Genomic DNA, 72089 nt, shown 5'->3' on the forward strand with positions numbered 1-72089 from the left:
CAGCAGGCTGTGGGGATGAGTGATGAGGCCAAGGTGGGACACTGCATTTGGGCACAGCATCTGTAGTTATAATGTCTGAAGAGGGCTGGAGAGAAGGACTGATTACTTAGACTTTAAAGGGCCTGGGTGTTTTTCTTCTTCTCTGCTCTAATCCCCTCTTCTCTTTCTCCTGACAAGAAGGCAGTTGTGCTGTGTCATAGAAGACATTTTTGCTGTGTCATAGAACTTCTGGAAAGGAGGTAACAAAATAATATTTGTGCCCTGATTCTTTATAGTATTATGAGGCAAAGGATGTTGGTTGACATTCTGACTAATGCAGCATGAGTGCAATGTGGGGAGTACTGGTGGTGCTGATGAGTTTGACTAATGCAGCACCAGTGCACACATGGGGGGATGGTGTGGAATTTTGGCAACCTCTCCCACCGCCAGAAGAGTACTGTGTACTGTACCACCCAAAAATATACTTCTGAGGGTTGTATAACCCTCAGGGACATATTTCCAGTGGGACAGATGACTTCCTGGGCAAAGCAGAAGTTGAATCACTACATCTGCATTATTCCTCCTCTCCCTGGATACAGATGTGACTGGTAGAGCTGGCAACAGCTTTTCCAGTCTGTTGCTACAAGTCAGACACACTGCACATCCTACCTGCATCTGACATTCCTTTGCTGGGAAAATGAATGGCTTCTGCACTGTTGCTGTAGCTCAGCATGGTGAGGAGGAGGAGAGATATGACAGTGTTAGGAGATAAAGCAAAACCAGAACGAGGCTGAAGGACAAAAGAGGGAAGAAAGAGACCCAGCAAAGAGAGACTTGGGGAGGCAGAGAATGAGGAAATGATGGGGTTTAAGAGAGATGGTAGTCTGTTACATAGTGCACTCATCGCTGCACTACCAGGGGTGAAAGAGATTGCAAGGTGAAGAGAAAGCACCATACACGACAACATGTCCCTATGCTGTTAACTAGGCAAAGAGGCACCTTTTTAATGTAGTGATTCTCTTATATTTAGCGGGGGAAGAGCAGCTGGCCCTATCCACCCCCAGCACAGCATCCCTCCAGTGGCTGTTGTTGGTGTCTATCTTATGTTTCTTTTTAGATTGTGAGCCCTTTGGGGACAGGGATCCATCTTACGTATTATTTCTCTCTGTAAACTGCTTTGGGAACTTTTGTTGAAAAGTGGTATATAAATATTGGTTGTTGTTGTTGTTGTTTTCCCATTCATCTGAATGGGAAAATAGGGACATGTTAGCAGGTAGGGAGCACAATGTGATGCGGACCAAAAAGGGGTGTGGCATGGGCTGCAGAAAGATGTCAGGGGAGCAAAGGGGGAGTTACAGAGATGATGTACAAGAAGTCAAGTATATGGTGAGGACAGGAATAGCTGGGGAATGGAGGTACAGAGAAACCTGTGGGTAGGAAAACTGAGAAAATGCGAGTTTGCGAAAGCGGGTGCAGCATGACCTGTGCTGGTGCAAAGATAGGAGAGTAAAAAGCATGTAAGAGGGAATCGCTGGGATGACTGAGATATTGGGCTGAGGTGAGTCAGTAAAAGGCAAAAGAGGAGAAAGCAGAGATAAGGGTGCAGTCCTGTGATGGGAGGCAGGGCCTGGAGTGGTGCAAAGAGGAAGATCATCACTAGCGAGGCTGCTAGGTACTAACTTTTTGCTTAACTACCCTCTTTTCACTTTCTATACCCCATTACCCCTCAATAATAGTTAAAGAATTAAATAGTTTTAATTTTAATGAGTTTTATTCTGGTTCGAATTTTATTTCAATTGTTTGATTATGCATTTTTTATTTTCATGTAAACTACCCTGAGCCACTTTAGGAAGGGCAGTATATAAACTGAATGAATGTCCTTTCCAATGCATTAATATAGCTATGGGCTGATCTGTAACCATTTGAAGCTATTTCCCCCCACTTTAAGCCAAGCATAGTCAGGAAGGGTGGTAACTACGGCACTTCAGAACAGAACCACTAGCAGAATATAGTGTGCACTGTGGGTCACAGAGCAAGAAAAGGAGGGCTTAGAGTGCATGAGTTAAAAAGAGACCACTGAGTTGAAAATCTAATAAATATTCTTTTATTGTGGTTAATGTAGCAGTCCAGCTTTCTGAGCAAAATCTAAGCACACACAAAGAAGTGTAGCTTCAGGGCTACAGAAGTTGAGATGCTCAGTATTCTTCATGTGTTATGGCCATACAGGATCTAAGCTGTTTCTGTGATAACTGTTCTGTATCTCCTGGCATGGTACATTCCTACAGCAAAACTACACTCCAGCTGTTTATAGGACTGATGTGTCATAATTTAATTTCTCTCTCTTTTAAATTTTTAAATTATACCACACACACACACACAGCACCAACTCTGCTTCCTTTTAATCAAAAGAGGAAAAGGCAGTTTCATCAGCAAATAGGTGCCATTTGTTGCCAGATCATCTGACGAATATTCGTTAGAATTGGCAACATCCTGCTATTGCAGCAGTGCATAGAATTTGGGACATTTCCAGAAAGTGAACTTTCATAGAATAGTAAAAACTTTGAAACTCATACACTGATACTTGTGCTGGTCCAGAGAGCACATTCATCACTTGGTGACAACAATATCAAGTCATGACTTACAGATGGAACATGTTTTCCCAAATCAACTCAAGCACATTTTTCAGTACAGTTAGTTCAGCTGCCAGACCTCAAATGTATAGTAGTCAACTGTTTAGTACTGACATCTAGACATAAGAATGATATCAAGATTCACAATTTAATCCCAACACATTTTGCAAAAAGCTCACGAAACAAGGGTGACCTTTTCAGTACATTTGGTCTGACTGGAATCACATTCCATCTGTTCCCTGCGGGTTTGTGGCTCTGTTACCGCTCATGTTACAGAACGAGACAAAGGTTAGAACTACACACAAAGAAGCTGCTACATTTTGCATAGTGCAGGAACTGTTGGTGTGTTGCTGCATCCTTGTAAAAAGAAAAAAAAAAGACAATACAAAACAATGGCAATACAAGCACAGGTGATAGATAAGACCCTGTTGAAAAGAGCATAGCACCAATGCCAGTAGGGAAATAACATTTCCCCCTTTGATTTGATGTGATGCATTGTGAAAAATTGTAACCTAGCATATATCTTATTCTTATATCTATTTCCAAAAGAGCTGGAAATGTTACTATCCTTATGGATGGAGAACCAGAACACCTGAGGCAAAGTGGGAGGTACCAGCAGACTCGGGGTGACCCGCAGATGCATTAGTTTCACAAAACTCTGATGGAAAAAAACTAAGGAGGCCACTTCCCCCTGCCCACAAAAAAACACCCATCTCCATGTTAGTCAATAGGACAGAACGTTGGTGAGCTCATACGGTTAGGAGGGTGGAGCTAATGGACCTCAGTAGCTAAGATGGGGAGCGAAGGAGGGCTTCAGCAAAAAGAGCAGGGAAATTTTCAGCTTGAGGAATATCCCCTCAAGTCAGTCACTCTTCTGCTTCAGAGGGAGAAAGCTGTCTTATAGTCTCCACAGAAGAAAATGCTAAAATGGTAGCTCCCTCAGCAGACACATGTATTCATCCAAGCTTTTAACTAGATTTGTAGAATTGTGGATTTTAAAATAACTGTTATTAAATGCCCAGAGATGTACACTTGGGGTGGTATACAATCAAATATACTAAATAAATAAATTAAAAACAATGTGAACTGTTCAGTGTGGAAGTTCCATTTCTCCCCCATATGTATTTCAGTTCAGAGAGGCAGAAGCTACTCACCACTTCAAAGTCTTTATTATCAATTCTGAGGCTGGTTGCTGTACCTGTTGCCATTAGTTTAGTCTTCTTTACATTTAGCCATAGTCCCATTTTTTCACTGTGCTCCTTGGCTTTCATTACTAGTGCTTGCAGATCATCCAATTTCTCAGCTATCAGAGTGGTGTCTGTCATCAGCATACAGGTTATTGATGGTTATTGATGTTCCTTCCTCCAACGTTAAAACCACACTAATCTTTTTCAATCCAGCTTCCCTCAGTATATGTTCCGCATATAAGTTGAATAAATAAGGAGAAAGTATACAGCCTTGTCTTACTCCTTTGCCGATCTGGAACCAGTCTGTTTCACCATGTTCCGTCTGGACTGTGGTTTCCTGTTCTGGGTATAGATTTCTCATGAGAACAATGAGATGTTCTGGGACACCCATTTTCCTAAGGATAGTCCACATCTTGACATGGTCGACGCAATCAAAGGCTTTTCTGTGGTCAATAAAGTACATATAGGCTTGCCTAAATATCTCACTTAAGCAATGGGAGTTATTTGTCACCTGGGTGGGGCCCAGGATAAATGAGGAAGATTATGTCGATAGTGGCTGACCTCATGTGCAATTCTAATGGAGACATTAGAACTTGCAGCGCCACAACTACAGACCTGGAAGCAGTGGCTCTACTGTCGGGAACAATGGCAGCACAGCCAGTATCACTTTATTTATTCCCATTGAATTTATTCCCATTTATTTCCCAATGGGGAAAGGGGCAGTGATGCAAGTAGCACTACCGTAGCTTCCTTACAGCAGCACTGGTTCTTCTGGGACTGCAGCAGCAGCACTGCACAGTCTAATGACTCCTTTAGAGCTGTGTATCATGTTGATCAGTATATTTAAAATAAATGTATCGATGTTGGTTTTGAACCAGTCATACTTTTTAAACAGTCTTTGAGCAAAAAAGAAATGAAAATCTTTACATAGTTAAAAAGAAAAATATAAATAGAAAATCAATTACACATAAATGGATAACAGCTTTGGAATAATTATACATAGAAAAAATAAAAATAAAATAACAGCATTGGAAAGGCCTAAGTGTATATACATAATTTAAAGTTAACACTAAGGAACCCAAAACTGTATTCTATTCTTTTGAAGTTCATAATCTGGTGACCACATACCAAAATTTAGCTACAACATATGAAAAAGTTGCATCTTTATCTGCTAATAAATATGCTACAACAAGATCTTCAGGTTGTCCCCTCATATCTTTTATCAGTGGACTGATTAATTGAAACCTCAAGTTTCGATATATTGAACACTTTAAAAGTATGTGGGCCATGGTTTCAATTGCCTTTCCACAGAGGCATTTCCATTCTTCATATAATAGTTTCAAATATTTCCCATAAAGCATTGCAGACGGGAAAGCGTTGAACCTGGCCCTGGAGAAAGCCCATCTGAATTTACTCAAGGTGATTGCAAATAAATACGTTGCTGGGGCAAGATCCGTCTTAGCATATACTTGTTTATAAAAAGGTGGTAAACAAGCCTTCTCTTCCTGAATGTCTATGTCAACCAATCTCTGTCGTACTAAACCTCAGGCTGTATTCTCAGCGCTCTCTAGCAATAGAGTGGGTGATAGGCCGCATTGGCAAAGTTTATGGGGTTTTTTTGCGAGACCACGATGCCTGAGGCTCAGCCGCAAGAAGCTTTGGAATTAGCCCTAATAGATGCAGACGAAGTTTAATCCAATAAAATATCCTTAGGAGCCAAGCCCTGGTTTCCAATTTAAGTATGCCCGCCTCCATGCATATCACCGAATTGGAAACGCAGATGGGTACACCAAATACAGTTCTTAAAAAAACAGTTTGAATTTTTTCCATATCTTTAAAGCTGGTGTACGGTCCCAATTGTGTCCCATAAAGGAGTTGGGGAATCGCCTTAGCCTTATAAAGTTTAATGGCTGCGGGAATGTAATTCCCTCCCTTTTGGTTTTGAACATTTAAAGCCCTTTACAGCTTGGAAGCTGAACAGAGTTGCCAGGTCAGATGCATCCCAAAACCTGTGATGTCATCTTAAAAAATAAAAATATGTATTTTTGATTCCCATCTCCACCCCCGAACATAATAAAACACAGTGGCCTACCTGATGCGCAGTGTTCCGATGCCAGAATGCTCTGTACCGGGGCTGCTGTGGATGTAGACAGGCCTAGCACTATTAGGAACGAGCAGTTATGCGAGTAGCACTTCCACGGTTACTCACATAGCAGCGAGTGGAAATAACTGTGGGAATGCTGCTTGTTCTTAACACTGTCGGTACTACTTCTTGTCAAATCCAAGGGGAAAAGTTGTGGTATGCAAGGCCAAGGCAGTGGGGTGGAATCAGGAATATTAATAGTTTAATGAAACAGATGTTATGTACAGAGAGGCAAGTGCAGACTGCTTTTCTGTGCTCTTGCTGTGGGCTGTTTGTTAGCCCCGCCTCAACTCCAGGACTGGAATACAAGTAACTAAAAAGCTGGCCTGGATCAAGGAGCGGATTAACCAAAAACACCACACTTCTGTGTGTGTGCAGTAGTCCCAGCATGGGGTGTTCCAGTGACAGAATACTGTGCCTTATATCAGCCAGTGCAAAGATAGCTTAGACCATATATTCTAATCAAAGTACCCTCATGAACTGGAGCTGCAAGAGATATTATCTAGCATGAAATCTTTCATCTACGCTTGTGTTTTCCAGCCCATAGAAGCCTGTTTACATGCATGACTCTCCCTTGCTGGATCAAGACAAGTATGAATTTAGGTCCAAGAGAAGCTTTCTTGTGAAGCATCTAGAATAACCCTTCTGCTTTTGTTTACCCCCCCCCATGCTAGCTTCCATTCACTCTGCTTAATATAAAGAACTGCCCAATTCTGCATCTGGTTCTATTTCTGTGCATGGTTGTAGCAAAGAGAACAGTCAAGTTCTCATGCCCTCACCCACATGTTTTATGGCTTTGACATCATTGCAAATTCCCTGCAATTTGACCAAAGCAAGAGAAAGCTTCCTGTTGTGTACCCTAACAATTAATTTTCCATACCATGTGTGCATAGCCGCACAGGATGTCATATATATAGAAACAACCTTGAGCATCTTTACCAGCAGGCATATCTATAGGCAAACAATGCCTGCTTCAGCTCTCCCTTTCTTTCTTTCTTTCTTTCTTTCTTTCTTTCTTTCTTTCTTTCTTTCTTTCTTTCTCTCTCTCCCTCATTGATCTGACAGCTTTTCATTATCAAAGAGTACTTCTAAACAGCTTAAGCTCCAGAACTTCTGCAACCATCCGGCCAAGCATACCTGGGTAGAATTCAGCATAGTCAAGGTAATGTTTTTAAAAGGGTATTTATAATGAGATGGAGATAAGAAGAAATTGAGGTCAAGGCTTAACATTTCCATAAAGGTCAAATCACAGCTGGAGCTGTGCAAATCTAACATACATAGGAAGAAGAAGCTGCCATTGGTCCACACAGCTCAGTATTGTCTATGCCAGGGATTCTCAACGTTGGGTCCCCAGATGTTATTGGACTTCAACTCCCATCATCCCCAGCCAAAGGCCACTGGGCCTGGGAATTATGGGAGCTGAAGTCCAATAACAATTGGGGACCCAACGTTGAAAATATCTGGTCTACACCAGTGGTTCCATCCCAACCAGGATTCCTCCAAATGTTGCTGGACTACAACTCCCATCAACCCCAACCACAATTAATTGTAGCTGGGAATGATGGGAATTGTAGTTCAGCAACATCTGGAGGAACCCTGGTTGGGAACCACTGATCTACACTGGCTGGCAGTTGCTACCCAAGGTTTCTGTCAGGAGTCTTTCCCAGTCCTACCTGGAGATGCCAGGGATTGAACCTGGAGCCGTCTACATGCAAAGTAAATGCTCTGAGCTAAGGCCCCATCCCTAAAAGGAATATCTTACAGCAGACAGTGCTCATGCATGTAGTCACCCATCCAAATGCAAACCCTGCTTAGCAAAAGGGACAACTCATGCTTGCTTCTGCAAGACAGCTTGCTCTCCACCCCGCAATCCCATCAGATCCTGGGCCTGATTAAATTTTAGAAACCAAAATTCAGAGCAGACCCCTAACAATGGCAAAGGCATGGAAACAAACTCAGACTACACTGTTTTGAGGCTTCCTTCTTTCCTTCGTGGGAAGAAGTTATAGAGTAAGCACCGCCATGCTAATTTCCTTGTGATTAGAGAGTACTAGGGACTTAGGGCATTAGTGGGGCATCTGTAATTTAACAAAAATGTCACAACACCTTGGTCACATTGAACATGGGGAGAGCGTAACATCCATATACATGACTCTAAACCAGGCCTACTCAACTTTGGCCCCCCGGGGGTTTTTGGACCACAACTCCCATAATCCCCACCACAAGTGGCCAATAGCCAGGGATTATAGGGATTGTAGGCCAACATCTGCAGGAGGGCCGAAGTTGAGCAGCCCTGGCCTAGAGAGACAGTGGCTGGGGGTTAGCTGCAGGTGAGTCAACCCAGTCTCGCAATAATGGAAGTTCCCGCCATCATGCTTTGGGCTTTCCCCTCTTCAGACAAACACCACTGTAAGCATGAGCAGCAGGGTGCACTGTTGATTGACACAACAGGGGTGAGTCTTCCTCCCCCTCCACATTATTGTACACAGTGGGATCATTTGATGACATCTGAATGAGGCTTTGGTGAAGAGAGGTCAGTAGCCCATAGGATTCCATGCCTTTTCTGGGTTTTTGTTTTCTGAGCACAGAAAAGTCACAATGTGGCAAATATGGAATGAGTTCCCAGTGGTGATGCAGGCCTTTGTGTTACTTTGAAAGACATACTTTGAAAGTCATACTCTGAAATACATTACTGGGGTATCTGTGATTTAACAAAAATGTCACAACACCCTGGTCACATTGAACATGGGGAGAGCATAACATCCAGATAAATGACAATCATAAAGCAGCATCAGTTCCCCCAAAGCAAATAATATAGTTTTGGAGATCTACCAAGCCAGCCAGCAGCAAGTCTCAGATTTCTGGCTACATTCTCAATGCCTAATTTTTACTCTCTTATCTCTCCAGGAGGTGGGCTGTGCCACTGACTGCACATCAAAAGCCACACATGTTCATTTAGAAAAGCATCAGTGCCAACTGAAGAGCAGCTCTGATGATTTGCTAAATAAAAGCCAGTCATTGGTACTCTCTTCACCTGGCACAACACAATAGCATTTCCATTATGTCACAAGCCTGACTTACTCTAAATTCTATTAACATAAGCAGACCAAACCTATGGCCACAATTTCTGTTTATAAGTAGTGCAGGAACAGCACATTAGTACTGGACATTATGAAGCACAGTTTAAATTATATTCCACACAGCCCAAAAAACTCTGGTTTGCAGGGCAGCTGTTAGGTTCAGACCATCCTCATCTTCACATTCCAAAAATGTATCTGAAGAGTGAAGGCTGTGCCATCTGATTTCAGACTTGGAGCATGGCTGCAATCCAATCCTTACAAATTGTTGGGATGACTGAAATTAGTTTCTTTTACATTTTCAGAAAAGCTTTTATCTAGCTCCTTCATGCAGAGGGTGTAGAATTATCAGGCAGAGTGTTTGTGCAACCTATGCCAGTAGGCATCATTGACGGGGGAGGAGATCTCTAACCACACGTATGTACTTACTTCTTTGTCCCAAAGAGGAAGGCAGTAAGTTGTGGATCTCCTGGTTCCAAAAACACATTTATATATTGATCTACTTATTCCAAAAGCCAGCAGGTAGAGGCAGCTCATGTCATCTGGAGCGCCCGGAGTAGAGGGCTCCTGGCTGCTCCAGAAGCACCGGTTGCTCCCGGTGTTTTATCAAGGTAAAACAAACCTGTGGTTCATTTTACCTTGGCAGACAGTTGTGTAAACGATCACCCGCAAGTAAAAAGGCTTCTGCCTGGCCTGCTACCATTTCTGGCAGTGAGCTGGGGGGGGGGGAGTGGCCATGCCGAGCGCAGTGGCTATTCTAATGAGAGCAGCCACCATGCTCGTGGTACAGGGAACTCTGGGATGCGGGAGGGGGAAGTCCTCCTGCTCCTACCTCTTGCCTTCACCATGCCGCCGCTCTCCCCAGAGGCAGTATGAAGTCGTGAGAACAACCTCAGAGTGTTACACTGGTTGCTGAAACCAGAAGAAGAGAAAGCAAAGCTTGCCTCCAAACATGGGTTGCATCCTGGCCCTTAGTCTGGCTTCAGCAACAACAGGGACATAGTCTTTAGCTGTAGCTTGTTGTAGTGGCTGGCCAGCAGAGATCTGGCCTCTGGAATTAACTGTGGAAAGAAAGGTTGAGTTTTGCTGCAATATCCAAAAGGAATTGAATGATGGATTTGTTCACCATCTGATTGTTCTTAGGACATGCAGTGGCAGCATGATCTATTAGTCTGGGATGACTTCATATTGCACTAGTATGGGTGCTATGAAAAAGTACCTTTAGTAAATAAAGTAAAGTTGTGCCATTGAGTGAGTGTCGACTCCTGGCGACCACAGAGCCCTGTGGTTGTCTTTGGTAGAGTACAGGAGAGGTTTATCATTGCCATCTCCCGTGCAGTCTGAGATGATGCCTTTCAGCACCTTCCTATATCACTGCTGCCAATATATAGGAGTTTCTCATATTCCGGGAAACACACCCGCGGGGATTAGAACCAACAGCCTCCCACTCTCTAAGCAGGTTTCTTCCCTACTGCACCATTATAGTTTTATTCAGTTTAAGCTAAACCTCTATTCTTTTCCTTTCATCTGTGGTGTTTGCAAATCTGAAGCTTCTAAATACTTCCAAAGGTCATGACAATGGACATCCTTGATGTACGAGCTCCTTGATGGAACAGAGGGCCTCTGGTCATGTGAGGTAGGGGATTATTGACAATACATTTTTCATATATTTTCATTACAGTTGATTCATTTAACAAAGACCCCTCAAAGAAGAGAACACTGACTCTTTGAATTACTTTTATAGCAGTATTTTCATAATACAGAACACAAATGTAAGCTTCCTATAGCAGTGCCAAAAGCTCCTTGAATACAGAAATGTGACTGTTTCTGTGAAGTCAGCTAATATCCTACTTGCTTAATGTGGACAGCTGCTTATGATCAAAATTTATTACCATGTTTTGCAGATGGCAATAAGCTGAATCTAGAGGAAGTCAGATATGCTGCCATTAGTTCAGCCTCTTATACTGGACAAAATTGCTTTCTGTTGTGCTCAGTTTTTTGTTTCAAGAGATGTGTACTGCTGCTCAATTGTTGACTGAGCAAATTTAATTCTATGATTCAGCTTAGAATGGTATGGATGTCTGCCCCTGCTTAAATCCTGACCCAAACCTTAGGTTCCAATTAGGGCAGGTATCTGGAATTGGCCCAAGATTCACTGCAATGCTTCAGTATCTTCCAAAACAGAGAATCAGCCTGACTTAGAACAGGCTGTGGACAGTCTGAGGTCATTCTGCAACACCCCTTCTTCCCATGTTGTGATCTGAGGCCTGCAGCATAATAAACTAGTAAACTCAATACCACTGTCTTGCAGCTCTGGGGACCTCCCATCATGCTGGGGCGGGAGGGCTTATTACAGTCTCAGCACATCCCCAAGCTATGCTAGGGTCCCATCTCTAATGCAGTGAGAATGTGGCGTCATGCAGATGATGACAGTGGAAGAGCACTAGAGACATAGGAAGAACATAAGAGACTTCCTGTCAGGAGTACTCATTACCTCCATAGCAAAGTTCCCTGATCTGTTATGTATCTCTTTACTATAGCACCTGACCCCTGTTGTGACTCCTGGCCTGGATTTTGGTTCCGTTCTGCTCCTACCGGCTTCTGATTCTCAACCTGGCCTTGGAGTGACTCTGGCTACTAACTCTCCTTTGGCCTTCTGATCAGACAGACCATTGGTTCTGACTTCTTTTCCACTCCTGACCCTGCCTTCTGCCATACCCCTCTGATTATCCCATTTGGCTGATCCTCTGGTGTATATTCAGACTTTTGCCACAACCTACCTGGTGTGACACTTTGACCCTCTGTACCTGCATATTCCTTCCCCCCACTCCTGGCCTCTGGACCCTTGCTCACAGGTATTGCTGCCCACGGCCCAGCTACCATAACAATAGCATGCCACAGGAGGAAATGCATGCATGCTTCCTGTGGATTCCAGTGACTATGGAGGTAACAAATTATGTTTCTCTTTTACTGCGGATTTTGGGCTATCCCAATAACAAGCTATTTCTGCAATAAAGGAGAGACATAATTTGTTACCTCCATGGTCATTGGAATCCACAGGAAGCTTTAGAGTCCCTGATCTGGTTTCTCTCTGGAAGATCTCCATGTGGAACAAGGTGTAATTAACAGCATACCAAGAGAAAAAAAAAGACCCACTTAAGCTCCACCATAGCCTGAAGGCAGCCTCTTTGGAGTCTACAGAAGAGATTGCTGAGTTCACTCGACTATATTGCTAGACCTGGGCCTCTTCGAAGAGATCTTCCTAATGGGAAAAAGAGCCAAACAATACAAATTGGACCAAATGGGCCCAGAATAAAGCCCAAATGAAGCCTGTCATTTATACAAAACAGAAGAATAACTTGACTTCTAAAGAAAGGAAGTCTGGTCTCAAGGATTTTTCATGTCTCCTTTCTAAGGTTAGGAAGGGTTAGAAAGGGGTTGCAAATCAGAGGAGAAAATCTTTAGGCTAACATCCTATGCACAGACTCATTGAATTCAGTGGGACTTTCTTCTGAGTACAGTCATATCCATGACTGTAAATTAGGATGGCCAGACATCCTCTGTTGTACTGGGCAGGACTCTATTTTGAGGTGCTGCCTGATATTTGTTCAGTGGGTGGGGGTGTCCAGAGTTTTTGGGAGTTGGGGAACACTTGTTGCTAACTGAGCAAAGAGACACCTTTTAAAGGGATGATTCTCTTATATTTAGCAGGGGGAGAACAATAGGCCCTCTCCAACCCCAGTACAGCATCCTTCCAGTGGCTGTTGCTGGTGTTTACCTTATGTTTCTTTTTAGATTGTGAGCCCTTTGGGGACAGGCAGCCATCTTATTTATGTGTTTGTTTGTGTTAAATGTAAACCACTTTGAGAGCTTTAGTTGAAGAGCAGTATATAAATATTTGTAGTAGTAGGTAGTAGTAGTTTAGGTGGGGGCACATCATCTCATACTGTGTGGGAGGAGGCAATGGTAAACCCCTCCTGTATTCTACCAAAAGAAAACCACAGGGCTCTGTAGGTGACAGGAGTTGAAATTGACTTGACGACACACTTTACTTCTTTTTTAAAAAAAGATCCTCTTACATTGGCTCAGTGTGCTGACCATGGCTCTTTCTGAGCAACAGCTTCCCTTCTCCCTCCCTGCCCTGGCTTCCTAGTAGCCTCCTCCAGTGGGGAGCCCGGAGGAAATGTCCCTTCAGTTCACATGCTGGCTTCCTGCATTGTACACAGAAGCAGCAGCATGTAGCAATCAGCAGAAGAGAAAGCAAGTGTGGGCAGCATGTGCGGGATGAGGCAGAAGAAGCAGCAGCAGCAGCAGGAAGTCAGATAGGACTATCACACCACACCATGCCATTCTGCTCCTGTGGCACTCAATCAGTATTTAAGCAATCTGGGTTCACTGGCCCTGGCCTGCTGACTGAGACAGAGCTGCTTTAAGACAAGCCCTTTTCATTTCCTGATTTGATTTGCTGAATTTGCAACCTTGGCATTTTATTGAAGCATTTTTGCTGGAAATTAATCCTATGATAATGTATTTTTTTTAAAAAAGATCTGTGATCATCTCCAAAATATCCTGTAATATAGATTGAACTAGATATGTGAAACTTAATTCTACAGATTGTATCCTGCTGAAAGAGAATGAGGTTTTAAATCAAAATATAAAAGCCCAGCACTGCATATAGCTCTTACAGCAGCTTCCACAAATTAGAGTGATTGCTACTGCAAATATGACCACAGTGCAATAGCTGAAGGCCCATAAACAAATAGCAGTCACTAGAATCTGGAATACCCAAATTGGTATCAGCATAGTTGTGGTTTTGGATTCATCTGAAGATAAAATCCTTGAGTGCACTTTCATTGGACCACCGTTAAATATTTTATTGGCCTGCATAACACTTACCCAAGCTGCTGCTCAAGAGTTGGCACTTGCTTTTTTGATTATTTGTCTTGAACAATGACTCCTGATAACTATGTTTTCTTATTAAATCTGGTTTTAATGTTTACATTGCATGAGAATGAATGTTGCAGAATTGTTCAATGCATGTTTTCTGTTCTGCGGCTGAATGATGGATGCTTTTCTACAACTAACAGCGCACTCTATGTTCGCCCACAAAAAGTGGCTTTTTACACCTATTCAAAAGTTGCCATCTTCCATGCCTTTCACATCCTGATCTGAGGATTAAGCACCACTGTCCTTTGTCAAGCTTCTTTCTTCATTCACTATGTCATCTCAGTCAGTCAAGGATCACATAATAAGAATTATAATGTAACAACATGATAGCCTATCGACCTTTAATGTTCCGGCATGACTGCTGCAGGCAAAAGCAGTCAATTCAGAGTAAGGAGTGCCTCCTGTGTTGCATTGCCTTCACTCTGAATGGATGGGAACACCATGGTTTCACCTTGAATGGGTGTCAAGGAAGAAACATGGAGAACATTGGTGTCATGGCCAAAGCACTGCCCTGCTTACTCTGGTGGTTCCAGCTCCCAAGCCTTTATCTTCCAGCAGTTCCCAAAAAGTATCCTAGCCATTTTCTAGCATTGCTCTGTGCACAGTGAACGTTTGCCATATATTTGTCTCCCTGAAATACCCTTACAATTCCCCAAGGCATAAATGTTGTCATTTTACAACCTGTTTTACAACCAACTCACAAATTTAGTTCCCTATACAATGGAAAATAATATATATAAGCCTTATCTGGGATTAGCTTCTTCAACCTGCTTGTCATGCATATCTACTTACATCTCACATCTCTACTCTTGAAAGACCAGATCCTCAATAGATGACCAACTGTTCAGTTTCCACCAGTAAAAATTGTGGAAAATAAAATTTTCTGTACAAATCCCTTGACTATAGATTCCCTGCAAAGCAAATTGAGAAAGAAAGTTGCAACCACCCACTCAACTACAGCACACTCTTATGGGCATTGTCCCACACTTTGCTGAAGTATTTATTTACTAACTAAATAAGTCACAAGATGACTTATTTTTGCTAAGTGTATATAACCTAATCACAGACAGATGAACACATGAAACTGCCTGATATTTAGACCATTGGTTTATATAGGTCAGTACTTACTGGCAGTTTTTCTCCCCAGAGTTTCAGGCAGGTCTTTTCCAGCCCTGTGTGGAGATATTGGACTCAAACGGGAACCTTTCACATGTAAAACATCTACTCTACCTCTGTGCTATGGCCACTTCTCATTAAAAAAAATTCAGCAATGCTATTTATATATTTGTTAAAAGTAATTCATACTAGAAAAATCGTAGCCAAATTGTCCATCTTCTTGAAGAACTGTATTTTAGAAAAGTGAAGAGTCCTCACCTCTAACTATAATTCTCCAAAAAAAGGAGCAGAATTTGCATATTAAGAAGCTTTACATGCTTGCTTATTTTGCTCTACTAGTCATGGAGACTGGCAAGGAACTAACCACAGCACAGAAATCCTTTCCACCACTGGATCTCTTCTGCCTTTGAAGAGTAAGATATTGCCCATTTTATCTGCTCATGAAATCCCTAGGACAAAAAAAAGTAGGAATATTCTTTGAAAGGTACTATTGAATATGCCTTTTGTAGACCTTTGTTCCTTTTTCCTTAACAAGAAATAATGCTTGCAAAGACACACCAGCCAACAATTCCAGCCAATAGTTTCAGCCTTGATTGGTGGAAACCAACAATGTCTTTAGACAGAGGCCAAAAAACTGCTCTGGCTAAGATTGCTTGGAGACTTCATAGTCCTAGTATTTGAAAGCAAGGAATGTAGCCTGCTGGCAAAAAGAAGCAACACTGCATTGCACAGTTATGGGGAGGGAATGTGATTGCTCCTCCCCTGCCCAAAAGGTGTCACTACAAAAAGGACTGCAAGCCTGACAAAGTGTAAATGGTACTGCTAAATAAGCTCTAAACAGTGGTGGATTAACGGAGAGGCAAATTAGGCATTTGCCTATGGCGGCAAAATTTGAGGAGCAGAAAATTTTGCCCCTCCTCAAATTTTGCCACCCCTCTCTGTGGGCAGCAGTGGCTGAAGCAATGGTGGAGAGGGCAAGGAAAAATTATGCCCCTTTAACCTTATTTTTTTTTAAAGGCAAACCTTTTTTGTTTAGGGTAAAAGGGCAGCAAAAGCCCTTTTAATCCTACCCTGGCTCCACGATTTTAGAGTAAAGATGGCAAGGCTATATCTAATGTTCTGTTAACCTTACATAGACCATTCCTGATCTGAGGGTTTATTTCTATATTTAGGGGCACATCTCTGTAAGCAACTGAGCAAAGGTATTTTCAATATGTATTTAACATTTTATAATTTGTATTACCATGCAAAAATATTGAAAATATATTTTAAGAATTCCAAGTTTGAGGAAGTGGATAGTAACAATTATAAATGGCATTTCTAGAACTCATCACAGCAGTTACCACTAAGATGTTTTTACATTTCCATATAATCATTTGTATTTACTCAAATTGTATTCTATTTCACCTCCACTCAGGATTACAGAAGAGTTTCCACTAGCTGAGTTAAAGAAAACATATTTCTGTCAGGCAAGACAAATTAGACTGAAATCCTTGTGTAATTTACTTTTAATATATATTTTTTAAAAATGCAGTAATGTACAAAGTTTAACTTATGGATACATCAGTGATAGAGTTATACATGAATTGAACACTATGATGCACAATTGTAGGTGTTCAAAAATACAAAAACCAATTCCTGGTGCTAATACTTAAATGGAACCTGTTTAGACTTGTCCAGGCAGTCTTCACTACTAATAAATAGCAAATTCAGAATCTTTTCTTACTGTACAACCATAAGTCTGTCTACTCAGAAGTAAGTCCTTTTATTTCAGTAGAGCTCACTCATGATACAGGTAAGTGTGCCTAGAACTGTACTCTTAAACTTTTGTTTGAAATCACATGTACTCAAAGGTGCTTTTATGTCCGGACCTTGAGGCCCTTGTCCTTGGCGTCTAAGGTCCAGGGCCCCGCAAATGGCCAGGGGGGCACCCTGTAGCCACCCCATGCCCACTCTGCCACACCTCTGTTTCCTCACCATAATTTAAGCTTCCATGTGCGTAGCCAACGGGTGGCAGCCAAGAGGTGGTGGCTGGGGGTGGTGGTGGTGAGCCAAGCATGCCTCTACTCCCCCCCCCCCGCAGCAGCGGCAGATGGAGCGAGTGCTGTGCCTGTCCATTCGGCCCAGAAGCTCTTGATAACTGTGAGGCGCTCCAGTGCATCTGCGCAGTTGAAATAGATCATTGCAATCCAACGATGCCATGGGCTTGTGACCATCTATTTCAACTGTGCAGGTGTGCTGGAGTGCCTTGCAGTTATCAAAAGCCAATGAGCTGAATCGACAGGCCCAGCAGTCTCTCCGTCTGCCACTGCTGTGGGGCGGGGGGAGGCGAGGCCTGCTCGGCTCACCCCCCCCCCCAGCGGTCACGCACATGGCAGCTTAAAATATGGGGGGGGGACATGGAAGTACAGCGTGGTGTGGTGGGCATGGGGTGGCTACAAGAGGCCCCCCAATAGCAAACTTCAAAGGGGCCTCATAGCAGGGGCAGTCTGGGTGCCACGATTACCTAGGTGCGCCCCTGCATGTACTCTGCCCTTAGAGGAAGGATGGGATACAAATTAATGGAATTAATAATGTGAATCTAAATAGACCTCAAAAATAATGGATGCTCATGAATGGTGTGGAAAGTTGGTTAATGACAATGTGACCAAGTAGATGGATTAGTTGGTTGCTAACGAGGGACTTTAACAGAGGACATGTGAATATCTTGGGGACCAAATGATTTATTTATTTATTTTGCATTAGCAGGAATAGAGACTGTTTTTGCATGTGTTTGTGGGGTCCAAAGTTCTGGGGAGCAGCTGGGACATTTTGTTTGCTCAGAACACTTTGCTATCATAAATGGCTTCTCTTCCTCTGTCTCCTTCCCCTGCCAGCATTCTACTGACCACCCATCCAATGGGAAAGCCCTAGTGGAGGTTCTGCTTCAGTGGCAGGTTGCAGAGCCACGTGATGCAGGCACAGGAAGAGGTGGGGCCAGCAGGTGCAGCTTGCTTCCTCAATATGGTGGTGACAGTGAGAATTTAGCAGTTAGCAAACTAATTTTACTCAATTAGCAGCTACTCCTGCTGAGTAAAAAGGCACCTTTTAAAATGGTGAATCTCTTCTATTTATCAGGGAGAAAGCAACTTGCCCTATCCAACCCCAGCACAACATTCCTTCAGTGGCTGCTGGTGTTACCTTGTGTTTCTTTTTTAGATTGTGGGGACATTATTAAGTTTTCTATGAAAACCACTGTGAAATCTCCTGTTGAAAAGCCGTATATAAATGTTTGTCGCTGTAGAGAACAAGCAAGTGGGAGACTGTGAATGCACCACTGCGCCAGCATGCAAAGAGGCTGTCTTGGTAGCTAGCTGGCTCCCCTGCCTTGAGTCAAGAGGTGAAGTTGCTGGCCTGGCTGAGGTGAGCAGGCTGGATGAGCCATGGGGAGGAGGACAGAAGACTTCGTGTGTGGTAAATTTAACCAGGAGATGAGTTTGCGGTTAAAAAGCAGAGGCCTTGAGAAACCGGCACCTAGACAGCAGATAGAGCAGACATACAGATCACCTGTCTCCAGCTTCACAGTGATGAACTGTATTTATTCTCAAATTATCCAATTTTTATCAAAATATGCATATATAATACCAATAAACATGCACATTTTGTGCAAAGTGGAAAACATTTTCATGAAAAATGTCCTGTATTTCCACTTTTTTGATGATGGATATAGATTTTTTTCACCATCTGGACCTGGTAACGCTAAGATAGAAAACTAGAGATCTTATTATATATATTGTTTCAGAGATTTTTTTTTTCCCCATTCTGAAAAAGGGAAGGAGTGTATACTGAAAACAAGTTGTCCAATATTTTTTCTACCTTTCTTACTTGACACTATCCCTAAAGGCAATGCATAATATAGCTTTGTTTCAAATTATTGTTTTATATTCTAGTAGGAGATAAAGGAATGCAAAAGTGGGCATTTGATGGAGGAGTTATGCAGCAGATCTCATTCATGAAGAGATAAGCTACTTCAGGAGAAAGAGTGGAAATCATTTCTGGAAATAAAATCAGTAGATTCTACATAGGCCAGGATGCCAAACAGTGTGCTATGTCCCATGAATTAGCCTCTCTCTTCAAGCTGTAGTCCCCAGTAAGAGGCCCTGTCAGTCAGGGGCCCTGTTGAACATTACCTAACAAGGACTTTGGCCAAAAATTGGCGGCGGCGGGGGGGGGGGGGGGGGGGCGGGGGACACAACATGTGTGTAGAGGAGGTTTTCATGTTCCTTTCTGGTTTCAGTCACAATTTTAACAGTGAGTGTATCACCAAGTTAATGTGATAGTTTTTATTCCTGGGACATATCCCTTCTGAAAGTGTGACAAAAATTGCTTTACAAATGTATTTCAGTTACAGAAGATATTGTGCCTACTGAACTTAGTGAGCAATATTCATGTTTTAAAAGGTAGCATTTAATGGATCAAGTTAAAGTAGAAGGTGATGGCTAATCCTCCTTAGGAAAAAAATGAAGACAATCTGCAGATGTAGAATTGCAAGGAATTTGAAATATCCATTTGTCCTATTGACTCTAATTCTAAGCCGTTTCCTTTTAGCATGTCTCATCAGAGCAACTTATAAATTAGCAAAAGGAAGCAATACAGAGAAGTGTGCATGCTCCTAATTTTATGCCCTCCCTATGGCAAATGGAAGTCAAGAATGTATATGGGAAAGTGCAAGTGTGTCTTGCCTCTCTCTACATGCTGAGTTACAGTCAGTTTTCTCCAAACTTTCAGATATTGCACTATTTAGGATAAAATACAGAAAAGGAAAATGGTTTATTCTGCAGTAGTTTTTAAACTTTTGAAGAGGGTTTTCTTAAATTATTCAGTGAAACCTGAGTGAAACAAACTCTGAGGAAAATGTTGCATCATTTCCCATTTAATCCTGAGCAAGCATGAAAGATGCTTTATACAACATAAAGCCTACCATACTAATTATAATCTATAAAGAAAAACTAAAAGAAAGAATAAGGCAACATGCACAATATGGAAAATTAATATTTTTAAAAAGTGTTGTTTAAAAATGAAAAATCCAAAAGGCAAAACATGTATGTCCTACATAAAAAGCAGTTCTTAAAATATGGAAACTCTATAGGACTCATCAAGTTATTAAAATATTCTGTTCAATGTTTATATAAACATACATATACAGTCACAAGTAAACAGGCAATCAAGATATTTTTATTGTTGCCTAATATTATTTAAATCTATACAACAAACATAAATAAAGCTGTTTAAACAAGCAAGTACTATACTGGTCTGGCTATTTTGCCTCTGTTATCACAAAACAGCAGGTCTGAGTTTGTGAACTGATTCTTCAACCTAACCTAAGACCAGGAAAAGTAGATTACATAAATAAACACATTTGCATAAACATATTCATGGTCTTAAAAAAATGATGTGTCCTTCATTTGGTTAATGCCATCCCTCCCCCGCCCCCAAAGCAATGTGATGCAAACTTTAGAATAACCCACAGTCTTTTAAGTTATTCTTTATTATGACATCAGTTACAGCATCAAAGACAAATTGCACATTCTTAGTATCTGTGGCACATGTGAAATGAGTATAGATTTCCTTTGTATCTTTTCTCTTGTTCAGATCCTCAAATTGACACTGGATATATGCAGCTGCCTCTTCATATGTATTTGATCCTAAAAAAGGATAAAATACATCAGGCTTAAAATTCTATAATAAAATAAAGCACATACATTTTAAGAAATCTGAAAGTGATTGAAAGATAATTGACTAAGTCTTCCTGTATCTGTCAAGATTTGGATTGCTGAAGCTGAAGGACCCACATTTTAAGAAAAAAACAGTATTGTTAATGGCTATGCTTCTAATTCTTTTGTAATAAGTTGCTGATTCGGAATCATGTGTTTTGATGAAACGCATGTCTCCCAATGTCCTTTTACCAGTATGAAACTAGAATGTACTAATGAGATATTTCATTGTTACCTTCTCTGAAGAAGAATGTTTCTTTACACTACCAACCATGCTTTTTAATGTACTTCCTACACAAATTCATCAGAACAGAGAAAGTTGGCTTATACTGAGTTCATCTAGCTCAGTATTGTCTACACTGACTGGCAGTGGCTACCCAAGATTTCAGGCACGAGTCTTTCCCAGCCCTACCAGCAGATGAATTTGGGACTTTCTGGATACAAAAGAGATGCTATGGCTCCATTCCATAGCATTCGTAACTGTGTACAGGAAAAATTGATATTAAGGGTAAGCAGCATTTAAATATTTCTAGGAAAGGTAATCTATATATTCAAAGTGACTAATCAGTAAAACAAGCAATCTTTTGTTTAGCAGATTAAACAAGTGACACTTTCTACATTATGGTCATGTTTATCCAACACTGGGTGGGTTTATATGATTGCTGACAAATCATGTCAAGCTGGGAACCAGAGTGTGTGTGTGTGCGTGCGTGCACGCACACACACTCAGGCAGGCATGTTGTGTAAACTTGCTATCCGGCAGTTCCCAACACATTTGCCTGAGATTCTTCTTACTTTCGCTGTCCAACTTCAAATCTTGGGTCCAAGCAGGTGGAGAAAGTCAGAATCTCAAATGGCTGGGTCAGGAATCATGAGCTTGCAGGTTCACACAAACATCTGCTGGGAGCATGTGCTCACTGGGAACTTCTTCCCAGCTTTGGGACGTGGTGGTGACTGTGTGAACCTACCCACTGTATTTTTCAGATTATGAACACCTTCCCAAAACATAGCATTTTTCATAGAAATTAGCTTAAATCTTCTAAGAATCTAAGATGAGAAATACTGATTCTCTGTGATTCGAAAAAGATCAAAACAAGAGATAATAGTATGAAAAATGTTTGAACAATATGAAGAAAATTAAATAATTGTGAGCTCTCCTGTTCTAGGTAGAACAAAACTCTAATTGTATAGTTAATTATAGAATATAAACAATAATTCAGTATTGAAGATTTTGTAAGATCTAGCAAATCATAGTTTATTCTATTTCTGGCCTTAGCTGTGGCATTGTCAGTCTTACAAACCACCTGATGAAAAGAAATATTCCAGCTCTACAGTCTAAAAGGTGGAATTAATATATGTTAATATTATCTTTCTATTGTAGGGGTGTGCAAGCCAGTTTGGCTCAACAGGTTCAGGGTCAAACCAGACCGAGTTTGACCCGAACCCATTTTAAGCCAAGCCGGCTCAGAACTCTACTGGTAAAGGAGAATCTGGTGAGGGGAAAAATACCTTAAAAGTGCTGCCGGGAGATGCAGTAGTGGGATGTGTTGGCAGCTCACCCCCACCAGCTTTCAACCTGAGTAGCAGGGGCTGTTTTGGGTTTCTGCACAGGTGTGGAGGTCACTAAAATGGCCTCTATGCAGGCATTATGTTCCCCAGTCCCTCAATGTGCAGATGCCTGAACCGAGCCAGGCTACTAAGGGGAAGGTCAAGGTCAAGGGCCTCCACACTCCCTGGGGCCCCCCAAAAGGGGCCCCCCCTCTTTAGTCTGTCCTGGGTGATGTGGTCTGGCCTGCACTGTGCTGGGCAGCCAAGTGTGACTGTGACCTGGGCTGGGGGAAATGGGGAAAGAAATATGTGGGATGAGAGTATGTTAAGTTGCGTGTTGAAATGTTTCTGCTACTGCATATTTGCATAAAATATAGGTGTTTTATTTCTTACATTCTTGTGAGTTCAGTTGCTGTTTGTGCCCTCAAGAATGCACACGTTAAAAATACTGAGTGTCATGGTGTGTGTGTGTAGGGGGATGATGCTTAACTTGCATCGGGTGTGTGTGTGTGTATCCAAAGGCCTTTAGTTCCAGGCTCCAAAATTACCTAGATGCACCTCTGCTCCCTGTCCCCCCTTGCCCTTTACTGGTAAAGCGTAATCTTCACTGGATTCCCCTTTACCAGTACACCTCCGAGCCCATTTGAAACGGCTCTGTTCGAACCTGAATCAGGTCCAGTTTGATGTTGCACAGAACTAGACCAACTCAAATCCATTCAGATTCTAGCCGAACCAGCTTTTCCGGTTTTGTGCACATCCCTATTCCACAGAGTAAAGTATTCATTTTCTTGCAATCATCACATGTGGTTTGTCAAACAACACATTTTCCACATTTTCACCCTCTGTGTAAGCACTGTGCACTATTTGCTGAACCTCCAAAGCATGTGCCATAGAACCCCTGAATATTTCATTAAATTTCAAGTCCTGTTCTAGTGAAAACACATGTATGCATCACTATTACACTGTGTGATCTGAAAGAATTTCTACTTCACTCAACACTCCCTTGTAGCTGTGAACTGAAAGAAAAGATATCTATTGGAAGGCAAGCCTATTTTTCATGGAAGGCTGTCTAATCATTGTTCTATTAAATAACCTCTGATAAGCTTCTTAGGAAGCAAAGAGTTCCACGGAAGACAGTTGGGAAACCACTGCTCTGAAATTTTTTTTTACTGAAAAAGTTCAGAATTGTGTTGCATTTGGCTTAGACTAATAAACCAAAACCAAACTAAAATAATACATAGATATGCAGACTGCAGGCAATATTTTCACTTAATCAGTCAGACATCAAAACTATACTAATTAATTATTAGAATATCACACTGGTTTTTAGAAGAGTACTATTAGGGACAAGTACTATTAGCTCGTATTTGAATACAAACCGGCAGTTCGAACGCAGCACCGGGAGTGGCGGCTAGTGGCAACTTTAAAAGTGAGTAGTGCAGGTCCTTAGCTGTGTGTCCATGCAGCTTCCCTGTGCAGCTTCCTGCTGTGGAGGTGCTCCCCCCAGTAACCCATGCACAGTGCATGTGTGGAGGCCATATGCATTCTGGCGCCGCATGCCAATTGCTGGGGGAGCACCACTGCAGCAGGAAGCTGCACAGAGCGACAGACACGCAGGTAAGGAGCTGTGCTACTCACTTTTATAGGTGCTGCTCGCCACTGTGCCTCCTCCCCCCGGTGCTGCACTTGATACAGGCTATAGCGCAGGGATTTCAAATCAAGACATTTTTTCTCTCATCTTTTTTTGCACAAAAAATGTAAATACCTGCATATTCTGGGTAACAAATAGTAAGAGGACTCCTTTTGATTTTTTCTTCAAAGAGATCCTTCTTATTTAAGAAGAGAATAATAGATGTGTCTGTAAACCACTTATTGTTGCAGATGCTGTCAAATAATTTCATGCTTTCATGCATTCTATTCTGCAAGTGAAAGAGATATGATATATGAGTTGGTCTTTCTCTTTCCATAGCAATAGCAGACACCACCAAATATTTTTGAACCTTGAATGCCAAAACCTTCTCCCATTTATTTAACTTTTCAAGAGGGCAACAGCCCTCAGGTGAGCTAAACATTTGTTTCTGTTCGGCTGATTATATATTTCAGACAATGGGGTCAGTCCATCCAAAGTTAAGCATTTTGAAATTCCATTCGATTTTGGTGGAAGATATTTGGTGCTTAACTCTCTTGTTTGAATTAATGGAATTTCAAAATGCTTAAATATGGATGGAGTCTCAAAATGTTTAATTTATCAATTATAGATATGAACTCACAGTAACTTTTTCTTTACTATATCTGTGAAAAATGTGTGTATTCTGATTGACTTTCAGTGACAGTTGACGTTTGAAAAGGTTACCGAACTTTGTGCTATATTTCCAAATTTATAAGAGCCACCACCTGTCTGGCTGTTAAGATTATCTCATTGTCTCTCCCTACCAACAGATTATAAAGTTAAACTTACAGTATAAAAGCTTCAGTTTTAAATGAGATTTAAGGTGAGTAAAACTTTATCTCATAGTTTCAGTTTCAATTTTCATTCTTTTTAATGTGCTCACTTTCATTCCATATCATAAATATACAGGCTGGCATTCAGCCCAGCATTCCATGGACATTGTGGGCAATGCAGGAACTTCTGCATGCTTTTTATGCAAGCCATCTTATTTGTTTATTATTTTTCTGTGTAAACTGCCCTGCCATTTTTGGAGGTATAGAAATCGAACAAATAAACAAACAAACAAACAAATAAATAAATAAGCGCACTCTTGTGCAAATTCAGGAAACGAACGAACACAGCTACTGGAAATAATGGCTGTCCACTCTGCAACAGCATTAGTACAATTGCCTGCATTTGCAAGAACACTCTTGCACAACTGTTATGCCAGCCAGTTTCTACACCCTTCTATATAATTCTGTTTTGAACTTATGCTAGTTTACCTATACTTTTCCTCCCTGTTTCAGTTTGACATTTAGCTCAGCCCCTAATCAAGAATTCAAAAGGTAAAAGTTAAAAGTTAAATAATAACTTTCTATACATCTGTCATGAAAAATTAATGACAACTTTGTACAGAAAGTGATTACAGTACTTAAGTCAGTGGTTCCCAACCTGGGTTCCTCCAAATGTTCCAACTACAACTCCCATCATTCCCAGCTATAATTTATTGTGGCGGGGTATGGTGGGAGTTGTAGTTCAGCAACATCTGGAAGAATCCAGGTTGGAAACCATTGACTTGTGTAACTATTGAATGTGTTGATGTATACACGTGCCAAGGAATATGGAGGTGAATGGAGTGCAAGTTCAAAACAATTAATAATATAGTAGAATACAGAAACTGTGTATATGTGATATGGAGTGAAAGTGAGGCCGTAAAATTTCAAATTTTATTCTTTTTGGAACTCTTTATTAAAAATGGACTTATCTTAAACCTTATTTTAAACTACAAGTTACTCACCTGTAACATTGGTTCTTCTAGTAGTCATCTGTACTTCTACACAAATGGGCTATGCACCTGAGCAGAGACCTCATCGGAATCTAACAAGCTCGATTTCTCCTGCTTTGGGCGGGAACTCTGCCCCCAGCAGCTATATATGGCTGCGCCACTCCTCATCCCTTCAGTCACAGAGTCCAGCTTCAGTGAACCCCGTGGGGAGGACGGGAGGACAAGTAGAAGTACAGATAACCACTAGAAGAACCAACGTTACAGGTGAGTAACCTGTAGTTCTTCAACGTGGTCTTTGTCTTCTACACATATGGGCACATAACAAGCAAGCACCCAAGGAGGAAGAACAGAGGCAACATGTAAACAGCCAGAAAGAATTTATTTCAGGACAAGCGGAATCAACTGAAAATGGATTGCAGGACACTCCTGCCAAATACAGCATCATTACGTGCTCTAACATCAATAGCATAATGCTGAATGAAAGAATGGGGTGAAGCCCAAGTTGCTGCCTGACATATAGTGTCCAACAGGACTGCACAATCAAAGGCCACAGAGGCTGCCACAGACCTAACAGAGTGTGCCTTCACAGTAGCAGGCAACTGCTTATGGACCAACTGATAACAAAGTTCAATAGAGGAGACTATCCATCTGGACACAGACTGGGCTGAGACTTGGAGCCCTTTACATGGCCCATTGTATAGAACAAACAAGGAGAGATACTTTCTACACTCAGCAGATCAGAGATAGAACGTAGAAGGCCAGGGCCTTTCGAACATCCAAAATGGGTAGCCGTTTCTCTGCATCCAATGAAGGATTTGGAAAGAACACGGGTAAAGTGAGTGGGGATGAGCAGTGAAACATGGACACCACCTTTGGAAGGAATTTAACATCTGTCTTGAGTACAACCTTGTCTTTATGAAACTGCAGGTACGGTTGGTTGGTCCTCAGGGCCCTCAGCTCACTCAACTTCCTGGCAGAGGTGATGGCCACCAAAAAGGGGACCTTGCAGGTAAAGAGATGAGGGTCAATAGATGCCAAAGGCTCAAAGTGCGGCTGTAGAAGACCAGCCAATACCACAGATAGGTCCTAGGCCGGCGACATGACCGGCTTGTTGGGGAACAAATATGTCAGACCCTTCAGGAAACATTTAACCACTGGATTTTTAAACCAAGAAGGCTGGTCAGAGGGAGAACGTGCCACAATGGCAGCCAAATATACCCCAAGGGATTCCAGTTTCAACCCAGACTCCTTAAGGGACAATAGATAGTTACAAATGTCTTGTACAAATGGATTAAATGCATTGAACCCGTTCAGGGAAGCAAAGGACATGAAGCAACTCCATCTGTAGTCGTACAACTTTCTTGTGGACTGCTCCCTAGCAGCCACCAAAACCTTCTTCAGTCTCAAGGGGAAGCCGGCAGGACACACCATGCAGTCAAGTGGAGGGACCGAACACCCGGGTGTAGCACCCGTCCCTGTTCCTGAGACAAAAGGTTTGGCAGGACAGGTAGACGTTGCCAGTCCAGCACCATGTGCTTCAGGGTCGGAAATCAAGGCCTCCTGTGCCACTACGGGGCTATCAGGATTGCCCTGGCCCAAACCACCCTCAGTTTTCACAAGACCTCCGGAAGGAGAGGAAACGGAAGGAACACATACAGAAGAGGGCCCGTCCAAGACCAGACAAAGGCATCCCCCAGAGAACCCTCACCCTCTTCTCCCCTGGAGCAGTAGAGGCACACTGTATATTGTCCTGGGAAGCAAACAGGTCCAGAGTCGGAACCCCCCAATGCACAAATATGTCCCTCAGAACACCCTGATAGAGCTCCCACTCGTGGGAGAGCACAGTCACCCTGCTCAGAGTGTCTACCAGAACCTTCAGCACACCTTGGATATGTACCACCTGAGGCAATATCCCATGTGCCGGGTACCAATGCCATAGGTCCAGAGCCAGAAACAGGAGGCTCCTTGAGGACGTGCCTCCCTGGCGATTGATATAGGCTTTCGCTGTCATATTGTCTTTATGTATCATCACCGTACCCCCCACCCACCCACCAGTAGGGGCAGGAAGCCTTTGAGAGTGCTGAAAATGGCCAACAGCTCCAAATAGTTGATGTGCAGAGTCTGCTCTGCGGGGGACCAATGTCCACTCAGACGAAACCCATCCAAGTGAGGTCCCTAGCCAAGTGCTGATGTGTCCATCGTAACAATCCTGCTGGCTGGAGGAGTTTGGAAAAGAGTACCAACACTTTAGATGCCAAAACTCTGTCCATCACTGCGCCGTCGCCTGTAGCCAAGGAGGGGGCGAGTGTTCTAGATGGCCTGGATCCTGAAGGGGATTGAACATGTTCAAAAATCATATCTAAATGACACGCATCTGAAGATGCACTTGAGGGAGGACGTACATGCTTGACACCATGTGGCCCAACAGGCGTTGAATGGAGAGCATGGTCTGTGGGCCCCCGGCCAGAAAAGCAGCAGCCAGTCGCTGGAGAGTCACCATGCGACCCACTGGGAGTAAGACCTTCTCCAAGGTTCTGTCAAATATCAGCTGAATGAACTGAATTCACTGGGTGAGTGGCAGCTGAGATTTTTTGAAGTTTATCTGGAAACCCAGGTCCTCCAAGGTATTGATCATGATCTTGAGGACATCTAAAACTGCCCATCTGGTGCTCGCCACGATCAGCCAATCATCAAAATATGGCAGCACCTGTATACCTTGCTCCTGCAGGAACGCCACCACCGGGGCCAAGCACTCATAATGACCCTTGGCATGTGGTGAGGCCGAAGGGAAGGCCTTGAATTGATAGGGGATCCCCCCTGTCTGGAACCTCAGAACCTCAGTTGTGGGCAGAAACATGATAGAAACATGATAGTACACACCCTTGAGGTCCAGTGAGACCATCCACGTGGCCAGAATGGCCAGAATGGTCGGTACCAAAAGCATTTGGAACTGTTTGTACACCAAGTGTTTGTTTAGAGCCCTGAGGTCTAGAATAGGGCACTGACCATCGTCTGGCTTTGGCACAAGAAAGTACTGGGAGTAGAACCTGGGGCTGTCGGGGTTGGCGACTCTCTCGATTGCGTCCTTTTCCAGGAGAGCGGCTACCTCCAGATCCAACTCCAGGGTGCAGGGAGTAACCTCAATCCCAGACACCAGACATGACCTGCAAAACTCCAGGGCATAGCCCAAATGGATAACTGTAAGGACCCACTGGTCTGTAGTCAACTTGTCCCAACTCACCATGAACGGGGTCAAGAGTGTTCCAAAGCGCCCCGAGTCATTGTTTCTTTTGGGGAAAACACAGGTGCTATTTTTGGAAAGCTGGCTTATTGGCCTGGCCTCCAAACTTGTATCTGAGTGGGAACTTGTTGCTCCAAAAAGACTGTTCCAAAGGTGACTGATGGTGGGCTGGGGCCCTCTGAGCCTGATGAGGCGACCACCAGGCAGTTTTCTGTGGTTTCGAAGTTGGTGAAGCATATGACATGAAACCTGCAGTGTTCCACAGCTTCTGGACTTTCTGGAGCATGTCATCAGTTTGTTCGGAGAAGAGGCTACTGCCCTCACCCTCCACCCTAGCACAGGCCTCATAGTACAGGCCAGATGATCGAAGCCAAGTGTGGCATCCAAGTGCCACAGATGTGGCCATCACATTAGCAGCACACTGCACCGAATGTCGGGCTGAGTAAAGTTCTTGCTTAGACACTTGAATAGCTTCCTTGAAAAAAGTCTTTGCAGAATCACTTTTGTCCTGCAGGAGGAGATCCAAGAAAGGACCCACTTTTTGACACAGAAAATGGTCATATCGAGCATTATAGGCCTGATAACTGGCCACACGCAAGTGTAAGGCTGCAGCTGAATAAAGTCTTCTCCCGAAAGAGTACAATTTCTTGCCTTCCTTATTGCTTGGTGTCGACTAGCTATGACCCCTGGTCCTCTGTAAGGATGTCTCCACGATAATAGAGTTTGGAGTGGGGTGGCTTTTCAAAAAGGCTGTGTCGTCCTGGAACTGAACTCTGTAGAAGTTCTCTAGTTACCTATTTGGTTGAGAGAGCGTATTAGGTTTCTTCCAGTCGGCTTTCACAACCTTTAATAAGGCTGGGTTGAAGGGCAAGGCATCAGGCACCTTGGCCTCCGAGTCTATCAAGCTAAACAAGGGGTCCAGCTCACCTTTCTGCTGGCTATCCAAGTTCACACCCAAGGCTGAAGCCATACAGGCTGCATAGGCTGTGTACAGCTTGAGATCCTCTGATGGGGAGACCAGCTTAGAATCTGATTGGATATTGAATGGAGACGACCCCAGGGATACAACCTCAGAGACCTGAGAGCTATCATAGCTGTCAGATGCAGGGTCCAGAGGGACTGACAGGTCCTGAGTTGCGGGCATCGAACCCAAAGAGGAGCCCTGTGTGTGATTGAGATCGTCCGGTACTGAAGCTGGGGGTTCCGATGGCAAACCCCAGGTTGGTATGATATCTTGATGTAGCCGTGGTATCGAGGGAAGTGCCTCACCATTGTCAGCTCGATACAGCAGAGAACGATGTGGCGAGCGGGAACACGGTCGCCCTTCAGAATGCGAGGGGGGCTCACGCATTACTGTTGGCTGTCTGTACCCAGGCTCTTCTGGATAGCGGGACCCATAACGGGGCCGGGCATAATCTGAGTAGTCCGATCTATAGTCCACCTGGTATCAATCATAGGAACCAGAGTCTCAGCGCCAAGTGCCATAGGAAGGCTCAGCCTCTAACAGGGGGAATGATACCCCAGTGTACAATATCGATCACGATGATCCCAGGAAATATCCTGCCTATAAACTGAGGAGCGCTCTTCTTGATACCATCGAGGGGGCGATCTACGTCTAGGGGGAAGGGATCTTTGATCTGCAGCGGACACACTTCTTAAAGTTTTTTGTGCCCGTCATACACGCCGAAGGCCAGCAGTCCACCACGCTCAGTCCCAGCTGGGACCAGAGCTCCGGGTAAGGGAAACCACTAAAACAAAATGCCAAAGAAAAAATGCAACTACACAAAAACAAATTTTTAAAAAATTAGGAAAGGAGAAAACAGGGAAAAACCCAACAAGAGATAGCATGATCCTACTCATTGCCGAGCTGAAGACTCCACACTGTTCACTGAAGCGCCGACAAAAAAAAATTAAAAATGAGATGAGGAATGGCGCAGCCATATATAGTGGCTGGGGGCGGAGTTCCCGCCCAAAGCAGGATAAATTGAACTTGTTAGATTCCAATGCGGTCTCTGTGCAGGCACATAGCCCATATGTGTAGAAGACAGAGACCACGTCAAAGAACCTAAAGTTTTATATGTTTAATTTCCAAGGTTTTTTTAAAAAAAGCTTACCAAGCAAGATTCTGATAATATCCTAGACTTTTAGTGATGTGCAGGGTATGACATAGTAAGGAGGAATGCTGGTAAACAAGGAGGGACAATGCTGCCAATCAATGTGTATTACAAGTAAACAGGTCAGAACAGAGGACAGAACAGAAGATGGGCAGAGATCACTGCCAATCAATATGCATGGCTGACTACCAATCAGACCAAGAGAGAAGGATTCACCATCTTTTTTGTGGACATAATTGTCAGATGACAAGCCTCAAAGAGGCTTGTGTGCTAAGACATTTGCCAGAAATTAAATAGGTTATTATGTGGGAACTTCCAAAAGTTATAACTACAATAATGAAAGCGATCGGTCTGAGAAACCCGAAAGCACCTAGTTTGAGAGACACTGAAATTGTTCAACATAAAGAGGAGCAGTAAAATAAAATCAAATGAAAATTAAGAAGGATATATAATTTCACCTGAAGCATTCTTTTTCTCCAAACAAGAGTTTAAGACACTCAAAAGCACAGTGGCCACAATCCAGAGCCTATTTAGGCTGTATGTCACTACATTCCAAGTGACCACTTATTCTAAGATGGTGATCATGAAATAAAAGTGAACCTACCAAATGCTATTTTAATTATTTGATCAAACAATCTAATTCTCTCCCCCAAGTATCAACATATTTTCTGAGGGACAAAAAAGTCTCTTTTCCTAGGAATAAGATGGATTAGGGGCGAAGATGTTTAAAAAGTTAGAGTCTATAACTATTTGAGGATCTTTAATTTCAGAAGAGATTTACTTGCCATTTCTTCATCTTCAGCAAGGACTAAGTCATAATCACTAAGTGCCACACAAAAAATTATGGCTGTAACTCCCTCAAAGCAGTGAATCCATTTTTTCCGTTCTGATCGTTGACCACCTACATCAAACATTCTGCAAAACAGAACATGTGAATTATTGATTGATTTTACAACAGGATTCTTCTCCAAAATAGACTTCCTCTATTCAACAATAATAAGGAACAATATTTGAAGCAATGACTATCCAAGATGTAACAACCTGAACTTCTTTTCCAAACACCTTGTGTGGTGGGAAAGCAAAATTTAATCATAGAACATATTATCATTAATCACTGAAGCAGACTATCAGCAACTCAGTATTTATTTATTTATTCAATTTATATACAACCCTTCCTAAAGTGGCTCAGAGCAGTTTACATTAAAACTAAACACACATAATAAAACAATTAAAAGAAACAAACATTTAGACCAGATTAAATCTCATTAAAATTAAGGTTAAAACTAGATATCATTAAAAGTCAGGCTAAAGAGGTGGGTCTTTAAGGCTCTGCTGAGGGCCTCCAAGGAAGACAGTCCTCTTATATCCAGAGGGAGTACGTTCCACAACCTAGGGACAACAACAAAAAAGGCCTGATCCCAGAATGCCACCAAATGAACTAGTGGCACCCAAAGACGGATCTCTCCTGATGATCTTAATGAGCGGTAGGGATCTTGTAGAGAAAGGCACTCTCTCAGGTAACCCAGACCTAAGCCATTTAGGGCTTCAAAGGTAATAACCACCACTTTGTACTTTGCCCGGAAACATATTGGCATTATACCTGTTTAAGAACAGGCATAATGTGGTCTCTCTGGGATACCCCAGAGACCAATCTGGCTGCCACATATTTAAAAATATGACCCTAGCCTTTTCTGATAAAATTCACCTATTTTCAGAATGTGCATCACACTACTTGTAAAAAGAGCAGCTGGGGAGTGAGCTGCTGCAGCAAGCAGTGAAAGAGCAGGTATGGACCTAATCTCCTCCCTTTTAAAGATGCCTTGGCTGTGCTTTGAATCAATAAACAAATCACGATTTGTGCACATCCCTACTTCTAGGCTTAAATGGCAGTTGCATGTCCCTCCTCCTTTCTTTCTCCTGGTGTAAATATCAAAAGAAAGCAAGGGAAGGAAATTAGTAGCCACATGAGTGGGGTGAGAAACGTGAGAAACTGAAATGCCACAGTACTGCTGTGTGGCCTCTCATTCTCTCTCTTCTGGCTTTAAATGCCAGAGAGAAAATGTGTATCAAGATTGGCCACTACCAGATCTGAACTTCATTTCTCAGTCAGGATGACATAGCTTTGCACTGTGCTATTTGTTGGATGGTAGAGAACATCCATTCCAGTTGTCAGATGGAGCAGAGGTGCAACCACTGTTTTTGCTAATTGTTGTAGTTATACTGTAGATAAAGACTTAGGATTGCACATAATGATGGTTATTTTTAAAAAATGAAAAGGCACCCAAAATTGTAAGATGATGTAAGACCCCCCCCCCGCAAACACAACACAACTATTTCAAAGAATAGTTATAGACTAAGTGAAAAAGTAAGATAAAACACTATAAAACTGATTTGAGAGGGGATTCATACAGGTGAATTTGACAGACATGATATGTGAAAGAATTGGTCTTGAGCATTTTGGTATGAGAAATATTTTTTTAAACTATTTGATTCAGGTTACTTCAAATATCAGCGAGAGTAATGTGGTAAAATAATAGCAAAGATATCTGGCTTATAGATAAGAGAGAAAGATGGGGGCAGAAGAGAAGAACATAATTATTAAGTAGATACATTTATTCCCATATGATTATTTTTAAAAATCAAATCTATAACTTTCATTCACTTGCCTAAGCCTAATGCATAGCAAATATATATCCCCTAACAATATATAAAAACATTGTTTAACTCCTAAAAATTAAGTTTATTTTGAAGTTAGTCCATCAGAAGAGTCAAAATCCAAGAATAAATATATCATAGGGGCTGATTATTTATTGCTCTCCAAACTGCAATCCAAGAGCTGCATGACAGAAAATTCTGAAAAGATTATACAAATATAATACACCAAACACACACACAAGGTCCTCAGCAATAAGACATTTGGGGAAAACCTGTGCAAATTGATTACTTGACTTTTTCATCGTAAATCAAGTGTTTGTCTGTGATTTCATAATAATATGCATATCTTACATCATAAGAGAAAGCATTTTTTGCTAAATTGTGGAAGCTGAAAATTGACTTGTGTGATAGCACCGAGGAAATCTGGAACTCAGCACTGCTGCACCCACACAGTGCTAGTCTGAATATCAGGCACTATATCTTAAGGACACAAAGCAAATATACAAAGAGGTCATTCACACAGCCTTTGGGAGCACTGGGGAGGGCAGGGGGGAGGCAGCATAGCACCTACTCACCCCACAGGTGTGGTCCCGGGACATGTGGCTTGTGTGCCTACACGACTTGCGCTTTTGCAAGCCGCACGGTGTTCTGAAAATGCATCCCGTTCTCCAGATATACCACAACGCACTGTACAATGGTGCAGTTGAGGTGCATTGAGAGATCCTGCTGCATGTCGGGTGCTCTAGGCACCTGTCTCTGGCTTGGGCTACGTGCACCCTTTATCCTGGTACAGGGTCATGTCAATGCTCGAGATGCACACAGGCCAATTTCTAAGAGGCTGATAATGGGATGCCTGGAGTTCCATGAGAGAGAGAAATTGAGTCTGGTTCAAAATAGGAATTCTGTTTCATAACAAAACAGGAGCCAATTCTGAGCATACTAAATCGCTACTGGGTTGTATTGCTGGGCTGTAGTATTCTCTGCACACTTTAAGCAGTCTTCAGTTTAAAAAGTGGGTGCGGGGGCATTTGCAGTGGAAACTATAAACATTTGTTTGAAAATGGACAAGTGTGCAATCTACTTCTTCACATGTTTTAACACCCACAGATTAGACAACAGAGCATTTTCCAGTGGAAGCCAGGAAACTATCTATGCTTGAAGAATGCAAGTTGAATTTACTATTTTGTTATTGAAATGCATTACATTTTATACCAAATGCATACACTAAATATATTTCACATTTCATCTGGTTACTCACTTAAAATGGAGATCCTTGAAAGTAAAATGAGTCTCCACTATTCCTGTTGTTTTCACCCTAGTCCGGAGGACATCCTGTTGTGTTGGGATGTAACTAGTCTGGGCTATCCTGTCCAAGTCATTTAAATAGCTGGAAATATAAAATAAATATTGTGTCAAACCAAGATTTAGCAGGAACATAATTATATATTCACACACACACACACAGGGAGGGGGAGGGAGAGAGAGAGTGTGTGTAATTTAAAACAAACTGCATACAACAGGAACCAACTTTATACTAGACTTGGCATACAATAGGAACCAACTTTATACTAAACAAAAATTATGAGTAATTTCCAAGAACTCAGGGCTATACTATCTGGCCTATTACAGTAGATCAGTTCTCATTTCAAAGCTATTTAAAAGCACAGTTTAGCCAAGGACCCAGGTTATAAAGTCAACCGCCCTGAGACACGAAAGAACAGAAAGAACTGAGGCTCTAATCCTATGCCAGCATAGCATAGTGGTTAGAGTGTTGGACTAGGACTGGGAAGACCCGAGTTCAAATCCCCATTCAACCATGAAACTCACTGGGTGACTCTAGGCCAGTTGTGTATCTTCCAGCCTAACCTACCTCACAGGGTTGTTGTGAGGATAAAAATAACCATGTACTGACTGAGGAAGGGCAGGATATACACATAAAAAATAAAATAAATAAAATATGCACACTTCTCTGGCAGTAAGCCCCACTGCAAAAATGAGATAGGATGGTTAAAATCTCTACATCTTGCTAACCCTAATCTCTACATCTTGCTAACTCTTGTTAGACCCCTGCTAACTTGGCAAAGAGGCACCTTTTAACATGGTGATTCTCTTTATTTAGCAGGGAGAGAGTAACTGGCCCTATTCACCCCCAGCACAGTACCTCCAGTGACTTCTACTGGTGTCTATCTTGTGTTTCTTTTTAGATTGTGAGCCCTTTGGGGACAGGGATCCATCTTATTTACGCATTATTTCTCTATGTAAACCATCCTAAGCCATATTTGGAAGGGCAGTATAGAAATCTAATAAATAATAAATAATAATAATCTTAACAGCTGCATCAACATAACATACCTATTGTATAGTTAAATAAGAATTTTTACCATGCTGAGGTCATTTGTCTTAGACAGAAAAAGTTTCATTTTCCCACCATTCACTTTAATTTTGATCTAGCTCACCTTAAAGCACTTTTAGCAAAACCCTCAAACACACACACATACACACACACACACCAGCAAGGAAGCATTACAATACTGTGACAAACAAATATATTATTTTAAAGACATTTTAAGCAGGTACCTATAATACGCAAATCCCATTGAAGAAATACCGTATTTTATGGACTATAAGACTCACTTTTTTCCTCAAAAAATATCCGCCAAAATTCAGGAGCGTCTTATATGTTTTAACAGTTTAATATGTTAAAACTCTGAAAAACTGGATTAAAATTAAGGTGCGTCTTATAGTCCGTAGCGTCTTATAGTCCGTAAAATACGGTACGTATTAGGAGCCAGGGATTTCACCCTTACAATTTTAAGTTTATAAAAAATTAAAAGTAAAGTTTTGAAATTATAAAGTATTTTAAAATTTCAGAACAATATTGGCTGGCTTCCAAGTAGATACTTTGGATGCAAACCATTATAATTATTTCCACTGAGGTAAAAATGAAAGCCACTGATTCACTGTAAGTACTATTATTTGTCATTTTATTTTATTTGGTTATATTTCTGCTATCTGGCAACACAGTTTTACATGTATCAGAACTTTATTTTTTAGAGATAGTTGTTGAAAAATGGTAAATAAGTAGTAGTAATAATGCTTTAACTGGAAATTTCAGATTAACAGGAAACATCAGATTAATATGATGAACATATAATTTTGAGCTATAACAGTACTACTACCAGCAGAAAGCTTAATTCTTGTTCTATGCTTACTATGCTGCGGAGTCATTAAGCTGATACTCCCTTGATCTGTTGAAACAAGCTTGAACACCACTGTCCTTCCACAATCTCTTAATAACTCCAGCAAGTTCTGTTGTCATAAAGCCTTCCTCTGCCGCTCCAGCTAGAACAAAGAGTTGTCGAGCATCATCCTGTTAAAAAGGAAAATAAAAAAATTAAAGGACAAACTTGTTTAGGACTAGTTACAGAGAGCTTTTAGAAAATGATTGCTTGTTCTTGCTACGTATTTTCCTAACTATATTAGAAGTGGCATGGATATTTTAGGGTAGTCAGAATTTGCCTACACATATTCTGCATGCTCTATATACGAATACAAATATGATGAATATGAATATTTACATACCGCTTTTTAACAAAAGTTCCAAAGCAGTTTTCATAGAAATTAATTAATTAATTAGAAAATATATTCAGCATGGAGTTCTAAATACGGATTTTTTTGCCTTTTCACTGGTCTATTCAGACATTATCCTTTCTCTAACCCCAAGGAAAAAGCCTTGGGCTCTCATAGCACTGGATGGTGAGTGACAAAACGAGGGACCTCACAGTGATTGCAAAGCAGTATCACCTCTAGCCCTAGGAGGCTAAAGCTTCCGAGCTGCATTTTTTAGTGTCAGAAGCAGATCGTGAATCGGAGAACAGCTATATGTCATTTCAGTTTTTCACTTCTCCCTATGTTGATGGGAGTAAGTACTCAGTCTTGCTCCACAAACAGTACCAGAGGACAAATGATATACAGTGTTATTTGCACTATATAAAACTTCTAATTTGTTTTAATCTGAACTTTTTTACAGATTAAATCTGTATTTAATCTGTACTTTATTATTGTGAACCGCCCTGAGACACGAGTTCTGGGCAGTATACAAATGTTAAAAATGAATGAAATGTTATAAAAATGTTATGAGAATTCAGTTTCAAAATACTATTTTCTTGTCACTCTCATCTGGTTTTGAGAGCTGGCTTAAACTAGTAGTGAAAGCGAGGTTTCTGCACTTGTTATATGTTTTCTACCTTAAATAGAATTCAACAAAATTAAATGTTTTATAGACATTTAACTTTTTACCTGTTCCAGGATTTTGTGATGGAGTCATGTACTCAAAACTGTTTGTTACCCAATTTAGAGTTAGTTAGGGGGGTTAGGTGAGAAAAGGATAATTTTTAATAATGTCAGCAACAGCAAAGTTCATTAATTTTAGTATATGGAATTCAGAATTATGTGCATCATTTTAGGTGCACATTTACACAGATACTTACTGCCCTGGCAGAGTCCTCAAAGTCTATCTTCAACCTCCCCATTGCTCTGATGATAGCTATAATTGACTGAATTGTATTACTGTAGACAACGGCTTTGTACTGTTTGCATTCTTCTTCTGAATAACCAGCTTCATGAATAATTCTAAAAGAGAAAAATGTTTTTTGATTTAACTAAATCGCATATGTTAACTTTTCTGTTATTGCTCTTTTAATATTTAATTGTATATAAATCTATTATCTCTAAATTTTGTTTTTGATTGTACACCTGCATTTTGTAAATGTAATCACCCTTAAATCATACTTACTTCATTTGTTTGACGATTGTACTTTTTCCTGATTCGCCCGCTCCTAAGGAAGATATAAACACCCAAAACATTGTTAACTGAAAGCTTGATGCTTGTTCCATATTTTAACTAAATCAGCAATTTTCAAACTGTGTTCTCCACAGAAGAGGATCTGCGAACAAGATATGGATACATACAAAATACCTAAAGAAATACTTCTCCACAATTACTGATCTTCCCCTGCAATGCACAGCCATAGGTAAAAGCATGCGGTATATTCTATGGTTTTCCCTCACATGCATACATGGGCTTGCGAGATCCTTGTCCATACAGAATAGTCACTCTGGAATCAATGTAAAAACAGATCTTTGATGTCAGGAAGTTTGAACATCACTATACAATACATTACTGTATTTACCGGAATCCAAGACTAGGTTTTTTCCAAGTTTGTATTTACACAACATAACTTTGGGTATACATTTTGGAGCTAGATCATGAAATACTAGATTCAATATATTAATTTTTAGAGTATGAACTCTTTGGGGAAAGACTAAAGAATCTTCTTATTCTTTTGTCTATGTGCTTTAAGAACCCCTCCCCCTTTTTTTGGCTGAAAAGTAATATTATAATAATAGCTACACTTTACCTTATTACAGTCATAGACCAGAATTGGGGATGTGCATGAACCAAGGTTTGTGCACTGGTCTGGAGCCAAACCAGTTTGGAAGAAGGAGCAGGATCTTTTAAAAACAGAGCAGGCCCTTACCTGCTCTCTGCTGCCACATGCAGCTTCCTGCTGCAGTGGTGCTTGTTCCAAGAACCCATTTGGTGCTGGGATGAGCATGTGCGAATGCCATGTGCGCCCCGGTGCAATGCATGGATTCTTGAGACAAGTACAGCCACAGCAGGAAGCTGCATGTGGCAGAGGAGAGCAGTTAAGGGCCTGCTCTCCTTTTAAAAAAAAGATGCTGCTCCCCACTCCCCTCCCTGTCAAATCAATGCACAAACATCAGTTAGTGCACATCCCTAACCAGAATATACAAAACAAAACAATAAACATGGGGCAAATTAGTAAAACCTTTCTCTTATTAAAATGGCCTTGCTAATGATATAAGTACTGAAATAAATAAATGATATAAGTACTGAAATCACAAGAATCTATTGACATCATCTATACCTCCCATTGCTTTTTCGCATTTCTACCATAGTTTAGCTACACTATCTCACATAAATAATTTATCATCATGATCTCTCAATATTCCAATCTGGCTGCTAGCCAGGCTAGCCAGGAACACAGCCTCTAAGTTCTGAGGAAGGATAACACCAGTATCAAAGGCTGAAGACAAATCAACAGGAGGTAGATGCACTATCATGGCCCCACTTGTGGAACTTGCTGCCAGAGACAGTGCTGAGATAGTTAACTATAGACCAGAACCAGCATGACAGTTCCTATATTCCAGTATTCTACCTACCATGTAGTGTCATGCAACTGCAATTGCACAATACTGTCACAGTGGAAAAGGGCTGTTCTGCAAGACTGCAGCAGCATGGGCAGTGCAGATCCACGCCACCCTGTACATGTTAGCCACTGTGTACATAGAAGCATAGAAGTACATAGAAGCATTCTAACTTCTAATCCAAAATATGTGGAATTAAAGTATTTAAGTAACAAGTATTTCAGTAAACAGATTGAAAATGGCATGTTTCTATCATTTGTGGTTTGGTCTGGAAGTTTCATGTCAGTGAGTGAGTGAATGAGTCCTAAGAAGCATTATAGTATAGATATCTTCTTAAAACTTGAAGCCTATCTGTTTTGTTCTATTGTGAAGCACTCCCTCTATGTTGGTCCTAAAACAGGGATGCTAAAATATAATGGAAGAGTTCAGACAATCCACCAAACCACTGCAATGTTTGTGTCCAAACCAGAAATGTAAAGCCAATCCAAATTATGGCAATGTAAAGCCAAGCCAATCTAAATGTAAAGCCAATCCAAATTCAGTTCTGATTTGGAGACAAACTATGGTTTGCATATTCAGATGACACAACAAAGTATGATTTGCTCAAATCAGTAGCAAATTTGAATGCACACAGGGAAGGCACACAAGTCTGAAGTTTTCCCCAATCCCCCAGGCAATAGTTTGGAGAATCATCTGAATCAACCCACTGTTTCACAAGAAAAGGAAAATGTGCCATTTCTCACAAGCAATGAGGAACAGCAATAGGGTTTGTGGGAAGGAAGCCCTGAAGAGCTTATCTCCCCACAGATGATCCGTTGGCTTCCCTTGGGCAGGCGGACAAGCACCGGCTACTGCTGGTAGCTCCAAGGGTTGGAGCAAGTGCACAGTGCATTATGGGAATCCCCCCCTCCCCTCCCCAAGACCGCTGCAGTCTGTCAGCTGTGGCTGCAAGCAGACGACAAAAACAATGAAGTTAGGAGATTGCTCACTCTCCTAACCTTGTTTTGGAGGGAGGCTCCACAAGCAGGTTTGGTGCTGCGGTGCTGTCAGGACTGGGCCCTATCCTGGCAGTTTACACACACGTGCAAAACCGGGCTGGACTCCTTTAGCCTGGTTTTGCACGCACCTGTGAATAGCCTCAATAAGTGGTTATGTTTTTACATTCCAGTCCCCTGGGGTTAACATCACATGGTATTGTTCAATCCTGCTTGGCAAGGATTGGTTTTCTTCCTAATAATTGAACTATTGCTTTAATCAGTGTGAGCTGGAATTTGTTGCCAATAGCAGTATTTTGGGGTCACGCAAAAAGACACCCCTCTCTATGATTTAGCAAAAACCACAAGCTATAGGCTAATAGCTTTTAGCTTTCAATAACGTTTCACCCCGCGCCATTCTACAGCCTCTTGGCACAGGCAGGTCATTAGTACAGGCAAAGTTGGGTAACATGCCTCCAGGTCAAAGATTCAAAGACTGCAGACGGCTCCTTTTGCGGAGTAAAGCCGGCTAGCAGACCATCAAAAGAAAGCTGTCTTGGGCAGGATATTCCTGTCCAGTGATAAGATGTAAGTGCTCAGCAGAATGAGCAAACACATGGCCATTTCCACCCTCGTTAGGTTGATTGAGTGATTGGTAAAACTAAGGCAGAGAACTTATCCATAAACAAAAGAGTTACATTTTTCACCTGGGACGCTTAGTTTCAAGGACATGAGCAGGGGTGTAGGTAGGAGAGAGGGAGCCCATATTCACATCTCTCTGCAGTGGCCCCTCAGAGTGAGGGAGCTAATGAAGAAAATAGGGAGGGGTGCAGCTGGGGGACCCTCAGGAGTTGGGGGTCTGGGGTTATTTGAACCCATCCGCTCAATTATAGCTACACCCCTGGACATGAGCAAACATAGACATAACCACCAATGCATAGCTTGAACTTGTCTTTGTCTCCTTTGCTATTAAAGGCACCTCCACACTGATTAAGTCCACTTTAGCAATGGGCACCTTTGTCTTGCAATAATCACCCTACCCTCCAGGGAAGGATAGTTAGTTGACTGACCCAATTCAGCCCCAGGACATGGTTTTGAGTATATCTACCACATGACTTTGGAACCTGTTGGAATCTGTTATCCAATGGACTCTCACAAAATGTGACCTGTGGATGCTGCCCCTTGCCTCTTTTTCCTCTCTTGCTCTGCCACACACCTTACTCCTGAGGAAGTGCCGGATCCAACTTCGCGCACCAAATGCGCTAGGAAGGATAGGTGACACTTTCATCTCAGCCATCCTTTCCAGGCTGCCTTGCCTCTTTGCATCCCTCTCTGCATCCCCCCCTTTCCAGGCATTTTCAGTAAAGATTTTTAACTAAACTCTCATTTATTTTCTGTAAAATGTCAGGCAATCTCTTAAAGACTCATAACCAAATTTTCTTTCTGTAACTTCCCAATTTCACCTTAATAAAGCTTTGAAACTATAATAGTCTCTCCCAATAGGGATGTGCACGAAGATCGTTGTTGCCGACGGGGGGGTAGCGCTTTAAGGGCGGGGGAGGGTGTACTCACCCCTCCCGCCGCATTTCCCCCACCGGCGCGCTGTCATTTGGAAGCCCCTCGGGGAGGCAGCGTTCCTCCCTGCCGCCCTGTTTGCCCCGTTGGCTGGAAGTGGCCGGAAGTCACGAGCGCACGTGCGCCCGTCGTGCGCGCACCTTTCTGCCATGTGCGCACGCACGCACTACGGGCGCACGCACGCTCGCGACTTCCAGCCACTTCTGGCCGACGGGGCAAACAGGGCGGCAGGGAGGAACGCTGCTACCCCGAGGGGCTTCCAAATGACAGTGCGCCGGTGGGGGAAATGCGGCGGGAGGGGTGAGTACACCCTCTCCCGCCCTTAAAGCGCTACCCCCCGTTGGCAACGAAATGCCGAAACGCCCCCAGTGCTGAAACGTTTCGGAGGCCTTCATAATGGCCTCCAAAACATTTCGGGCACATGCCTATCTCCCACATCCTTTACATGTTTCCAATATACCTCACTTGCTTAAATTTAATGCTGTATCAGGACCAGTGTTCCCTCTAACAGGGATTCCCAGATATTATGGACTACAACTCCCATAATCTCCAAGCAAAAGCCATTGCAGCTGGGGATTCTGGAAGCTGTATTCAGAAACATCTGGGACTGTTTGTTAGAGGGAACACTGATCAAGACTGCATCCCAATTTCAGTTAGTTTCCCCATGTAGCCCAAAACCATAACTGAAGCTTCTAGCCAGCACTTCTGTATAATTGGTGCTAGCTGATTCTGATATAACAAAGTGTCCTTCCTCTGATAGGTAGATTTTTTTCATAAATACATTTTGTATATAGCTAAGAAAGTAGCAATGTCCTTTGCTTGATCTAGCAATTTCTATCAAGTCCATCAGTGTTTCCAATGGGCAGCCATATCGCCCTCAAAGATCACGAGCACAGCAAAAAGCTGGTTATCCCCTGTATCCAAAGCATTTATTTATGTGAACAGCCACAAGACTTTATGTTTTGGCGATGTACAAGTGTGATGAATGAATGAAAGACACTGTCCTCAGAGTCTGTGATAGATAAGCCACTTCTTGATGCATTGAGAGAAGGCTGCTGTGATCACATTCCAAGAAACTGCCAAAGGTGTCTTTTCAATTCCTGCACTTTTCATTCTCAAGAAACAGACCTTAAAGCACCATCCCTTCTGGACAGGTGTCAATTTCCCTTTTTTATTACATCTGTCTCAAGCAATTAAGACAGGCCCAATTAAAAAACTCATTTTCCCACTAGCTAATCAAAATTTGCAAGTTACTCTCAGCCACAATCCTCTGATTGGACAAACTTTTCACAGGAAAATCCATCTCCAAGGATTCTTTTGTTTGTTTTTAACAGTTTTTAACCATCAGATATAGCTGTCTACCATGTGATATCAGTATGTGTATCTGAATATCAGAGTCATAATGACTTTACATAATGCTAGGGAACTGGTGGAATTGCACATGGGTTCCTACTACACACTAGCAGAGCACTGAAGTACACATCCTTGAAGTACACATACTCAAGATGTCACCCAGGGATCTCAATCAAGACTCAGTGAGTCCTTAGAGGAGTCAGTGGTCAGCAGAGTCTCCCAGCCCAGAGGTCCCTCCTTTACTTGGCCATATGCTTCATGTCTCTAAGCGAATGCCTTCATGACTCTGGGGAGGCTATACCAAGAGAAGACCAAATAGTGGACTTCCTAGGCTCAGCCCCAGCTGGAGAACCACCATAATCTCTACCAGATACCCAGGAACAATGCCACAGCTGAACCCAGACTCAGCTGTGGCAACAGCATCAGGGTGTGTGCTTGCAGCCCAAGGACTGCCATATGAGGCAGTGGATCTCCTTAAGAAGAGGAGACAAGGAAAACACAGGTGCAGAAGATGAGGCCAAGTAGTACTAAGAAATACATGGAAATCTTATTGAGCCCTATTGAAGCACCTTGGTTGCAGCTAGCTGGTTCTGATATAACAATCTTTTCCTGTTATCCACTTCTGTGCACTAAATGTCCTGTTATTCCTTCTTCTCAGTCTCTTTGCCTCTCAATACCGGCCTGCCATGACTAGTTTCCCCTAGGTAGGGCCAGGATACATTTCTAGGATAATCAGATAAACACAGAACATTATTTAAGCTACCGTTTATTCTGCAAGCACAGAGACAAAAAAAGAGAATTGTAAATAACATAACATGGATTCTTTTCACATTGTTTTTCCAAGTTCACACGCTCTTGCAAATTTTAATGCAATTTCATAGAGAATATTCTTTTTGTTTTATTAATCTGACAGCTTTCTTTTCAATTGTCTTTGGACCTAACCTATCTCTAAATTCTGACATTTTATTTATATATGTATGTATTTATCAAATTTGTGCACTCCCTCAAGCTTTTGTCTCTGGGTGGTTAACAATAACATAAAACCAGTTAAAAACATATACAAAAACGTAAAAACAACTTAACAATTTAAAAATAAACCAGAAATTAAAACCCAAAAATATTAGGAAGCTGAAAAAGCTTGGTCGAAAAGATGTGTTTTCAGATATTTTTTGAAAATTGCCAGAGATGGGGAGGATTGTATCTCAGCAGGGAGCGGATTCCACAATCTTGGAGCAGTGACCGAGAAGGCCCGTCTCTGTGTAGCCACAAAACGAGTTGGCGGTAACTGGAGACGGACCTCCTCAGAGAACCTCAATGGGCGGTGGGGCTTGCAATGAAGAAGACACTCTCTTAAATATTATTTATTTATTTGATTTCTATACCGCCCTTCCAAAAATGGCTCAGGGAGGTTTACACGGAAAAATAACAAACAAATAAGATGGAACCCTGTCCCCGAAGGGCTCACAATCTAAAAATAAAAATAAAATAGACAGCAGCAACAGTCACTGGAGGTACTGTGCTGGTGATGGATAGGGCCAGTTACTCTCCCCCTGCTAAATAAAGAGAATCACCACATTAAAAGGTGCCTCTTTGCCAAGTTAGCAGGGGCCTAATACCCAGGTCCTACACTGTTTAGGGCTTTGTAAGTTATAACTAGCACTTTGTATTTTGTCCGGAAACCTATTGGTAGCCAGTGTAACTCCATCAGTAAAGGAGTAACATGGTCTCTCCGAGATGACCCAGAGACCAACCTGGCTGAACCAACTGAAGTTTCCAGACTACGTACAAAGGCAGCCCCATGTAGAGTGCATTACAAAAGTCAAGCCCGGAGGTTACCAACAGATGTACCACTGTTTTGAGGTCGTTGATCTTGAGAAACGGGCGCAGCTGGCGTATCAGCCAGAGCTGATAGAAAGCACCCCTGGCCACTGCCTCAACCTGAGAAACCAGGGAAAGGTGTGAATCCAGAAGTACTTCCAGACGGCGAACCTGTTCCTTTTGGGGAAGTGTGACCCCATCTAGAACAGGCAGATCAAAATCGTCTCTAGAGTTCTGATACCGCACAATAAGTACCTCTGTCTTATCTGGATTCAGCTTCAGTTTATTCTCCCTCATCCAGCCCATTACTGCTTCCAGGCAGGCATTTAGGGAAGATATACCAGTACCTGAAGAAGCTGACATGGAGAAGTAGATCTGGGTGTTATCAGCATACTGGTAACACCCAGCTCCAAATCCCCTGATCTCTCCCAGCAGTTTCATGTAGATGTTGGTCTCTGACCATAATAAAACTTGATTGATTGATTGATTGATTGATTGATGTTAAAAAGCACATACTTAAGCTCAGATTTTGAAGAGCAACAGTCTCCAATCAACACCATCCGGAATCTATCCGAGAGGTAGGAGCAGAACAGTGCCTCCCACCCTCAACACCCTCAGACATTCCAGAAGGATACTATGGTCGATGGTATCGAAAGTCGCCGAGAGATCCAAAAGGACCAACAGAGTCACACTTCCTCTGTCAATTGCCAATTGGAGATCATCCATCAGGCCGATCAAGGCAGTCTCCACCCCACAGCCCTCCAGAAAACCAGTTTGAAATGGGTCTAGATAATCAGTTTCCTCCAAGACTACCTGGAGCTGAGAGGCCACCAACCTCTCAATTACCTTGCCCAGCCATGGGAGGTTGGAAACTGGCCTATAATTGCTCAACTCTGAGGGATCTAATGCAGGCTTCTTTAAAAGATGTCTAATGATTGCCTCCTTAAGACAAGGAGGCATCCTGCCCTCCCTCAGAGAAGCATTTATGATTTCCACCAGGCTGTCTACAACAACCTCCCTACTAGATCGAACAAGCCATGTTGGACAAGGGTCAAGAGAACAAGTGGTAGGCCTCACCGCTCCAAGCAGCTTGTCCACATCCTCAGGAGTCACAGACTGAAACCGATACAGTCGAATCACACAAGAGGAGTTGTTGGGCACCTCCAGCTCAGATATCAAATTAATTGTGGAGTCTCCATCTAGGTCGGCCCAAATCCGAGAGATTTTATCTGCAAAAAACTCTTTAAACACATCAGAGCGGGTAACTGATGACTCCAAATTCTGGTTCAAAGGAGTGGTGGGGGGGCAGATACTAGTCTCCTCACAACCCTGAACAACTCCGCTGGACATTAACTCGAAGAAGCAATACAGGCAGAAAAGAACGGCCTCTTTGCCACACGTATTGCCTGAGCATAGATCTTTAGATGTGCCTCTATGTCACAATCTGTCAGACTCGAGTCAAGTCTTCCTCCACTTGTTCTGCAGTCGCCTACCTTGCCACTTCAGCCTCCGTAGGTCTTCTTTATATACCAAGGGGCCAAATTTGAAGCGGGTCAGAGGGGATGCTTGGGAGCAATCGTGTCTACTGCTCTGGTGAGCAAGTTGTTCCAATTCTCAACCAGGGCATCAACAGGATCACCAACAAAGCCAACACTGAATCCCTCCAAGGCTTCTTGGAATCTTACAGGATCCAATAACCTCTTTGGGTGGACCATTCTAATGGGCCCCTCTCCCCTGCGGAGGTGGGAAGTGATTGTAAGTCCAACCTTAACCAGATGGTGGTCCGTCCATGACAATGGGGAAATCACAGGAGTCCCCACCCACGGAACACCCCCCTAATCAGAGTAAAAGACCCAATCAAGCGTGTGATCTGCAATATGCGTTGGTCCAGAGACCACTTGGGATAGACCCATAGTTGTCATGGCCGCTATGAACGCCTAAGCTACCCTGGACCGGTCCCAAAATGAACATTGAAGTCCCCCAGCACCAAAAGTCTGGGAGACTCCAATGCGAGTTCTGCGACCAAGTCCGTGAGCTCAGTATGGGATTCTGCTGGGCAGCGGGGTGATCGGTACACCAACAGAAGTCCCAATCTATCCCTGGTCCCCAAACTCAAGTACACACATTCAATATGGTCCGACACCCTAACAGGGACCCTAGTAAGGGAGATGTTATTCTTATAGACCACGGTCACTCCACCTCTCCGCCCACGTCCCCCCACCTGCTCCTCTGCAGAATATCCTGGAGGGAGAAGCTGGGACCAAACTGGACCACTAGTCCAGTTCGTTTGGTGGACCATTTGACTAGTCCACCAAATTGGACCACAAATACAGGCTACTCTTTTCTTAATTCCAAATTTTCTGCTATATGTTCCACTACTAACTACTAACCTCTCCACTCATAAACTACTTTCAAGCTAAGAGCCAGAGATGTAGGGTGCAAGTTTTTTTCCATATTTTATTTTTCTGGTGGAAAGTATCCCATTTCTAAAATTTCAGTGGCCAACATCCAGATAAGCATTGCTCATGTCCAGTAGTGTGTGTTCCAGGCTACCACTGCACTGTCACTTGAGTGGGGGAAAAGATGACTTTCTACAATCTTCCCTCCCCTCCCAAGCCCACTGTGTGTCATAACATGTCCCTTAAAGTTGCACAACACTCAGGGATGTATTTTGGTGGCACACAGTAGACTCCAGCGGGAAGGAAGATCAGTGGAAATTGCCCCTTCACCTGCTCAAGTTACAGCACAGCAGTAGTCTGGAACTCACACTGCTGCATTTGTGAGTATGGTAGTAGACTAGACACCCAGAGTTGTTTAATAAAATTCATTACTAACAATGAATTGATGCCAATGCAATATTAGGCAAGTTCAGCAATTTCAAAGTAGTGATTAATGTTTTCAGGTTCTTTCTACCTAGGAAGTGTTGAGAAGGTATGTATGTCATACTGATTTATTGAGTATTCCAATAAAAAGAAATTCCACATAAAGCTTTGGATTTGTTTCAATATAACAATTAAAGCACATATTATTCTCTCCCCCCACCTCAAATATTTCAGTACAAATGCTTGACTCCTTGATTGAGAAACAGTATGGGGAATTAATATGGTGGAAATATTTTTTTAAAAAAATTGTTTAAATAGGTCAAATAGCATGCCAGATCAGATCATAATCTATTTAGGCCATCACAAAACTTTGTACAGTGATTCCCCCCCCCCCGGAAAAATAATGAAAATTTTATGCAAATTGGGGGGTGGGGGCATTGTATTGAGAGCCAGCGTGGTATAGTGGTTAGAGTGCTGGACTATAGTGGTTAGAGTTCTGACCGGGGAGATCTGAGTTCAAATCCCCATTCAGCCATGAAACTAGCTGGGTGACTCTGGGCCAGTCACTTCTCTCTCAGCCTAACCTACTTCACAGGGTTGTTGTGAAAGAGAAACTGAAGTATGTAGTACACCGCTCTGGGCTCCTTGGAGGCAGAGCGGGATATAAATGAAATAAATAAATAAATAAAAACTGTATGGGATTTTTTTCCAATTCAAAAATTCCCAGAAAACCCACATCTCTGCTAAGTACCTGCAATTCTTAGATGATATGAGTCTTCTCCAGATGCATTCTATTTAGCTAAGTCCCTTCTGGTTCTTTGGCATTTTTATGTGCACATAATGTTGTTGTCTGCATTACATGCATTATCAATACAGCTTTGTTAAGGGGCTTCAGATCTGGTGATACCTACAGGGTTTTCTTTACACGTAACAGAATACCGTAATGCCCCTTAAGTAAAATCAATGTAATTGACAGGGAGAAAAAATACAAAATTGTCCAGTTGAAGGAACATTTCCAAGTTTGAATGATTTAATTATATTTGTCTTCCTATTCACTACAATTTGAAATACTCAAACTGGTACCTGGAAACCATCTTATATTTCCAAGGAAGACATTCTGCATTTCAGGAGGCTTTAAATGAACATATGAGCCTATTAGCAGAAAATGGCAGTTGGAGGTAGATCCCCGAAGACTTAATCATAAGAACAGGCCTCCTTGATCAGGCCCAAGGCCTACCTAGTCCAGCATCCTGTTTCACACAGTGGCCCACCAGATGCCTCTGGAAGCCCACAGGCAAGAGTGAGGGCATGCCCTCTCTCTTGCTGTTGCTCCCCTGCTATGTACACTATGTGGTAACTGCTATGCGGTAATCAGTTCTGCAAAGCAGTAAAAAAAGTTATTTATGAATAATATGAATACGCATACAATGAATATTTATATTCCACTTTTGAACAGAAGTTCCCAAAGCAGTTTACATAGATATAAATAAATAAGTAAGTAAAATGGTACCCTGCCCCCAAAGGGGCTCACAATCCAAAAAATAAACATAAGATAAGCACCCGCAAGCTACTGGAGGGATGTTGTGCTGGGGATGGATAGGGCCAATTGCTCTCCCCCTGCTAAATAAAGAGAATCGTCACTTTTAAAAGGTGCCTCTTTGCTCAGTTAGCAAGGGAGTAGGTTTAATATTACTGTACTGCAAGTACTGTATTATATCAAGTCATTGCATGGAATGAATCATATTTCATCATTTTACAATCTATTCTGTCTCTTCTTGACATGTAAAAATGATAGGCTGGATGTGGGCTGATCAACATCTTTTAAGTGATACCCAAAAATGCATGAACCAAAATTCTATAGATTACCATATATAATGTCTGCTTCTCTTGTTTTAAATTAAAATCTAAATGAATACACAAGGTCATCCACACAATCAAAAAATGTGTTCTGCCCAGGTATGGGAGCTGTGTGTGTTCCCAACTTTTAATTGTGTGGAAGCAAGGTAAGAAGAAAACCTGGGCAGAAGTGATTGTCTGGAAGCAAGGTAGGAGGAAAAGCTCCAAAAGAGGGCTGCAATTTTATTAACTGGGACTGGACGTTTTGATCATATTACACCAGTGCTTCGTCAGCTCCCAGTTAATTTCCGGGCCCAATTCAAAGTACTGGTTTTAAACTTTAAAGCCCTAAATGTCTTGGAACCGGGTTACTTGACAGAGTGCACCCAGTTTATGGAATAGCCTCCCCAGTGAGATTCACCTGGCTTCATCACTTTGTTCTTTTAGACGACAAAAGGCAAAGACCTTTTTGTTCACCCAAGCCTTTTAAATTCAAGTTTTTAATTCAACTTTTCAGATTTTATCTGATTTTTAACTAATTTTAAAATGAGTTTTTAATGCTGCTTCATATTGTATTTTCACTCATAGTGTGAGTGAAAATTTCAAAGGGTACCTTAATATATTGATCACATGAGATGTTTTCTGATACACTACTCTCAAATATAATAGATTGTGTAGCCCTTGTAAGCATAACATAGAATGAAAACTACACAGCCTTCAGAGGGAGTTATATTTTACTTTAGGCTATAATCCAGCAGAGTTAGCCGACTTAAACCACCCTGATTTCAATGGGCTGAAGTACACCAAATTCAATCTGTAAGACTTTTTGGACAATATGAGGCTGTTCACACAGCCAAAAACTGGGTAGGAAAAGTGTCCTACCCAGGTTTGGGAGCTTTGCATGCTCCCAAATTTGGTTGTGAGGGAGCAACCAACTAGGTACCCTGTTTCCCCGAAAGTAAGACCTACCCCGAAAGTAAGGCCTAGCAGTAATTTCTGATGTACCGCTAATTGCCCTAGTGCATTTTTGGGGGCTAAAATTAATATAAGACACTGTCTTATTTTCGGGGAAACACGGTAGGGGGAAAAAGAAGTGATTGTGTGTGAGGCAGGAGCTGGGTAGGAGAGTAGTGTCCTACTCAGCTTTCATATCCAGCATTTGACCTAGGTTGGAGGAAAAGCTGTGCTACCCAGCTCCTGTCTCCTACACAATCACTCCCTACCTAGTTGGTTGCTCCCACACATCCACAAATTGGGAGTGCGCACAGCTCCCAAGCCTGTTTTCAGTTGTGTGAGCAGCCTCAGTATGTAGAATCCTTCTCCATGAGCTTATTAAAATTCCAGAGATAAACACCACAAGTCACCTTTCATAGACAGTTCTAACTGGATCTTCCACTAGTATGTCCACCACATTTATTTTTTAGAAAAGTAGTAGAACTTTCTATTTATTGAGAAAATGTTTACAGATGTACCCATCCTCAGTATTAGATAATATTAGATTTTAGAAACAGGTATCATTAGATTAGGTATTATTATAAAGGTTTATAATATTATAATATGATTAAAATGCTTAAAAACCTAGCCCTTTATGGGCTTAACCAAACAGACAAATCTGTTAACAGACAGATTAACAGCAATTCTGAAAGGTGCTCAAGAATAGGTTTTGGCAAACCCCCACAGGGAGGGAATTTCATTATTTAAACAAAGTGTAAAGTGTATGTAATTTTCACAATGATATAGTACAGTAACTCATTCTTAAAATGCAGAGCACTGTATGCTTTCAGGCAGCCAGTCTCCTTTCCACAAAGACTCAACAATAATAAGAGGAAGATTAAGAAGGCTTTTTCTAGAGGTAATAGTGACAATAGAGAAATTAAAGTCAAATCTTGATTTGGCACTAAACAATACAATGTATAACAAGAATGTATATCTAGCAGCCTACCCAGTCCTAGCAGTATTTTCCATTCTCCTACATCCTAGGCATTCCATACAGCTAAGTGGGAGTACAAAAGGACCTAAGTTTTAATCTGGAAGTTTTTTGTCAGAATCTTACATAACACTGTAATGAGTTCCTTAAAAAATTAAAAAACAAATCACCAAGCTGCAATTATATCTCTCATCGTACAACCTAACAGCCTGATCCTAAGACATCAGCATATCAGTGCTGCACATGGAACATGCCAACAGCTACATCAGCACATCATGTTTCTAGAATGTTTAAAGAAACTGACTAGAATGATGATGCCCGGGGCAGGGGAGGGGGAGCTTGTTCTGCCTATTTAATAATTTTTTATTTATTATTCATTTATGTTCATTATTTATTTAATTAATAGATGTTTATTCATGAGATGCAATACCCCAGAAGGCGGCTCACAAAAAAGCAACACACACAATTAAATTAAATTATTCAGTTCAACCATTCTAAAATACAAAGTCCAACATTCAGGCTAGCACTGCATGGGTGCAGTAGGCTGAGTTCCAGACTAACACTGTGCTCTTGCATAAGTGGAGGGGCAATTTTCACTTATTTCCCCTTCCCTCTGAAGACCACTGTGCATCACAAAAGTATGTCCCTGAGGGTGAGCTTCAGAAGGCAGGAAAGATCAGCAAAAATGGTCCCTTCCCTCATGGGCGTAACTATAATAGGGCAAGGGGAGACAGTTGTCTGGGGGCCCACTGCCTTGGGGGGCCCCCCCAGAGGCAAGTCACATGACTGACTCCCTCAGCCGCGCACCCGCCTGGGCTTTCTTCAGTTGTATTAATCCTCCGAAACTGATGTGTGTGTTAAGACCTGGAGCTACCAGAACAGCATGTCTTTCTCTAGTACCATTAAATGACTTGCATCATCTCACACTCTCTCTCATATATATATATATATATATATATATATATATATATATATATATATATTGCTTTCTGTTACCACTGTTCAGCCTCATTTAAGATTTCTTTACTTCATGAGCTGAGCTTCAGTGGGGGGGGGGGGCATTTTAAAATCTTGTCTCTGGGCCCACTCCAACCTTGCTTCGCCCCTGCTTCCCCTACTCATGCCACAGCACGGTGGTAATCTGGAACTCAGCACTGCTGCACCTACATCATGCTTTCTCAGATGTTGGTCAGAATAATAAAATCTGAGTCAGAATAAACAAAAACAGCAAACTAAAAAACAAAATAAACTAAAACTCTTATTAAAGTACAAAGTTCTTACAGCTTTTGATGTTACTTGCATTAAATAGATATCCAAACAGAAGACAGAGGTAAAATGGATTCACCTATCCTATTGTTTTTATAAACAAAGTGTATATAGAGCCAAAGTTATTTGTCAGTTCTGAAGCAGATTGCTACAGCTGAAATCTTACCTCTGCCACAAACTCACTAGGTGCCCTTAGGCAAGCCACTCTCTCAAACTCAGCCCAAGCCCTTATTTGCACTATGAGAGTAATAGGTTTAGTGTAACAATTAAAATATCAAAATATATGTGAAGTACTTCAAATATTCTAAGCTGCTATATAATGATTATTGCATTATTGTTAGAAGTGTCCAAACCATGGACATTTTCTTACCTAATCTTAAAAAAATTAAGTCAATATGCAAATGAAAAACAAAGAGCAGTTAGTATCCCTACACAAAATCATATTTTATATTTGTTGCACTATATCCTTCTTCCAAGGAACTTAGGGCAATTCCCTAAAAAAAATAGTTATCTTCTATTTTATATCTACTTCACAACAACTATGTGAGATAGGTTAAGCTAACAAATTTTGATTGGCTTTTTAAAGACTGACTGGCATGATGAGAAAAATTACTCAAAGTAATCCCACTGCAATGAAAGAAGTTAGGCATAACTACTTTGAGTAATTTTCTTTATCATGTCAGCCTCTAGGTTTTGACATATTCCTAGGATCTCACTGCATATGTTTACTGAGAAATAAGTTTCACTAAATCCATTGAAGCTTGCTCCTAAATATGGCTGCACTCCTATGCACATCTATACAGGAATAAGTGTCATTACTAAGAGGATTGCTTAACATGTGGATCTAAGTAAACATGTGGATCAGGTAGTAATGCTACATACACTTATCTAGGAGTAAGTCCCATTGAAGTCAGTACAGTAGGACTTACTTCTGATTAAACATAAAGGATTGGGCCACTTTAGTCATCATGATTCTCCTGTAATATTTCAGAGTAGGATGTAGTGTGCTAACACAGCAAAATAGACAAATACATGTGTGTCTGGCCAAAAAGCAGAACATAACTCTAACAAATAAGTACTCTTTGTCACATGTGATAGAATTTGAGCTTTTTCTGACCAAAAAAGCAATACAAAAATTGGAAAGTCATTTCACATGAAGTAACTCTGAAACATAGGAGCCACTGTGTTCCAGCGAAAAACAATGAAAAACTATCATGAAAAAAGCGAGTGTCAGTCTAATGCATGATGCATGACTGAGCAAGGTGGAACCATGCAACTCCTTTGGAAAATAAAAAGGACCTATTCAGTATCTTCCACATTAGCCACCACAACACTATTTTAACAGTGTAGTAAATGCCTGTAAATTTCCAAGATGCACTATTTGCAAAGATTTTCTTCTGTCCCATACCACAAATTTCAAACAGTGTATGTGGGGTTTATTCTGCTTTGTCAAATGTAGATGTAGCAATTCTAAAACATTTCTTACATGTCATTTTGCTGACATCACTTATCCAACAATTTTAATAAATGTACAGCCCAATGTTTTCTCGTATTCCTTGACAGGAAGTTCCACTTAGTAGAGTTCAATAAGTGTGTCTACGATTGCAGCTGTAATGCTGTTAAGTGTTTCATCTGCGCAGTTGTACGGTTATGCTTTTGCCAGTTTGGTCTTTAAAGCTACCAACAGAAACAGACCAGTGTACATGACCATTCAGGGAAACAATAGGGGCCAAACATGACACATTGCAGTAAGGAGTGCAATGAATGGTACCTGAGAATACAACCATAAAAATGCCTTTACAGTATATCTGGGGCCACACAGAGAAGATCTGTTGACACATTCATCTCATTAAGAAGATTTAAACAGCATCACTCCAATCATAATTAGGTGATTTAAAAGAGCAACAAACAAACAAACCCCCCAAAAGATTCCTTCTCTTGCTGTTTTCTTTGTAAGCCTAAGACGGAAATGGTGAGGTCTGTGATACCCTATTATTAGTGATAGCAAGGGCAGCTGCAGAATGAGAGAGTGGAAGTGGTTCTGGATAGAAGTACAAGGGTGTGATCTTCTAGATGTGGCGTTAAAACCCTTTTAGGTCTGCAGAGGAAGGAAGAGAGCAGGAGTGGCTGATAAGCAATACGCTTTGGAGATCAGACACCTTTAGGAAGTACAATAGCTGCTGGTTTTCTTGCCTCCAGATACTGCAATAGAAAATAAATGGGCAGGTGGGGAGAGGGACGGAAACAAGGAGAAAGGAAGAAAGAAAAAGAGAATCTCAAGACATCCACAGTAGCCACAATCTCCTTACCGAGGAGCAGCAGCTTGACTTCTCTGGCTGCTTTCTCGCCATCCTCCCTCAGGTTTCTGTCGATCATCTTACTCCTTTCCACCGCCGCCTTGTCCTCTGCGCTCAGGGTGCAGCCCATCCTGGGAGCTTTTGATGATGGATGGAGTTTTTTTTAATATCAAAACTGTAGAGAGGAGGACTGCGCTTATCGTTTCCTCAAAATATTTCACTACAGTTGTTAAAAGAGTGGGGGGGGGGGAGGATAACCCACCCCACCAAAAAGGAGGGATGCGTGTGTATGCGTTAAAAGTGCCCAGTTGTCAGCAGTCAAAGGGTTAAGGGGGGGAAATATGCCCCTCTGCAGATACACTAAGGCAAGCTAGTCCTCAAAAAGAGATAAGCGCTCGCTCGCCCGCCCACCCCGCGTGCGCTTCCCTTCTCCTGCTCCTCCTCGGCTTCTATGCCTCGGTTTCCTCCAGGCAGGGACAATGCTGATGCTGTTCGTACAGCCAAAAAGGCTCCACAGGCGCCGCCTCGGTCCCCGCACACAGCAGCAGCGCCTCACACGCGCGCGCCCGCACGCTGCCTCGAAGCCAACAACACCTCCTTAACTGAAGAACTGTTGAGTCTCGCTCGGCGGCTCGCGCGCACCCGCGCGCTCTCCGTCATGTGCAACGGTTCTCACTCGGTCTCTGAAAGAAAGGGGAGGGGGTGCACTTGAAGCGCATGTGCAAAAAGAAGAAGGCAGAAGCCGGCGGGGGGATGGTTAGCATTTGGGACGATAGTAGAAAGTGAGGGGAGGGGGGAAGAGAAGGGAGGAGAAGAACCCCGGATGAAAATGTTTAAAGGCGGTTACTATTACGCCCACTGACTGGCTTGATTCCATCCTGCCTTCATCAGAAACTACGCCCGCGTGACATCAGCGCGCGCATTATTTAAACCTATAAATAAATAAACGGGCGGGGGAGGAGAGGAGAGAGCGAAACCTTTGCGGGGGGGGGATCGAAATGTAAATGGTTGTCTCCTACTGGGTAGCGGGAGGAGGCAGTGAGATAAACGGGTGCGAGGCGAGTCAAAGAATGTTGGCAGTGAACGCCCCTAGTCAGGAGAGGGAGCGAGCATGACTGTGTCACTCCGTGGATAGCAACGCTATAATAATGTGGAATGACGGGTGAGTAAGCCAGCGCTCCTGAAGGGGTGTGCATGTGTGTCATATAACCTGCCATGTGTACGCACCAAATAAAGACACAACGGCTACCTCTTTTAATTACTGAGATCAAACCAAATAAAAACAACAAAAGACATATTTTTTAATTCTTCTTTACAAATGTACCTAATATTTCACCAGGAGCGGTGCGAAAGCAAGCAAGCAAAAACGATCTCTGGTCCATAGTTTACAATCCCACCACAAAACTAATCAAGTTCCTCTAAGAATTGCAAGGCACTTGTTTCCCGATGTGTTTTATAGTTCTAGAGACAGAAAGAGGAGATAGGCCCTATTCAAACCAACCATGTTTTATTGAGAGTAATGTAACCGAAACTCCATCGAAATAAACAGACTTCCATTTCACTGCCGCAATTCAAGAAAGGACACGTGTGTTTAAAACCCCATCGATACCAATGGACTTAACTAAGCATGCCTAATAGGTAACGTTTAGTATTATGAGTGGATTCCTGTGCCATAATTTAAAAATGCTTTCATTTTTAAGGGGGAAAAACTAATTACTTTCTTTTCCGTTGTTTCTCCATCTTTTTTCTCTTGCAGGGGCGTAGCAAGGTTGCAGTGGGCCCAGAGACAAAATTTTAAAATGGGCCACCCCCCATAACAAAAGAGAGATAATTTCAGGTTCGCCTTTGCTAGAGCTGGAGGGAGAAGAAAAATAAAGGTTTTACATCCTTCCAAGCAGAGTTCTTTTTCCAGATCAGAGTTCAAACACAATAATTACAAAACACATATAAAAACCTATCTCATTTCTTCCAGGGAAAGGGCAGGGAGGGGAGACTGTCCCAATAAGTAGATGTTTATAGCAGGAGGGGAAAGCCAGCATGGTGTGGGTTGGTGCTTCCACTGTATAACCAACAACCTTTCACTCCAAAAAAGCAGCAGAAAATCACCTCTTGGCTGCTTGAGAGCCTGCACCATTTCCCCCTCCTCAGCTTCCGAGCTGAGCCTAGAGGGAAACCAACTGGCAAAGATTAGAAGGGTGAGGGGGGTGGGGTTAAAGAACAGAAAGAGTCTAAGAGTAGAAATGCAAATCGCACAGAACGAAGACTTTTCCAGCTCAAGGATTGCTGCTGGGCACTGAAAGGACACTGGAGACAACAGAGGCTGGAGAGAAGATCTCCGGCAAGACTCACCATCTCTTTTTCTCCCTGGCTACCCCTCTCCTTAGTGTACATACAACCTCCTCCTCCTCCACCCGCCCTTCCTCTGCCCCAGCCACTGCCTCTGCTCACTGCGCCTCTCCCTGCCAAGGCTGCAAACACTCTCTCTTGTGCGCACACAGGCTTCGCACGAGAGAGAATGGAGACGGGGGAAAGAGGGAAAGGATGGGGCAGGAGGCTTGGGGAGAGAGAGAGACTGTAGGCTTTTTGAGAGGAGCCACCCCATCCTGCCAAACCTCCGTGTGTTTACTTTGAATTTCTGCCACCGCGTGGCTGAGGGAAGGCTGGGGGGGGGGGCGGGCGGGTGACACAGGAGTAGTCCTTCTCCCCCTCCCAGTCTGCTTCAAGTGAATTTCTTCTAAGGACTTACTCTGCTTTAGAGCAGGGAAACGCTTTTCCTGCCAGGGTTTTTTCAGTAGCGGAAGACTTCTCCTCTCCCAGGTCTATCCTGGTGGAGACTGGAGTGGAGGCTAGTTTAGTCCACCTCCTCCCTGAATTGCTGGAAAGGAACAGGCTACAGTACTGGGAACAAATAGAGAAAAGCAGGCAACGGAGTGGCTGCTTTTTCTCCAGGAATAGGTGGTAGAAAGCTGGTCCTGAGCTTCTTGTGCTACTGCTGGGGGCGGGGCTGTGTGTAGGGACAGAGCCATGCCAGGCAGGGAGAGCACCCCCCACCGCTGAAGACAGCTTTGCTTCTTCCTTGCCCAGTCCCTCGTCCACTGTGGGGCTCGCAGCCTGACCGCTCTGGAAAGTGCTGCTCACGGCCAACATCAGGAAGAGGAGGAGTGGCGGCAGCAGCCACGGAGCTGCTGCGCAGGGCTCTCGAGGACACACACGCCTCATGTTGTGCTTCATGGGCTGAAGCACGCTGGGAGCAAGTCCATTCCTTGGTGGGTTTTTTATCCCTCCAAGCCCAGGCTGCAGCAGAAGGAAGCCGGGGGCGGGAGCCCTGGGCCACCGTTGAGGGGGGAGTTGCCACCGCCACTGAGGGCAGAATTGCTGCGTTGCCAGGCAAGCACGCGCCATGCTGGGCGAGGCCAGTTCAGACGTGAGGCGTGTGGGCTGCTGCTGCTACTGCTGGGGCGCTTGACCGGAAAGGCGGCTTCTACTACATGCATTACTGGCAGGATACGCTTCTTATTTCCAAAAACAGATGAGCCCCTCGGCGCTCCTTAAATTGAAGGAGCTGCGGCAGGCGCTGGGTGGGGGGAGGCACGTGACATGTCTCTGGAGGCCCCCCCCCCGAGGCCAGGGCCCCTAGACAGCTGCCTCCCCTTGCCCGATCATAGTTACGCCCCTGTTCTCTTGCTGTTATCATCTCTACCATTTCTTGCCCCTTTTGATATCTCTGTAAATAACAGCCCATTTCTCTTGAATTACAGAAGCTTTCCTCAATGTGTGGCCTGGGTTGAACAGGATCCTCGATATCGTATTTATGCTTGCAGTATTCTACATGGCTGTTGGAATCATACTGAAAACAGGTTATTTATGCCTTTGTGTGCAGTATGAGCACATGAGAATCTATGGCTTAGGTGTACATGCTCTCATATAAAAGCTGTCCATGGTGGAACATGTCATGTCATGTATGGGTGCTGTCCATGGTGATTTAACCACAACACATGTGTTCCAGGTGTATGGAACTCCACATGGGTAAATACACACTCTAGTCACATGTAAACTGGGAGTAAGAACACAGATATATGAAGAAGAAGAGTAGAGCATGGAAATTACATTCAAATAACTGTTGCTTAGTGTTTCCAGATTCAGAACCTGAGCAGGCTCTTGTATCTCCAGGGCAGCAATTATATACACACTGTTTTGGGTATTCATCATTTTACCAACAACTGAGTAAATACAGGTATAGTCACTGAGTAAATAAGTATAAGATTGGGCAGTAAGAATTGCATAGAAGGACAAATTTCACCAGATGTTTAACTCAATCCCAAACATGGTAGAAGGGGAAGAGCTGATGGAGACTGCTTAGCATTAGGAAATATATTTCTTCTGGACCTACATGATTTTCCTTTGTGTTAATCTACAAACAAAGGCATACTTTCTCATCATCTTCCACTGGAGTTGTACTGAAAATGGAAATCTAAACCCCCAATTACTCAATGTTCAACTTGTATGAATCTCACTTAGTAGAAGAAAGAAGACAACTGGGGCATATTTTAATACAAAAAATGACATTTACTCTCCCCTTGCTAAATATAGGACAGCCACCACTTTCAAAGGGGCCTTTTTGCCCAACTAGTTGGGGCTGATATCATTCGTAAGGCCATCCTCACCCAGAGATTGCACAGTATAGACGAATAATGCTTGTCAGAAATGTACACCAGACCTCCCAGTTGCTTGGCCAGGTCCCCTAAACATAGTACATACAATCACAGGCATGTCTGTTTTCATCTATTAATTATTGGGGGTCTAACTACTACCTAATTTAACTACCAGTAAATTACATTTATATTACTAATTACTACAAAATTTAACTACAAGTAAATTACATTTTGACAAAAATAATTAAAATGACTTTTGCAACTATTTTGGAAGAATTCAGTAGTTTCAAATATATTTTATACAATTACTTCCTCTTCTCTCACACGGTCTTAAAAATTAAAACACTATTACCATTATTCAATATTTTGAACAACACAGTTCATTTGAATTGAGGCATTTACTTATTCAATTGTGTGCAAATTGTTCTAAACAAGTAAGTAGTCCAAGCAGGCCTGTTAACAGGCAGCTACGCTCAGGCTTTCATACTCTGCTGGTGCAATTGCTCTCTTTCTGGACCAGGCTAAACTGATGCAATATTCTGAGTACAGGCCCACCTTAGACATGGTACACACTGAGATTGCTCCTATCAACCAGCTGAGGCAGGGTAAAGGGGTGTAGTAATACCCTCTGCGGGTAGTGACAGCTTTGGTATTTCTATCAGTATTTATATGAAGTTTTAAGTAAGATAAATAATAAATACTAGCCGACCCGCACAGAGCATCTGTGCGCTATTTGGGACCAGCTGTTCACCCCTCCTGCCCCACTCTCCCCACCCTCCCTCCCTCCTGCCCCACTCTCTTGCCCCCTTCCCCTCCGTCCCGGCCCCTTCCTCACCCCTCTCACCTCACTCTCTCTTTCCCACTCACCCCCTTTGCAGTCTCTCCGCTGCCTCCCCGCCACTTTCCCATCTCGCCAGCCGTCCCACCGCCTCCTCCCACCTCTGACAGTCAGGCCAGGCTTTGCTGCCGCTTCCCCCTTACCCAGGACGGCCTGGCCTGCTGTCCGGCCGCCGAATCCCGCCCCTGGCAGCCTGGCGGGGCTTTGCAGCCACCTCCCCCTTACCCGGGATGGCCTGGCCTGCCATCCGACTGCTGCATCTCATCGCTGCCTCCCGCCTCCTGCCCCTGGTGGCCAGGCTGGGCTTTGCCACCGTCGCCTCCTCCCCATTACCCGGGACGGCCTGGCCAGGCCAGGCCAGGTTGTCCTGCCACTGCCTCCCAGCGGCCAGCTGAGGGTGCCTCCTCAGGCCGTTTTGTGGCCCGTGTCATCATCCTCCGCCATATATTTTTTTGCCCCAAACTCTCGCCCAATGCCAGGAACTCTCGCGAGAGTTCCACCGCCAAATCCTGGGCACGCATGCCAACTAAGAGAATTAAATATATAGAATTATTTAAATGAGTTTCCCCCCTTGTGGATAAAAGTAATTATTGGCTGACATGCAGTCTAAGCCTGAGCTGCCAGGGTTTTCTTTTTTGTCTTGTGAGCAGAAAGTGATTTTTCGCAACGCCTATGCAACTACTTGTGTCTCCCAAAATTAGATCCCTGAAGATCCCCTAACCCTCTGGGACATAGTTTCAGGAGGCACAGGCAGTTTCAGAGAGAAGGGGGAAATTACCAAAAATAACAGCCTTCCTCTTTGCATGATGGAAGACCTGGACATGTTGGTACAGAGTTAGTCTAGAAGTCCACCAACATCGTTAGTACTTAAACTACAGTAATTGACTGCCAACAAAAGTAGTTTAACAATGCTATTTTAACTATTTTTCATGAAAAAGTTGTAACTAGCCGACCCCTGCACAGATCATCTGTTTGCTCTTTGGGGGCAGCTACCTCCCCACCACCACCTGCCCCAGTCTCTGGGCAGGCTGACTGCCAAGCCCAGGCTGCCGGGTCGAGTGCCACGGCTGGGCCGAGTGCGGCTGCTGCAGCTGGACCTGTCGCTGCGTCGCCGCCCCATGGCTGGGCCGGACCCGCTGCCACCACATCTTCACTCTGCAGCCGGGCTGGGCCCACCACCACTACCACGCCCGCTGCCGCCCCGCCGCTGGGCCTGCCGGCCGCTGCCTTGCATCCACGGCCGGGCTGGGCCCGCTGGCAGCCACCTCGAATCCGTGGCCAGGCCCGCCGCCACTGCCTTGCACCTGCGGCCAGGCCAGGCCCTCTGCCTCCACCTTGCATCTGCCCAGCCAGCCAATTCTCCTGGGTGCGCCAGACAATCAGGTGCCTCCGCCACCCAGCCAATCAGCTGGGCTGCCGGGACGCACATTCCATGGCACACCCAGGAGAGAGAGAGAGAGAGAGAGAGAGACACACACACACACACACACACACACACACACACATATACATATATACACATACATATATAGATAGATTACTATTCAGCTAAAAGGAGTTTGACTTGAATGTAAGTACTATCCATCACTGGTGTTTTAGTTTCCATTTGCATATGTTTCCCATGTGTATTTCATGACTTATACAAGAAAACCCGCACTGCTAATTGATGCATCTTGAGCAATTTCAGTTCATGGCAATGATATATTTTACTAAATTTCAGAATTAATTGTGTTGTCAACTGTTACTCATACAGTACTTATAGGGGAGGGGGGATCAGTGCTCTAACTTATAGTTTTCCTTTAAAAGTACTTTAAGTTGGCGGAAGACTGCAATCCTAGGGATTTGAACCACCGTTCAAAGCACTTTTTAGGAAATGGGACAGAGAGCTTTAAGAAAAAGGAGAGCAGGTGCAGATTGGCGCCACGTGGGTTTTTTGGGGGGGGATTTGTGCCAACCCAGCAGAAACCTGTATTGGGCGGCAGAGAGCAGGTAAGCATCTGCTCTCCTTTTTCTTAAAGTTCTCTGCCCCCTTTCCCAAAAAGTGCTAGCGGTTCATGGGCATCCCTATACAATCCTGGAAAGAGACTGAAAACACAACCCCATCGGCTGATGTGATTATGACATCACTTTCTTATTCTGCTCTGGGCCGAGATACTGCAGCGTATTCTGCTGAGTTTTCACCTTCTTATGTGCTTAAAATTATTTAGATGAGAAACTACATGGTGTGGGCAGTAGGATTCATCCAACTTTGTTACCAAGCAATGAAGAAGTTGCAACTCTGATTTGGATGAGATACTGCTGGAGCGGGAGAACTGAGGAACTCTCTCTCTCTCTCCTGCAGGCTTAGGATGTATGAGTAGGGATGCTAACATCCCTATGACACAACGTCCCTATGATACAACAATCTCATAGTGTACGGGAAGTCCCATAGAAACAAAAATCACTTGTCCCTTATGGGAGTATGTTTCCCCATATTACAGGCAGTGTCTGGGGCTCTCCCTCATCCCCTGAGACGTGGCTTGATGAGAATGCCTTTTTTTATTAAGTCCTTTGAAGTCCAGGTGAAGTCAATTTTATAATGTGAAAGAAAGAACATAGTCCACAAAAGAAGTGCCAATTGCTCTGCAAACTTGTCTCTGGAAAATTGCAGGAGCAATTATGGCTGGGTTGAGTTACATCTTGCTAATCATTTATTTGTCAAATGTACATGAGGGGAAAAGCATCAGTTCTTCTGAATACCTGACTAGAGTAAGCTAGAGTAAGTCATCGCCCCCACCCCATAACTTCCCAATACCATATTACTTAGACAAATGAAAATAAGGAGAAAATGATCAGCTAAGGCATATGCTTATATTTTGCAAAAATTGATCACAGGGAATTGTTTCAAAACCTGCTCCCCTCTCCTCAGTCCTAGAATTATTATTATTATTATTATTATTATTATTATTATTAATCCCCCATTGAGGCACTACCTTGGCATGGTTGTGGGGCTTGCATGCTCTGAGGAAGGTAAGAGCTATGCCAGAGGTCCAACCATACTGGACAGGTCTCACCAGAGGAGCCAGACAAAGAGTGCCTCTCCCATCAACAATATGGTGAGACGTAACTTTAATGAATCTATACCGGATCAGTCATCGCCTAGGTCAACAAGGACCGCGCCAGGTGCTGGAGTCCCTGGACATCTGGTGGCAAGTGGGCAACAGGACTCAGGATCTTCAGTTGAGCAACCAAGGCTGGAGACTGCAAGGTTACTGGAAGAAACGTCGCTTAACCAGAAAAAATATATACAGAAAATGCCAACAAGGAAATAATGATCTGCTATTACAAGTCTAGTCCAACTAGAAGAGGTTATTTAAAAAGAATGTACCAAATTTGGAAAGAGAAGCATCCAGATACAGAAATAACAGAACAAAGGCTAGCAGACCAGAGAAGATTCATAATAAGAAATAAAGTATTCACAGGAGTTGAACTGGAAGAACTGCAAAGAGCAACACAGGCTCAAGATATGGAAGAAGAATTACCACCAACTGAAGAAGTTGCTCAGGCGCAGGTAGAGGAGGTGTTGGAAATTAAGGATGCCACTGTTGCTGAACTGTTTCAAAATCAAAACCAGGCAACCTCCCCTTTGCCTTCACCTCAAAAACCCAAATGCTATTTAACAGAAAAGCAACAAGAACGAAAGCAAAAAATAACTGAGCACATGAACCAAACAACCACCAGGGTTTGACTTCCAGCTCTAAAAACAGTTGCCAAAAAACAACTTGCTCAGGCATTAAAAGATGTCAATGCTGCACTTGCAGAAATAACAACCAATAATTTGCAAGAAACAAACCAACTAATGTACAGTGCAGCAACAACAACAACACAAGAGCTCGGATATAAGATCAATGGACCTGTAAAAAAAGAAAGTAGTACATCACCTAAATGGAAGATTAGATTAGAAAATAAAATCGCCAGGGTTAGATCAGATGCTAGTAAATTGAAAGATATGAAAGACAAGAAGCTGAAGAATGAAAACACCAAACAGTATCTGATCCAAAAATACCACCTAGATTCAAGGAAAATTAGAGAAGTCCTGGAAATAATAAAGCAGCAAATAACAGCAGTGTCAAAGAAGATTAGCAGATACAAAGCCAGAATTAAAAAACACAGGCAGAATCTCCAATTCCAGGCGAATCAGAGACGTTTCTACCAAAGCATAGAAGGAGAAACTGCAAGAAACAAAGAAACACCAAATAAAGAAGAAACAGTGCAATTCTGGGGGAAATTATGGGACAATCCAATAGATTATAATTTAAAAAGCAGGCTGGATGAAAGAGGTCAAAAATGAAAGAGGTTGAAAGAGGTCAAAAATGTAACCAACAAATGCAAGATCTAATAACACCAGAATTAATAAGTGAAAGAGCAAAGAAAATTAAAAATTGGACTGCTCCAGGCGACGATGAACTGCATGGCTTTTGGCTTAAACACCTAACAAGCCTTCATAAACAACTATCAAAACAGTTCAATCACATTTTGCAGGGAGGTGATATTGAACAATGGCTAACAACTGGGAAAACTCATCTCATCATGAAAGACCGAGCAAAAGGTGCAGTTCCAAGTAATTATAGACCGATAGCCTGCCTGCCAACCATGTTCAAATTATTAACTGGAATAATAGCAGATGAAGTGATGCAACACTTATTAATTATCAAACAGCTTCCAGTTGAACACAAAGGAAATTGCCCAAACACCACAGGCACAAAAGACCAGCTGCTGTTTGAAGAAAAAGATTTTAGAAAATTGCAAGAGAAGAAAAACCAATCTAAGTGTTGCATGGATTGACTACAAGAAAGCCTTTGATTCATTGCCTCACACATGAATACTAAAATGTTTAGAAACAACTGGTGTCAGCAAAAACATTCAGATATTTATTAAAAAAGCCATTAGCATGTGGAGTACACAGTTAACAATCAATGGCGAGACATTTGGACAGGTTAACATTAGAAGAGGTATTTTCCAAGGGGACTCACTATCCCCTCTGTTATTTGTAATTGCCATGACCCCACTTTCACAAATACTAAACAAAACAGGCCTCGGATACCAAACATCTAAAATATCAAGTAAAATCAACCATCTGCTGTACATGGACGATCTGAAGTTGTATGGAAAGTCCCAGTCAGAAATCGAATCACTGCTAAACACTGTCCGTATATTCAGTAGCGATATAGCAATGGAGTTTGGACTAGACAAGTGTGCTGCATTAATAATGAACAGAGAGAAAATAAGAAAAACGGAAGGAACAGAACTGCCCAATGGAAGCAACATCAAGAACCTGGAAGAGAAAAAACATTACAAATACTTGGGCATTCTGCAGGCTGATAACATTGCACACACTGAAGTTAAAAGAAAAATGGGAAGTGAATACATCAGGAGAGTTAGAAAAATCCTAAAGTCCAAACTCAATGGAGGGAACACCATACAAGCCATAAATACCTGGGCTATACCTGTTATCAGATACACTGCAGGAATAATAGACTGGACCCAGGCAGAGCTAGAGATGCTAGATCGTAAGACCAGGAAAATCATGACCATCAATCATGCTCTGCACCCCCGCAGTGATGTAGATAGGCTATACCTCCCACGCAGCTCAGGTGGAAGAGGAATGCTGCAAGTCCATCAAACAGCAGAGGAGGAGAAAAGAGGCCTTGAAGAATATATCAAGGACAGTGAAGAAGATGCACTTCAAATGGTCAATAACGAGAAACTATTCAACACCAATGAAACAAAGCAGGCCTACAAGAAAGAACAAGTCAAGAACTGAGCAGAAAAATGGAAAAATAAGCCACTGCATGGTCAATATTTGCACAATATAAGTGGAAAATCAGACATTACCAAGACCTGGCAATGGCTTAAGAATGGCAACTTGAAGAAAGAAACAGAGGGTTTAATACTGGCTGCACAAGAACAGGCACTAAGAACAAGTGCAATGAGAGCAAAAGTTTAAAAAATCCACAAGAAACAGCAAGTGCTGCCTTTGTAAAGAAGAAGATGAAACAGTGGACCACCTAATCAGCTGTTGTAAAAAGATCGCACAGACGGACTACAAACAAAGGCATGACAAGATAGCAGGGATGATACATCTGCAAAAAATACAAGCTACCTGTAGCCAAAAATTGGTGGGACCATAAAATTGAACAAGTTGAAGAAAATGAAGATGTAAAAATATTATGGGACTTCCGACTACAAACAGACAAACATCTGCCACACAATACACCAGAAAGAACTGTAGTCGAAAAGAAAGAAAAACAAGTCAAAATAATCGACACAGCAATACCAGAGGATAGCAGAACAGAAGAAAAAGAAATAGAAAAAATAATAAAATACAAAGATCTACAAATTGAAATTGAAAGGCTGTGGCAGAAAAAGACCAAAATAATCCCAGTGGTAATTGGCACCCTAGGTGCAATTCCAAAACAACTTGAAGAGCACCTCAACACCATAGGGGCCACAGAAATCACCACTGGCCAGTTACAAAAAGCAGCTTTACTGAGAACAGCCTATATTCTGCAATGATATCTATAATAGTAGCAACAACATTGACAATAAAATTCTGTCATCCCAGGTCCTTGGGAATGACTCGATGTCTGGATAACACAAACCAGTCAATAACACCTGTCTGACTGTGTAAATAAATAAATAAATAATAATAATAATAATAAATTACCTGGTGTAGCTTCCTGTGTGCTTTGAAATCAGATTGGTTGTAGATATGTACTTGTCTGATTTGCTTTGCAAAATTATATGTTACAAAAACAGAAAAGAAAAATAGTCCCATGGTCCCAAGGCTAGAAAGGTCAAGCCAGACTTCTTGATGAGATTCTGAAAACTGGAAAAGCTGAATTTACAAATATTATATCAATCTCCTCAAAGGAGAGTAGACAAATTCTAAATAATAATTCTAAATAAACAACATCTCAGTGGTGGTGCTGTTGGCAGGTCTGCTCTGAAATGTTGCAGCAAGCACCCTTTGTGACTACGCTTGGCTCAAAATTGAGAAATTTGCTTCAAATGAGTGCAGACTGGTGAACAGCTATGTTAACCTTAAAATACCAGGGACAGTTGATTATGATATGGACGCACTGCAAGTTAGGATGAGATGAGTTGGAGTAAAATAACATAAACACATGCTTTGAAAAACAAGAGTTGCCTTATTGAAGTGTAACAGGCGTAGAGCATGTGATAAGAGGGCAGTTAAGGAAAAGGTTAGCACCTAGCAGGCTTGCTGAAGACAGTCTTCCCATGAATCTAAATCTACTACTCCATGTCAACATCATCGGGAGAGGGCATAACCTCCCTAAATGCCTGCCTGGAGGCAGTAATGGGCTGGTTGAGGGATAACAAACTGAGACTGAATCCAGATAAGACGGAGGTACTCATTGTGTGAGGTCGTAATTCAGGAGAGGAGTTTGATCTGCATGTTCTGGATGGGGTCACACTTCCCCGGAAGGAAATGGTATGCAGTTTGGGGGTACTTCTGGATCCGAACCTCTCCCAGGTTGAGGCAGTGGCCAGAAGTGCCTTCTATCAGCTTCTGCTGATACACCAGCTCTGTCCATTTCTTGAGATAAACAACCTCAGAACAGTGGTACATATGCTGGTAACCTCCAGACTGGATTACTGCAATGTGCTCTATGCGGGGCTGCCCTTGTGTGTAGTCCGGAAACTACAGCTTGTTCAGAATGCGGCAACCAGGTTGGTTCTTGGGTGATCACAGAGAGACCATATTACTCCTGCATTGAAAGATCTACATTGGCTGCCGATAAGTTTATGGGCAAAATACAAGGTGCTATTTATAACCTATAAAGCCCTAAACTTCTTGGGTCCTGAGTATATAAGAGAACGTCTTCTTCGTTATGAACCCCACCACCCATTCAGATCATCAGGAGAGGTCTGTCTGCAGTTGCCACTGGCTTGTTTGGTGGCTACTTGTGGACGGGCCTTCCTTGCTGCTGCCCCAGAGTTTTGGAACATGCTCCCTGCTTAAATCAGAGCCTCCCCATCTCTGACAAAAAAGTCCTTAAAAACGCATCTATTCACCCAGGATTTTAATTAAATATTGTTTTAACAGTTTTAACATCATTTTAAAATGTTGTTTAAAAAAATTTAAATTGTAATATTTTAACTTTTACTATGTTATTTATTTTGTTTTAACTACTTTTAAAAGTTTTTTGTTGTCATTTATCTTAACTAATATGCTAATTTTTTGTTTGCTTGTTGTAAACTGCCCAGAGACATGAGTTTTGGGCGGTATAGAAGTGTTTTAAAAATGAATGAATGAAGGGATTGTAGACTCTCTAGAAATGATGCAGGTTACCTCTAATACACATTTGCCATGTCACAGACCTAAGAAGTGGGACAGAGGTTTAGGGGTGAAAGACTTTAGGGAAAGAGATAGAACAAAGACGTATTTCAAAGTTACCTTCGCTCTGGGTGGGGGGAGGGTCTTTCTCTCCAGGGGTGCACAAGCAGCATGGTGGATACCAAAGGGTCAGTGTGTGAAAGGCCTATGACAAGAGAGGCATGCAGGAGAGCAAGAGAGAGAGTCCCTTGTGGAAGAGGTTGTTGTAGTCAAGATATTCCTTGAGGGCATGTATGGTGAGGAGTCAAGAGTTTTGGATGCTTGTTCCATATAAGTATCAACCAAGCAGGCAAAATTGATATCAATGAACAAGGTATCATTGATATCAATTTTGATCTTGATATTTAATATCAACCAGACTGCATCTTGAGTGTTATCACTTGGAAGCTTGTCTTAAACAAAGAGGTGCTGCTTAAATGTTTGCTACATGTAGCAGTTTGAAAAGAACTAGGAGACAGAAATCGTTTTCTGGCATTACTTGCCCAAAATTGTTAAGTGGAAGGGAGTGAAATAACCTTGAACTGTCTCATCTACTGAGGCTCCTTACGGGCTAGAAGGCAGCCTGGATTCCATTACCTTTTGTCTCTATGGTATGCTAGGCTGGTCTTGCCCTGACTTTCTGTATGTGCTCAGATGCAAACAGAGTGGCATATCCCAGTCCCATTAGAGCCTCACTAATGCGCTAAGGGCACCAGGAAACACCTAATCAGAACAACCAGTAATGTCAGGAATGCAGCAGGCTAAAACTTCTCTTCCAAACAGGCTAAGGAAATGGCGATGTTTCTGGTTTGTGGGGTGCTCTGAAGCACACCAAAAGGGCAAATTGAGCCAGCCTGGCAACAATGCCACCATGAAATATTATTATTATTATTATTATTATTATTATTATTATTATTATTATTATTTTACACAGTCAGACAGGTGTTATTGACTGGTTTGTGTTATCCAGACATCGAGTCATTCCCAAGGACCTGGGATGCCAGAATTTTATTGTCAATGTTGTTGCTGCTGTTATAGATATCGTCGCAGAATATAGGCTGTTCCCAGTAAAGCTGCTTTTTGTAATTGGCTGATGGTGATTTCTATGGCCCCTATGGTGTTGAGGTGCTCTTCAAGGTCTTTTGGAACTGCACCCAGGGCACCAATTACCACTGGGATTATTTTGGTCTTTTTCTGCCACAGCCTTTCAATTTCAATTTGTAGATCATTGTATTTTGTGATTTTTTTTGGTTTCTTTTTCTTCTATTCTGCAATCCCCTGGTATTGCCATGTCTATTATTTTGACTTGTTTTTCTTTCTTCTCGACTACAGTTTTATCTGGTGTAATGTGTGGCAGATGTTTGTCTGTTTGTAGTCGGAAGTCCCATAATATTTTTACATCTTCATTTTCTTCAACTTGTTCAATTTTATGGTCCCACCAATGTTTGGCTACAGGTAGCTTGTAGTTTTTGCAGATGTTCCAGTGTATCATCCCTGCTATTATTATTATTATTACATTTATATCCCGCTCTTCCTCCAAGGAGTCCAGAGCGGTGTACTACATACTTGAGTTTCTCTTTCACAACAACCCTGTGAAGTAAGGTTAGGCTGAGAGAAAAGTGACTGGCCCAGAGTCACCCAGCTAGTTTCATGGCTGAATGGGAATTTGAACTCGGGTCTTCCTGGTCCTAGTCTAGCACTCAAACCACTACACCACGCTGGCTCTCTAGCAGGAAGGTTATTAGCTAAAGACTGCAACTAGGTCCTGCCTTATAAAATGGGGCTGAGGAAAGGGTGGTTGCATTCCAGTTCCCAAAATCCAGGCAACCTAATTTGTTATTATACTTGATGCTAATTATGCAAATTAGGTACATTAAATGTTAGTCTCCAGTTGCTTTCTGGCTGCTCCTGACAATTACCCTCAAAACTGGGGAAAGGCTAGATGAATAACCTTTTGACCTGACCATTTGCTCATTTCAGATTTGCTCATGCTTTTTTCACAGACAACAACAAAGCTTATCAGGGAGAGATGCAACAAGCAGCTGATTGGGGCATAGCAAGGTTGAAGTAGGTCCTGAGACAAAAAGTGAAGATGGGCCCCTGCCCCACCCCTCAACTTTTTTAGATAGGTTTGAGGAGAGGAGCAGAAAGCAAGTTTTCAGCCAGCCAGCAGGCCTCCTCTCCATCAGGAGCTTAGCGATATTCTCCCCCCCCCCCGCCCCACTGCCACCCCTTGTTCATTGTTGCTTCACCCTGGTCTTGACCACTTCGATAATTTTGTAATAGGAGGATGATG

At 42.5% G+C, this 72089-nt stretch overlaps 1 protein-coding gene across 2 annotated transcripts; it reads right to left on the reverse strand.

Moving 5' to 3' along the window:
* Positions 1-19973: 19973 nt before the first annotated feature.
* On the reverse strand, positions 19974-56609 carry GNAI1 (G protein subunit alpha i1). Of its 2 annotated transcripts, XM_053256759.1 has the most exons (9): positions 55936-56055; positions 44527-44680; positions 38620-38662; positions 38315-38456; positions 37037-37194; positions 35083-35211; positions 31955-32084; positions 24146-24299; positions 19974-20763 (listed from the first exon to the last, which is right to left on the reverse strand). In XM_053256759.1, exons 3-9 carry the CDS (start codon positions 38622-38624, stop codon positions 20573-20575), a joined length of 909 nt encoding a protein of 302 aa, XP_053112734.1. In that variant the 5' UTR covers positions 38625-38662; positions 44527-44680; positions 55936-56055; the 3' UTR covers positions 19974-20572. The 2 variants fall into 2 exon arrangements, with proteins under 2 accessions (XP_053112734.1, XP_053112733.1); XM_053256758.1 differs by lacking the exon at positions 44527-44680 and having other exon boundaries at positions 55936-56609.
* Between the last annotated feature and the right edge of the window lie 15480 nt (positions 56610-72089).

Source organism: Hemicordylus capensis, chromosome 5 (assembly GCF_027244095.1).
Source record: "Hemicordylus capensis ecotype Gifberg chromosome 5, rHemCap1.1.pri, whole genome shotgun sequence".
In the NCBI taxonomy this organism is placed as follows: domain Eukaryota; kingdom Metazoa; phylum Chordata; class Lepidosauria; order Squamata; family Cordylidae; genus Hemicordylus; species Hemicordylus capensis.

What these genes read in the sequence shown, in the direction of transcription:
- GNAI1 (XM_053256758.1), bottom strand. Translation starts at nt 56,053, where the DNA reads ATGGGCTGCACCCTGAGCGCAGAGGACAAGGCGGCGGTGGAAAGGAGT. An exon ending in CTTAATGACTCCGCAGCATA is followed by an intron (nt 35,212 to 37,036) that starts GTAAGCATAGAA and finishes TTATATTTCCAG; the next exon opens with CTATTTAAATGACTTGGACA. An exon ending in TTGTTACCCAGAATATGCAG is followed by an intron (nt 20,764 to 24,145) that starts GTATTTACATTT and finishes ATCCTTTTTTAG; the next exon opens with GATCAAATACATATGAAGAG.